This window comes from Sus scrofa, chromosome 15 (genome assembly GCF_000003025.6).
Source record: "Sus scrofa isolate TJ Tabasco breed Duroc chromosome 15, Sscrofa11.1, whole genome shotgun sequence".
NCBI classification, from domain to species: domain Eukaryota; kingdom Metazoa; phylum Chordata; class Mammalia; order Artiodactyla; family Suidae; genus Sus; species Sus scrofa.
The window spans coordinates 117,145,628-117,217,716 of record NC_010457.5 but is presented as its reverse complement, the minus strand read 5'-3'; the positions used below and the strand labels follow the sequence as shown (position 1 = coordinate 117,217,716).

The window sequence follows — 72,089 nt, the reverse complement described above, 5'->3', positions numbered from 1 at the left end:
ATCCCTGTTGTGGTGTAAGCTGGCAGCTGTAGCTCTGATTCAACCCCTAGCCTGGGAACTTCCATAGGCCGTGGGTGTGGCCCTAAAAAGCAAAAGTACCTTAATGTTATAGCTTGATTCATTTCAAGTACACAAAGAGAAGTCTTCCCTTATTTTTCTCACAAACTTTAACATGTTTCTGAAGAGAAAAACCTCCTCTTATAAGTTAATTTATAAGCCTATCACCCACTCACAATTGAGAGTAACCGAGTTCCCTGATTTCTTGCAGCAAGGTCAGGATAGAGTCCTAATCTACCATGGGTAATTTGGATGAAGAGACTGGCTTTGAGAAGAAAGTAAACAAGCACTCCACTTTGGCTGATAGCCTAGATAAATTTAATGTGTGAGTGGAATCACAGAAATGGGATAAGGATTAATGGAGAGAAGGGAACATGAATTTCACATTAAAAAGATTAGGGAAATCCCAACCTTTATTATAAAATATCTGTGAGCCTATAAAGATGATTTATAACACTGGAAAAGCTTTAGATACGCTTTGGCTAATGCTCCTGGGAGGCTCAGAAAACATAATCCAATTTACTAGTGGTGTACAAAGGAGACATACTTTAAAATAATTGCGATTTTAAACTGTAGACTTCACGGCACCACTGGCATCTAACCACAACCTAAGGATTAAGAGAAATTGTTAAACTGCCGCTTTAAAATGTCATATTTTTGTGTTGTGTCGTCCACAGCCCATGCCCTAAAAAGCCAACTGCATAAAAGAGCTGTTGCAATCAATCCGCACACCTTACCTTGCTGAGTCACTGACTGAGGGAGAAACAGAAGCAAACTGGAAGTCACGAATCAGTACCGCCCCTCACTAAGCTTTCTGAGTCATCCAGTTGCTCTTCTCTGAGAAAACTGAGCTGAAACTAGTGCACAGAACTTAGGTTTTTTTTTTGAAACGACGTCCTTCCTTCTAGGCATTTATTTCTTTAAAACTCACTAGAAGATGCAGAAGCATTTTAGTTCAGGATTAATTGTAGGACCAAACTAGAGGAATATGAGAGATGTATTTCCCTGTCTGATTTCTCTAGCAGTCTTATTTATCTCATAGATCAGAGAAGATCCCATTTTTTGGAGCACCTTTTTGTTGTGAATTATACCATAGAATGAAGTGGGCTCTGGAAATTTGTCTGAACATCTGCTTTACTTTGGCCCAAGCATCAGCCTATGAATGTTTTTCTGCTACAGGCTATTCTGATTGTTTACTCCATCCTGACAGCCAGTTTTACAATTTATGTATTAAAGCGGCATCAAACTAGAGTCAAGCAATTCTGTTCTAGTCCCATTACTGATACGATGGACTTACTCAGTATTCAACTTTTCCCAGACTTTAGTAAACAGCTCCTGAGAGCTAGAAAACTGCCATCTCGACAGCTCATTGTCACAGCTTCATAACCAAAAAATCTTGGCAAGTAATCAAGAGATGTACATCAGCTTAAAGAATATTTTGATATTTCTGAAGTTCACCCATTCCTCTGACAGTGAAAGAATGGGTGCAGTTTTTGAAAGAGGCTATGATATTCCTGTTCAAATTTACCAAAAATTTAATCAACTCCATTAATGACTCAAAGTAATGGTCTGTCTTTGAGGTAAGCATATAAGATAACATAAGTTAAATACAAAAAATGGCATCTAGTCATTCAAATAAATATTTCATGTCTCCTACTTTGAGCATTGTTCTAACACTAGAGGTACATCTGTGAATAAGAAAGATACAGTCTCAGATTTGTTTGAAAATAAATCAGTGTGTGTGTGCCGCGCACGCACAGTGGGAAAGTAATTTGAGAGGTGTTAAAAGATTAAGCATAAAGTCCCTAATTTGCATCAAAGGCCCAATTTGATGACTCTTACACATGAGTGGTGAATACATGAGGGTTTGTTACAATTTTCCTGTATCTCTAAAATATTCCATTAAAATATTTTTAAAGAAAAAAGAACATAGAGGTCTCCAAATTTTAAAAAGACAAATATACCATTTCTCTGATGAGGATCATAGTTCAGTGGGGGATATAGACTTTCTGCAAGAACTTAAAAGTATTAAGATACAATTAAACTCAATATCATTAGTAATAAAGCAAATTAAGATCACAGTGAGTACCACTAAAATATCTAAAAACATTTTAGAATGGCTAAAATAAATAATTGAAAATGCTAAGTTTTAGTGAGGACATGAAGCAAATGTTAACTCACACCTCAAATGGGAACGTGAAATTGTGCTACACTTTGAAAAATATTTGGCAGTTGATTAAAAGTGTTAACTATATACTTACCATATGACCCAGACTTTCTATTCTTAGGTAATTACCCCAGAAAATGAAAATATATCAACATAAAGACTTATATGTGAATATTATTAGTAGTATATTATAATAGCCCCAAACTAGAAACAACCAATTTGGCTATATCCAATCTTGAATGAATTCAATGAATTATGGTATATGAACAGTTCCACTCATCAATAAAAAGGAATGAACTCCTGGTAATGCATAGTATATGTGAAGCTCAAAAGCATTATGATGAGAGGAAACGGGCATAAAAGACTACATACTATATAATTCCATTTATATGAAATCCTAGAAAGGAAAACCTAGTGATAGAATATAGAGCAGTGAAACACAACATTGTAAATCAACCATATTCCAATACAATTTTGAATAAATAGCCAAAAAAAAAAGGGGGGGGATTTCCCTAGTGGTTCAGTAGGTTAAGGAGCCAGTATATTGTTACTGCTGTGGTATGGGTCGCTGCTATTGTGCATTTTATCCCTGGCCCTGGAACTTCTACATGTCATGGGCATGACAAAAAAAAGAAAAAGAAAAGAAAACCTTCATGTAAATAAAATGGCTCCATCAAAAAAAAGAAGAAAAAAAAGAAAATAGAGCCAGTGATTGCATATGGGTTGAGGGAATTGATTATAAATGGGCCAAAGTGATCCTTTTAGGGTAATAAAAATGTTTTTGGTCATGTTTGTGGTGGTGGTTATACCATTGTGTAATTTTGTCAAAACCCAAACTATACACTTAAAATTGGTGAACTTCATTGCATATAAATTATGTCAGTAAAGCTGACCCAAAAAACTTTCACATAATAAAGGAGTTACAGAATGCTGTCATGAGCATATACCAGGGAAACTAACCTGAGGGTTGAGACGTCTCCCTAAGGAAGTACATTTGGGATGTTTTGGTTAAGACCTAAAGTATAAAAAGAGTTAGCTAAATAAAAATAAAATGAAAACTCTTTCCTAGTTGGGAGGAGAAGATATGCTAAATATTTTGTTGGAGTGAGTCATATGCTAGTTAAAACAAGTTAAACAAGATTTTAAACTAGGGGAATTTGGTAATAGAATATTATGGGCTGTATTGTGCCCCTGCCCAACTTTCCCAAATGTAAATGTTGAAGCCTCAATCCCCAGTAACTCAGAATGGAAAAGTACTTGAAGATGCCCGTAAAGAGATAATAGGTTTAAATGATGTCACATGGTGGGCACTAATCCACAGGACTCTTTTTAGAGACAGCACCTTCAAAGAGGTGATTGAATTACACCGGGGCCAAAAGGGTGGGGCCCTCATTCAATATGACTGCTGTTCTTATTCGAAGCGAGACACCAGGGAAGCCAAACGCGTGAGGACACACAGAGAATGCGGCCATCTGCAGACCAAGGAGATAAACCAACCTGCCAAGACCTTGGTCCTGCACATATAACCCCCAGAGCTCTGAGAAGGTAGATTTTCCTTGTTTAAACTGATAGGGATAGAGTAGGATAGTTACACAGGGGACCATAGATAGAGAAACCTAGGGAACTTCGGGAGATCCCTGTAGTTAATAATCACTCAAGAAAGTCATCAAAACATTGTAGGAAGAAGCAGGCTTGCCTATCTATAAAACCGTAAGTAAAAACATGAGATATACCTTAGGTCATTAAATGAAAGATAAAATGAGGTCTGCATTCAAGTTCAGCAAAATAATGATCTTTATGACCAAGGACAAAAATTTAAGGGAAAAACGACATTCCAAAGTAGGAGACCCTCATTACATGGAAATCTGAAATGACTCAACATATGTTAGCATGTGTTACTATCATTCTGCTGATTTGAGTAGGCACCATGACAGTCCTAGTTTGACCTCATAGGGTCAAATACTCTCTTACCTGTTACAAAGGAGGAGCTAATGAGGTAAACCTGAGTCACTCAAACTGAGGAAGAAGGTGGTCTTTCCCCCCTCCTCACTTTCCTTGGACTGTAAAAGTGTAGCCCACCTAGTCCTGGGGCACAGCCTCTTCTCCTGCCCACTTGTATTCCTCATAAGTGTCCTATCTTAATAAGTCTATTTCTTGCCTCTATCGCTTTGTCTCTTACTAAATTCCTTCTGCACTGAGGCACAAAAACCTTAATCTCGGTAAATCCAGATATCAGATGAGTGATTCTAATAAAAAAAAAAAAAACTGTAGGCTCAAAGTCCCAGTCTGGGTTTAGGCTGGGTTGGAGTCAGAGGTGTTTTGATTTCAAAACCACCCAGTCTGTGGTCTTTGGTTGTGGAGTGTTAGCAAACTCATACAGAAGATATGAATTTCAGAGAATACCATGAAAGGATCCAGGATGGGGAATCAAGAGAAATACAGATATTAGAGGTGAAGGAGATGTGACATTAGCACATCTGTATTATTCTTTATATTGTCAGATATATTGAAATATACATAAGTTAAAATTCAATATATTTAAGTGTAGAACTTACATGTATTGGAGGGATATAGTAAACTTACCAGTGTCACACACAAAATGTGGAAAAAATTGATATAGTTCAAATTACCTTAGATCATTAATGGTCTCCTCTTAAGATATGATGATTTAAACCTATTTATCTCAGAGGTAAGACAATTGCTGTTCTGAAGATACAAGTTTCCCCAGCTACCAAAAGCAGAGCATGCCTAGGATACGGTTTTGCAGCTGAAATGGTGTAAATTGAAGAAACCATTACCTTAAGTCCCATCTTGCTAAGAAACATAAAAATATAGCAATCCCCCCCATATTAGTGCTCTTGCTTTTCAAGATTTATTGCCCTCAGGCAAACTCAGTCTGAAAATATTAAATGGAAAATTCAATGCATAAATTGAACTGAATAAGAAATAAACAATTCATAAGTTTTAAATTTTATGCTGTTCTGAGTAGCAGGAAGAAATCTTGTTCTTTCTCCCTTTATCCCATCCAGAATGTGAATCATCCCTGCTTCTGGTGAATCCTGTCTGTTCTTATTTAGTAGGCATCTATCTCACTCATCAGATCCACCGTAGAGGTACCACAGCATTTATGGTAAAGTGACACTTATGTTACTTAATAGTGGCCCCAAAGCACAAGAGTAGTGAGGCTGGCAATTCAGATAGGCCAAAGAGAAGGTGTCAAGTGCTTCCTTTAGGTGAAAAAGTGAAGGTTCTGAACTTAGTAAGGAAAGAAAAAAAATCATATGCTGAGGTTGCTAAGAGTGTTCTGCTCAGTGCCCGTGAAAGAGTAGTAAGCGAACAGGAAAACTTACCAGATGACAGTAAGAGAAAATGATCAAGTTGGTGAAGTATTAGAAATGTATATACAGAGATACCACCAAAAAAGAAAACTATCGGCCAATATCATTGATGAATATGGATGCAAAAATTCTCAACGAAATCTTAGCCAACCGAATCCAACAACATATCAAAAAAATTACACACCATGACCAGGTTGGGTTCATCCCAGGTTCACAAGGATGGTTCAACATACGCAAATCAATCAACATCATACACCACATTAACAAAAGAAAAGTCAAAAATCATATGATCATCTCAATAGACGCAGAAAAAGCATTTGACAAAGTCCAACATCCATTCATGATCAAGACCCAAAGTGGGTATAGAGGGAACATTCCTGAACATAAAGCCATTTATGACAAACCCACAGCAAATATAATACTCAATGGAGAAAAACTGAAAGCCTTCTCACTCAAATCTGGAACAAGACAGGGATGCCCACTCTCACCACTGCTCTTCAACATAGTTTTGGAAGACTTAGCCACAGCAATTAGACAAACAAAAGAAATAAAAGGCATCCATATAGGAAGAGAAGAGATCAAACTGTCACTGTATGCAGATGACATGATACTATACATAGAAAACCCTAAGGACTGAACCTCAAAACTACTTGAACTGATTAATAAATTCAGCAAAGTAGCAGGATATAAGATTAACATTCAGAAGTCAGTTGCATTTCTGTATATCAGCAATGAAGTATTAGAAAAGGAATACAAAAATACGATACCTTTTAAAATTGCACCTCACAAAATCAAATACCTTGGAATAAACCTGACCAAAGAGGTAAAGGACCTATATGCCGAAAACTATAAAACTTTCATCAAAGAAGTCAAAGAAGATGTAAAGAAATGGTAAGATATTCCATGTTCCTGGATTAGAAAAATCAATATTGGAAAAATGGCCATACTACCCAAAGCAATCTACAGATTCAATGCAATCCCTATCAAATTACCCATGACAGTTTTCACAGAACTAGAACAAACAATCCAAACATTTATATGGAACCACAAAAGACCCAGAATCGCCAAAGCAATCCTGAGAAACAAAAACCAAGCAGGAGGCATCTCTCTCCCAGACTTCAAGAAATACTACAAAGCCACAGTCATCAAAACAGTGTGGTACTGGTATCAAAACAGACAGACCAATGGAACAGAATAAAGAACCCAGAAATAAGCCCTGACACCTATGGTCAATTAATCTTTGACAAGGGAGGCAAGAACATCGAATGGGAAAAGGAAAGTCTATTCAGCAAGCATTGCTGGGAAACCTGGACAGCTGCATGCAAAGCAATGAAACTAGAACACACCCTCACACCATGCACAAAAATAAACTCCAAATGGCTGAAAGACTTAAATATACGACGGGACACCATCAAACTCTTAGAAGAAAACATAGGCAAAACACTCTCTGACATCAACATCATGAATATTTTCTCAGGTCAGTCTCCCAAAGCAATCGAAATTAGAGCAAAAATAAACCCATGGGACCTCATCAAACTGAAAAGCTTTTGCACAGCAAAGGAAACCAAAAGGAAAACAAAAAGACAACTTTCAGGATGGGAGAAAATAGTTTCAAATGATGCAACTGACAAGGGCTTAATCTCTAGAATATATAAACAACTTATACAACCCAACAGCAAAAAAGCCAATCAACCAATGGAAAAATGGGCAAAAGACCTGAATAGACATTTCTCCAAGGAAGATATACAGATGGCCAGCAAACACATGAAAAAATGCTCATCGTTGATTATAAGAGAAATGCAAATCAAAACTACCATGAGATACCACCTCACACCATTCAGTCAGAATGGCCATCATTAATAAATCCACAAATAACAAGTGCTGGAGGGGCTGTGGAGAAAACAGAACCCTCCTGCACTACTGGTGGGAATGTAAACTGGTACAGCCACTATGGAGAACAGTTTGGAGATACCTTAGAAATCTATACATAGAACTTCCATATGAACCCGCAATCCCACTCTTGCGCATCTATCCGGACAAAGCTCTACTTAAAAGAGGCACATGCACCCACATGTTCATTGCAGCACTATTCACAATAGCCAGGACATGGAAACAACCCAAATGTCCGTCGACAGATGATTGGATTCAGAAGAAGTGGTATATATACACAATGGAATACTACTCAGCCATCAAAAAAGAATGACATAATGCCAATTACAGCAACATGGATGGAACTAGAGAATCTCATACTGAGTCAAATGAGCCAGAAAGACAAAGACAAATACCATATGATATCACTTATAACTGGAATCTAATATCCAGCACAAATGAACATCTCCTCAGAAAAGGAAATCATGGACTTGGAGAAAAGACTTATGGCTGCCCAATGGGAGAGGGAGGGAGTGGGAGGGATTGGGAGCTTAGGCTTATCAGACACAATTTAGAATAGATTTACAAGGAGATCCTGCTGAGTAGCATTAGAACTTTGTCTAGATACTCATGTTGCAGCAGAACAAAGGGTGGGGAAAAAAATGTAAATGTAATGTATACATGTAAGGATAACTTGATCCCCTTGCTGTACAGTGGGAAAATAAAATAAAATTTAAAGTAAAAAAAAATAAATGTGTTACAGAGAACAGCTATGGAGTTTCTATCCTTTGGAATCTTTGAGAAACAACTGACAATTCTGTCTGTTGAATTTGGGAACTGGAAATTGAGAAATGGGGTTCAGCATTCATTAATTATCAGTCATTTACATGCTCAACCAATAAAGAGGTATTGAATATTTACTATTTTCCAGACACTAGAGAAACAAAGATGAAAACTATATTCTTTCAACTTCAGAGAACCCATAGTTTAGCTACAAGGAGAAATGAATACTCACAGTAATACTCAGAGCCTTGTGTAATGAATGCTATGAGGTAGGTTGGAAGAACTTTTGCTAAGACTGAAGAGAGAGAGTAAAGGAGTCAAGAAATAAAACACAAACAGCTGAGTTGTTATTGCGCAGCATTTTTACATGTGTACGTACAAGCTACAAGATAGAAATTGTGTCATTCTGGTGATTGTCCATTGGAGTTGTTAAACACTTATTTTTACATTTAAAGCTGGCATTGCACTACATAAATATGAAGAGCAAAATTTGCTCTAATTAGTTAAGATTTTAATTTATCTTTATTCAGAATGACATTATTTAACAAATAAAAACACTGTGGCAAGTTGAAAGATACAGCACAGAATAAAGGAAAAATCTTTATCTTCCATTATCTTTAATGGCACTGTGTTTTGAACCAGGGGCCCTACATTTTCATTTTGTAAAGTGTCTCACGAATTATAGCCCTGTCTGGCCTTGACCTTGAAGGGCAATGGGGAGCATGGGGGCATCGTAGAAATATTGTAAAAGGAAACTGACATGACCAGATCTGTGTGTTAGAAACTAGCTCTAGGAATAGGGTGGTATGTGGATTTGGGGCACCAATATATTGGAGACAGGGAACCCAACTAGAATAACGGCGATAGAGATGTAGTGAAAAGTGTAGGTTGAAGGGAGTGGATTTTAAGATATCAAAAGTTAAAATTTCCAAGACTTGTCCACATGCCTTTTGTTACTTGTCCTATGTTGTGAATAAAAGTCTCTCAAAATAATTCTTAACAATGTTTCTCAAGCCTCTGTCATCTATGGACTATTTGGTCTTTACAAAGACCACCAATTTTAGGTAAACTTAAAGATTTTACCACAATTTTTATATTAAAAAAAATCTCTTGAAATTTAAAATAACATTTTATTTATATCAGTGCCAGGAATAATACTATTTGCTACTTTTCCCTAAATGGTCAGCATTAGGTCAGGCTCCATACTGAGATTTTTTTCTTTCCCTTCTCCTCATCCTAAAGCAGAAAATGTTCACCCAAATTGTAAATCAAAATTAGTGTGATTATTGTCTCAATTTTCCAGATCATACCTGTTGTCCAAATACAGTTATTAATGACATCCCTTTCACTCTCAACTGCCCAACTTGGACATATATATTCACTTCGGCCATCACCTATGACAGCAAATTCTGGATGACTCTGTTCTGTTAGTTTTGGGGTATCTGAGTCAAACACAAATTTTATAATTGATTATACAGAGATTTCTAACTGAAAAAATATTTTCTGTTCTCCATTAGAGACCAAATCAGTGAGCATATCATACACAAAAGTTGAAGGCTCAGATGTTTTAACATAAGAGATAATGGCAAATGGATTCTTAATATCTTCAGTTGTTTTTTGATCCAAAGAATAATTTCCGTTCTAGTTCAGGACTTGGGTACAGTATGCACATATGAAAACAAACTGATGTAGAAAAATTTCTTTTAGTCACACAGTATCTGTGTCCCTTCTTTCCCTAGCATAGAGCAATTGAATTTTAGCTGGGTGAGGCCATCATAATGACTATATCTCCAAGGCCCTCTTGCTGCTAAGTTCTAACCAATGGGACGATGGAAAATAAGCAGAAATGGTGTGTATAACACTCTGGAAGGATAATTAAGGTAGAACACATTGTATTATTATTATTTTTTTTTTTTTTTTTTTTTTTGGCTGCACCCAAGGCACGTGGAAGTTCCCAAGCCAAAGATCGAACTCAAGCCACAGCAGGGACCAAAGCCACAGCAGTGACAACTCCTGATGGTGAATTCACTGCACCACAAGGGAACTCCACAGATTGTACTTCTAAGCCCTATCCTCCCATCCTTTGAGCAAATTTTACACAATAAATAACACCACTCAAGTACAGTGATATTACATTAACATTCATCAGGAGTTGGAAAACTTTTTCTTTCTTTCTTTTTTTGCTTTTTAGGGCCACCCGTGCAGTATATGGAAGTTCCCAGGCTAGGGGTTGAATTGGAGCTGCAGCTGCCAGCCTATACCGCAATGCAGGATCTGAGCTACATCTGCAACATACACCACAGCTCACAGCAGTGTCAGATCCTTAATCCACTGAGCAAGGCTGGGGATAGAACTTCCTCCTTAAAGATACTATTTGAATTCTTAATCCACTGACCCACAATGGGAACTCTGGGAAAACTTTTTCTTAGAGAGCCAGGTAGTAAATAATTTAGGCTTTTAGGGGCACAGAGTCTCCATCTCAACACTTGAATTTGCCCTTGCAGTCCAAGGCAGCCATAGACAATCTGTGAATGATGGGTATTGCTGTGTTCCAATAAAATTTTATTTACAAAGTGGCCTGGCCAAAAGCCATGGTTTGCCAACCCCTGACCTGGATCAAGCTTGCTGTATGTTAAAATTAACTGGGGAAATTTAAAATACAAAAATATCCAAGTCCTACTCCCTGGGTTCACTGATTTAATCATTCTGAGGTTAAGCCCAAGTATTTGTTAAAAGGCCTGAGTGTAAGTCTCACGCGATGCCTTGCCTTTTAAAATTACCAGGTTTGGATATTTCCTAAGAGGAAACATTTAATGTCCTGGATGGTTTCCTTCTTATTTTTATGTGTTTTTAATACTCCTCTCTTTTCTTTCTCAGGAAAGATTTATGACAGCATGTTTTGTTTAGTTAGACTTTCAGTGGCCGAAAGGCTCTGGATGCTAACAAGATAATTTGGCAATAAACTGTAGATTGATGCATTAAATCATGACCTATAACAAACTAACAGTGCCTTAATTGTGAGGTAGTTGTAATTCATTTTTAATGAAATATAATACTGGGAACAATGTGTTTTTTTGGTCACCTGGCCAAATTCTATGAAAAATGAAATTAATAATTAAGTTCTATGAATGTGTTACGAGGGAAAGATGACCAATTATTTTCAGTTTACCATTTATGTTATTTTAATGTACCATTTCTGATTATTGTTGATCTTTACTCTGAAATGATTGTGTAATCCAAAATGTATAGCATCAAAATGTTATACCTTAAAAAAAAAATTCTGATGTAACTCCAGAAATATGTTAGTGTATGTACCTATGCCCTGTGAAGATTTAGGTCTAAATTAAAGATGTAGTATGTCTCTAGTAGTAAATAAACCTGATGAATAAGGTAAATGGCCATAAGACACTAACAAGGCTACATTCATTTTCCAGATAACAGAAGGTGACCCCTTGAAGTGCCATCATTTTAAACTATTTTGAGATAATTATTTGAAGTATCTTATGCAATTTTCTGCCCTCTAGAATAAAACTGAATATTTTTCATGATTCAGGACCCATCATTATGGGCTTGAGTTATCACACTTGTCTAGGACACACCGACATTTTTCCAAGCCTTAGAAAAATGAGTAAGAGTGAAGAAATCACTGAGTTTGAAATTTAGCCCCTTCCCCTTCCCCAATTAGTCATGTTACCTAGACTGGTTATTTACCTTAATGTTTTATCCGCAAAATGAGAATAATAATGGTACTACTTCACCAAGATGTGGTGAGGATGAAATGAGTTGATACGTGTAAAGGGCTTTAAAGAGGGCCTGGCACATAAGAAAGTACCCAAAACACTGAAGTTAGGGTTATCATTATTCTTGAGGGGTTTATGTGTCCCCACAATAATCCCACACTTTCTTTTGATTTTGTATGTGTTTAATAGATATCTGTGTTCTTTCCACTCCTTTAATTTGGGGATGTTGAGATCATATCGAGGAAATCAAGAGAGCATGGTCATTGGCCAACCATTTAGATCATGATGGGGCAATCAGGAGAGAAATAACACTGCATCACTGAGCACCAGACCTGCCACTAGGGGGAGATAAGGACACAGACAGAGGGCAGAGCGGACAAGTTTCAGCCAGTGCTGCAAACACAGGATCAGATTTGGTCACCCACCCCCTCAGTTCATCAGCTGCAGCCTGCACCATCCAGCAGTAGAGTTCTGCAATGAAAGATCAGGGCATCCTAGGAGTAGTTCAGTAGTTCAGATGGGAATTGCCATTGGAAATGTCCTTTACAGGGTAAAATAGCCCTACCAACTAAACAGGGACTCATGGGCTGTTGTAACTGCTAGGAGGGCAGGACCCCAGTCCAGAAGAGTTTGGATTTCAGGTATCAATATAACACCCTGAATACAAGCACTTAGACCGAAGCCCAGTTAGGAGAATTGGGATGCTCAGGCATGAGAGGATTCCCAGTTATAAGAACGGAGACAAAACTTCGGGGTCAGATCCACACCAAAGATAACTCAGTGCTGAGCTTCAGAAGGAGATTTTCTCTCTTTAAGTTTCTACTGACCTTGGGAACTGGGAATGAAGGTGGCTGGTACAGTTGACCCCAGGGTTTTATATGATGATGAATAGAGCAAGAGAAAGGGGAGAAAGATGCTAGTTAGGGCCTGGAAGCTATTTAGGCTTTACAACTCAGTCATTTCTCCTTGCTGTCAATGAACTTATTCTAGCAGCACTTCCCATTCCTGTCCCCACCAATCTCCTCAGCCACTTAAAATGTATTATCAGCCAAAATACCACAAATGGCATTTATTCTAATTGCATGTTAAGTAAGCGAGAACAAGCTCTCCAGTGAAGCCTGGAATGGCCCACTTATGAATAAATAAATACACATTAACAGCCAGACTTCATACTACTATTTTGGCTGCTCTGAAATCTTTTCTTCATTATTATATGTTTGAGATAACCTGTTAAGTGTCATCCACATAAGTGAGAAGTTGACATTATTTCAACTGATTCACAGCTTTTATTCAACAATTTCACAAAATGAAAAAAAAAGAAAGATTCTGCTTCCCTCCCTCCACTCACCTTTCAAGTGTCAGTGCTCTTTCCTTTTTTAGGAGCAATCCAAAGATTTGATCTTGCCCTCTGTGCTGAGCGGATCCCTCTGCAGAGTTCTCCAGTGGTGTTATGGACCATGGCCCTTAGTTCCCCGCTCTACCCGCGGCTCTACCCTCTACCGGGGAGTTTCCCTTCTGTAATGCTAATGGCTGCCTGGAATCTGAGTCAGGACTCACCCGGTAAGCTGGTCAGGCCACAGTGGTAGAGTAAATATATCCACACCGTTTTCACTGCTTCTTCCACTGAGAGGTGTAATTCCTCTTCAATCAGAGCTGGTCTTGTAGATTGATTTGATCAATGGAATGTTGCAAAAGAAACACTTTAAATTTTAAGGGGAGGCTCTAGGAAGTGTTGCACTCACTCTTAGAGTTCTCAGCGGGCATGTAAAAACTCTGGCCTCCCTGGGGCACCTTGCTGGAGAAACCACCTGAAAGGTGATGAGGAGCGGCCCTGAGTTTTCATGAAGGGAAAGGCGTCCAGGACTGGTACTCCAGCCCTCAGCCACCTGCGTATCCCTGCAGAGCCCAGCCCAATTCATAGATTCTTGAGCACAATGGTTTGGTTGCTACTTTGTGTCTTAAGTTTTGGAGGCATTTGATACAAAGCAATAGGTAACCAGAACCACCACACTTCCTAGGTGCCAGAAGTTCCTGGAATGAGAAAGCCTCCTTCCTTTTACTAACCCATCACTTTAGTCTCTTAAAGACTGCTACACCAGGAGTTCCCGTCATGGCACAGCGGAAAAGAATCCAACTAGGAACCATGAGGCTGCTGGTTCAATCCCTGACCCTGCTCAGTGGGTTAAGGATCTGGTGTTGCTATGAGCTGTGGTGTAGGTCACAGACACATCTCAGATCCTGCGTTGCTGTGTCTGTGGCTCCACTTTGACCCTTAGCCTCCATATGCCTCGGGTGCAGCCCTAAAAAGCAACAAACAAACAAAAAAACTACACCAGATGTTTAGCCAAATGCAAGTTTCTTTTCTTTTCTTTTCTTTTTTTTTTTTTTTTTGTCTTTTTTTGCCTTTTCTAAGGCCGCTTCTCACGGCATATGGAGGTTCCCAGGCTAGGGGTCGAATCTGAGCTGTAACCACCGGCCTACACCAGAGCCACAGCAGCTCGGGATCCAAGCCACGTCTGCAACCTACACCACAGCTCATGGCAACGCCAGATCCTTAACCCACTGAGCAAGGTCAGGGATCTAACCTGCAACCTCATGGTTCCTAGTCGGATTTGTTAACCACTGCGCCACAACGGGAACTCCCAAAGGCAAGTTTCTTTACTAAAAGATTAGGGCAATTTCAGAAGAATGTATGACATAGATGACAAAGGTTATACCTGAGAATTAAAAGGGAGGACATCTAAGAACTGGATCCTCAAAGGAATTCCCCTCGAGGGTTTCTCCACAGCTCTTTTAGCTCCAGGTCCTCCAGTAACATCCCCTCCTTCAAACGTCTTTATCTGCTAGTCATCTGTCTGAATTTCTACCCAACTCCACAGAACACTCCACCGTTTCCTGAATCCATCAACCAGGTCCCCTCATGTGCCCTGCAGCAAAGCCAATCTGCTGACACTGGGTCACAATTAAGGAACACACAGTGTTTATTGCAGGGTGCCAAGCAAAGAGAACCAGCAGTTCATGCTCAATAGACCCACTTCCCCACTCATGGCATCAGGAGAGGTTTTCCTTTGTGTGATTGGTTTTGTTTTGTTTGGTTTTTCTTTTCTTTCTTTTTTTTTTTTTTTCTTTTTGGCCGTCCCCACAGCTAGGCCACTAGGGAACTCCAGGAGATGGTTTTTTAAAGGCGACGTTTGGGGCGAGGGTTGCAGACTATAGACTTTCTTCTGATTGGTTTGTGGTGGGGTAACAGTGATGTTTCGGGAAGCTTCCTTATCAAATTTCCAACAAGTTTGGGGTCTTTGTAATCAGTGTGTAGTTCCCATCCTCTATCTCGGTAGGTAGGGGTGGTCTTTGTTCCTGCAGAACAACTCAGAGATATGCATCAGATAGTTATATATACGCCTTGGGGAAGAACTGGGACTCTGGTTTAAGGCTGAACTATTAAGCTGTCATTACTTTTCTTGTTTGACTCTTTCCTCTGTTTCTGCATTCCCTTGCTTCCCTAATTAGCAACTGCTTGATTCTGCTCTTTGGAACTCAGGAAAGGCCTAGGACACTAAAGCCTGTTTCTACAAATAAGAAATTGGAGATACAGAGGGGCTTTGGGGCCCAGGACGGCTTCGCAGAGTGCTGCTTGTATCACCCCTGCTCTTCTAAAATTAACACCCCACATCTTACACTTGAAATGGAATAGCAGCCCCAGGGTTTGGCAATACGGCCAGTGATGCAGATGGACAACCCAGCCTTACAGAACAGGTGAGGGGAATACAGTTCTGAGCCATCAGTAATGGTGAAGCAGGTGCCTCTTGATTGGATTTTTTTCAATATTGTACCAGAATATGCTGTAATCGAGCCAGGCTTTGTAATTAGGAGCATTTATATGAAATACAAATCCAAGAAAAGTCATTAATTTGGGAAGAATAGGGCATTCTAATCCAAGGATCACAAATCAAGACATTTGGACTTTAAGGAGATAATATAAATGAGGGAAATGGACTTGGTGCTGTTAAAGGGCAAAAATAGGGATTATGGCAAAGTAGAATGAGCTTGCATGCCTTTGCAAAGGGCACAGCTATTGTGCACTTCCTAAAAATTGCTGTTTTGCGGGAATACAGACAGAGCTGTCACCTTCTCTCCTCTCTATTCAGAGACCTGGATTTACATGTGAAATGTCCAATTTTTATAACACTGTGCTTTTATAAGAAAGCACATGCTTATCCACTGAATTTGAGGCACCAGATGAAAATAATTTTGAAAAAAATAATTTTCTTAATTATCAAGGCATGGCTCCCTTTACCTTTTCCTGGGCCCCATAATTGTATTGAGAAGCATTTATAGCATTACTGTGGGGGGAGGTAGGGGGGTAGTCTACCTGAATAATTAATTATATTAGCCTTTAATATTGACTCCAATTTTTTTCTTGAAGAGAGACTCCGAGATATGATTAATTCCTAAACTTTAGCCACCTCCCTCTAGTGTGGAGAGTGGAGTGTTTGCCAATTCTTTTCTGTACAAAAGTTTTAAAGAGTTAGAGATAAGACTTTCACTACTATATGAAACTTTGCCTTCATTCTTCACCCTGTGTTAAGCAGTATTTTGTTAACTGAGTGGTCATTGGTTCCCATTCTAGGTATTCCTGCTACCTGCAATGCCATTAAGCTCTTAAAATTTGGATTTTAAACCGAAAATAACTCGATGAGCTTCTTGTGGGAAATAACATTTCATTTAAGAATAAAATAAACATAAATTTAATTATTTTACTGTATAATAAGTTAATAAACCCGGCATTGAATTTCTACTGTCTCTTCCCCCTCCAACCCCAAACTCTCCTGGCAATAGTTATTTATATTGGGATGACTTAATGTTCTAAGATCTGCCAATATTTGAGAAAATTCCCTATTTTATTTTATATTTTTAATTTTATTTTTGGCTGCACCCACAGCATGTGGAACTTCCCCACGCCAGAGATTGAACTGGTGCCACAGTATCGACCCATACCACAAAAGTGACAATACTGCATATTTAACTCCCTGAGCCACAAAGGAACTCCTGAAAATTCCCTATTTTTGTCCAGACTTGAGTCTTTGGATTATAACAATATGGAAAGAGTGGGTCAACAAGAAGGCATGACTGTATTTCGTATCAATTGTGAAGTCATGGCCATCATTAACAAGTTAAATAACAAAATGCTAGAGAGTGTGTGAAGAAAAGGGAACCCTCCTTCACTGTGGTGGGAATGTAAATCAGTACGGCTCCTCAAAAACTAAATATAGGACTAACATATGATCCAGCCATCCCACTCCTGGGCATATATCTGAACAAAACTTTCATTCAAAAAGATATGAAATGAACTATTTCATTGCAGCACTATTCACAGTAGCCAAGACATGGAAACCACCCAAATTTCCACTGACAGATGAATGAATTAAGAAGATGTGTACATATACACAATGGAAAACTACTCAGCCATAAGGGACAAAATAATGCCATTTGCAGCAACATGGATGGAACTGGAGATTCTCATACTAAGTGAAGTAAATCAGAAAGAGAAAGGCAAATACCATATATGTGGAATCTAAAATATGGCACAGGAGTTCCCATCTTGGCTCAGAGGTAATGAATCGGACTGGTAACCATGAGGACAGTGTTCAATTCCTGTCGTCGCTCAGTGGGTTAAGGATCCAGGATTGCCTTGAGCTGTGGTGTAGGTTGCAGATGCCGCTCAGATCCCATATTGCTGTGGCTATGGGGTAGGCCGGCAGCTGTAGCTCCAATTCGACCCCTAGCCTGGAAACTTCCATATGCCTTGGGTGGGGCCCTAAAAAGACAAAAATAAATAAATAAATAAAATATGGCACAAATAATCCTATCAACAAAACAGAAACAGATCATGGACATGAAGAGCAGGCTTGTGTTTGTCAGGGGGAAGGGAGGAGGAAGTGGGATGGACAGGGCGTTTGGGGTTGGTAGATGCAAACTATTACATTTTGAATGGATAAGTAATGGGGTCTTACTGTACAACACAGGGAACTGTGTATAGTCTCTTGGGTTAAAACATGATGGAAGATAGTATGAAAAAAAAAGAATGTGTCTGTATATAAAAGAATGTTTATATATTAAGAAAGGAATGTGTGTATATGTTCGAATAGCTCTTCCAACAAATCTTGCTCTATCTTAGTGACAGCATTTTCAGACTCCAATCACAGGCTTTCACAGGGATCTCGGTTAAGTCCTTTTCTTCTGTTTTCTAAATCAATTTCTAAATCCTTTCTTTTTTCACAACATCCTAATCCATTCTACCACTTGAGCTGTCCATCATCTGCAGGAGAGCTTCTATTTATATTTGTATAGATATGCCTTCTGCAACTAGTTCAATGTCTAGATATAATCATTTTTACTAGATTTTGTTACTTTTAGTGAAAATCCCTAAAGTTTGTTTCACTTTTCAGTTTTTCTTCCTTTTTTAAACATTTTTATGCCACTAATTGCTTTACGGCTTACTTTTCTGACTCGTTTGTTTTTATTTTATTTTTTTCCAGTAATCTGTACCCTGCATACTGTTTCTTATTCTCCCTGCAAGCTTTCCCTCTTGTTGCTGACTTTTACCCTCGGGCTATACCTTTTATGTTTTCGTCTTGATTGATGTCTTGGAAAGAGATATTTATATGCCTGTCGGTTCACAAACTTCCTTGGGAGCATCAGGGTATAATCTAAAACCACCCCCTTACATAGAGGACAAGGAGAGACCTGAAGAAGGAGACAGACCACTCCAGGTTGGTAGATGGCAGGGTCGATAAGCAAAGGAACTTAATTACTAGGCTTGTTCTAGGCAGCTGCAAGATGCGTAGATTTCCAAATCCACCCACCAAATCTTAAAAATTTATATAGAGGCCCTAACTGGTGTTGTTGAGACTATCTGTGCTGTCCAGATAGTCTCAACAACACATTCCTCTCTCAAGGCCGTGTCCTTGAAAATCACTTCCACTGTGGGAACATTGGGAAGAGTGGGGGGCTGGTGGGGGGAAGGCTCCAATTGCCCAGGTTCAGTTCTTAGAACAGATGGTCATATCCTCTTGATGACCTCCAAAAATGCCCTTTAGGAAATGTGATCGCTTAGGCAGTTAAAGACTGGCCCCGCTTTCTGTCTGTCTTACCACATCTGCCCTTTCAGGATATTATTTGTCATTCACTTTAAAGCATTATTTTGGTCAGTGATATTCTATTTTGAGAGACAGGAATGCCATTTTGGAGGCTTTTAAACATTTTTTCTTTTATTTTCTTTCTTTCTATCTTTCTCTCTCTCTTTCTTTCTGTCTGTCTGTCTGTCTTTCTATGGCCGCAGATGTGGCATATGGTATTTCCCGGGCGAGGGGTCAAATCTGAGCTTCAGTTGCTGGTCTACACCACAGCCACAGCAACGCAGGGTCCAAGCCACAGCTCTAATCTACCCCATGGCTCATGGCAACACCAGATCCTTATTCCACTGAGTGAGGCCAGGGATCCCGCCTAATTCCTCATGGATACCAGTCAGGTTTGTTTCTACTGAGCCACAATGGGAACTCCTGGAAGCTTCTTCTGCCCATGCAATTATTTTTATATGCACATTAATTGAGACTAGCCAGAGGTAAATAACTGGCTGACATGGAAGTTTCCAATGGTGCTAGGTAGCCCTCAGGTAAATTCACTAAGACTCTGCTCCTGAGAACACAGTCATGCATGGCTACCGATTTTTTTTTTCCTCTATACCCAGCATCATTCCTTCTAATAAAGGTATGAAGATTCTCTTTCAATGTTATAGTACTAAGCTATTCACAATATGTTTTTCTTTTGCATTCCCCACCCAGATAACTCATAGCATATTTTCTATCTGAGATTCATATCAGCCACTGGAGACAAGACTGCATATGAAATAAAGAGTAAGCTCTATTTGGAAAAGATGTTTAAGGAATGTGGTGGTGGCCTATGCTGTTTCCTACTGGCAGTGGCAGGGCAGGGGTCTTGATGCAGAGAAGTTGCGTTTAGTGGTGTGAGATCTCCAACCTATTAAAGAAAGAGTAATTGAGTTGTGTCACTGATAAGTACCCAATTATGCAAACTAATTTATATATTAAATAATCAGTAGTATGGGAAGTTATAATTATTTTTTTCTACCTCACTTTGCCAAACTGATTTTTGAGAATTCACTAGTAATGAATTTGCTATATTTTCAGGGGAGCCAATTGGTATGCTTGTGGTGACTGGTTTGAATTGTAATTCATCTTATGCACACATCCGATTACTTCTCATAGAAAGGGTTCAGAAAAGTTCCCAAGTCACCAAAGCAACACCTTGACTTGAGAAAATGAATAGTTTACTGTTCTCCAACCTTTTTTTTTTTTTTTTTTTTTTTTTGGCTACACCCATGATGTAGGTAAGTTCCCAGACCAGGAATAGAATCCAAGCCATAGCTGTGACCTACACCACAGCTGCAGCAAGGCCCGATCCTTAACGCACTCTTCCTGGCTTGGAGATCAAACCCACACTACTGCAGAACCGCCAGATCCTTAACCTGCTACACCACAGTGGGAACTCCTCAAAATAAAAGAAAAAGTAAGCTTCAGCCATTTTGTAACAAAGTACCATGTTTCTTCAAGCTGGAATGACATTAGAATTTTAAAAATAATTTGTCCATAATTAATATAACTTCTCCCAAATTTTAAAATATTGTCTCAAACTTTAAGAAAAAAATCAGATAATTCTAAGTAGGATAATTCTCCTAGAAAGACACTGAGTTACCATGAAAGTGAAGAGTCTAGACCAGGTTAGATTTCTGGGATACAGTAAAGATTTAGTGTGAACCTGTCAGAGGTTATGTCAGGAAGCAGTGAGAAATGAATTGCAATTTATTGGTACCTGAGAAAATGGGATTCAGTCACAGTAATATACTATGGATTGGTTCAGGGGTTGGCACTCTATTTTGTTCTGAATGACTACAGCAAAGTGAGGTAGAAAAATAAGAAAAAGAAAGAACATCAATAGGAGAACTGGAGAAAAATATAGGCCAATGAGAAAAGGGAAGAAAGAGGAATGGGGGTGGGGGTGGGGAAGCTATAAGGGTAATAGCAGGAAAAACTAGATTCAGGTATTTAGGGTCAAAATGTGCTTGTGTGAGTTGTTCTCAAATTTTTCTGATTGCTTACTTTTTTGGGGGGTTTTTGGCCATATGCACCTGAGGAAGTTCCAGGGCCCGGGGTCAAACCCGCACCCCAGCTGTAACCAGACCCCCGGCAGTGACATCGCCAGATCCTCAACCCGCTGTGCCACAAGAGAACTCCCAGGTAAAGGACTTTTGACTTATCACTTTCATGATCTCTGACCTCCAGACACAGATAAATGGATAGTCGCATCCTAACCACAGATGGGAATGGGATAGAGAACTGTACGACTACATCCTGATTTAATGTTCAGGCATATATCACAAGATACTTCCACCAAGAGTTTTCCAGCATGTGCCATGACCATGATAAATTCTGCCCTCTTTCCAGGCAAATGATTTCCTGGGAAATCAAACTATCTTAGCACAACGGAGCTGAGATTAAATCAATGTCCTGAAAACATAAGTGAACATAGGAATTTTCCAGATTTCTGCACTATTCATGACTGATGACATGCATATTCCCAAAACATACCAGCTGCGTGTGTTCTCTACTCACACACAGTGGAAACCTTTTATTCCTTTTCAGGTATAATTGACAGTCTTTTAAAGCTTTATCTACCCTAGAGAGATCTTCATTGCAATAAGATCAAAGCGGTAATCCAAAGAAGGTCATCAGTATATATGTGGCCTTTTTTTTTTTTTTTTTTTTTTGCTTTTTAGCGCTGCCCTCGTGGCATATGGAGGTTCCCGGGCGGGGGGTCTAATCGGAGCTACAGCTTCAGGCCTGTGCCACAGGCACAGCAACGCCAGAGCCGAGCTGCGTCTGCAACCTATGTCACAGCTCACGCCAATGCTGGATCCTAATTAACCCACTGAGCGGGCCAGAGATCAAACCAGCAACCTCATGGTTCCTAGTCAGATTTGTTTTCGCTACGCTATGACAGGAACTCCCTATTTTTTCCTTTTTGATCATGGCAGACTTAACAAAACATGGAATTCTTTCCACTGAGTCCAAATGAGGCCACAGGGTCTTTCTCAGTTTTGGTGTTCCAGGTAGCCATAGTCCACTCAACAAAGTGAACAAGCCACATAAAAATGTACTTATAATCCAGTTATAATTACAAAAATGTAATTGTTACATTGTAAACATCAATCAAATACATAACCATGGAGAAGCTACGAGCTGTATGGGAAGATGAAAGAACGTGGACTGAAGGACCATAGTTCCCATAATTGTAAATCTAGTCCTGCTAATAGACATGATGTTGAAGGGAAATATTAGAGAAATCAAGAATTAATGACAGAACTCATGGAAGGAGTGTCATAAACCCCAGGAGAAGATAACTACAAAATGCAAAGAGGTCATACTTTAGGATTATAGGTACAGATTTCTGAGCAAATGTTGAAACACTATTTGGAAACTGCTATTTACATTTTTGTTGTTGTAGTTTTTATGGGGTGGATAGCTATTATTTTCTGTACACTTGATATATAATGATGTATAATGTTCCCACTTTTCAAGAAACAAAGCAGAAATTACAGATCTCAATTACTATATCTCACTCAAAGGAGCTGGCCTGACAGGATGTACATTTATTCCAGCTGTATTGCCATTGCTTAAAACAGTTTTAGAACTCCTCTTGAAATTGCTTTCAGCGCCTGAAGCTAATTTCTTTGACTATCCTCAATAGTAGCAAATCTTCATCCTTTGACGGGAGATTTGATTTTTTCAAAGTTCGCCAAAAGTTAAGACTAGTGAATAAAGTAGTTGGTTAAATTGGGTTATACTATTTGGGGTTTCAAAAATAAGGTGAGCTAAGTTATGAGCTGGCTTTTCTCATGTAGCTCATAATCCACTTTAGAAGGCAATTACAAAGAGGAAATTTTTTAAAGTGGATTTTTGGTTTCCTCCTTTGTAAAATGAGTGGATATCACTAGCTGATCTCTAAATTCCCTTCCACCTTTATGATTCTGTGATTCAGTAATTTATTTATTTAAACACCTTGAAAGATTTGGTGCTATGTAAAGAAAAATAAAGCAAATCTCAATGTGATCCAAAACTTTCTCATTCTGAAAAAGATATATTAAAACAGCATGATTAATTATGCTGGGGTTCATTTTCCTTTGCTGTCAAATGAGTGTCTTGAACAGATGACCCTCTAGCTGTACAAGGATGTGCTAATATATTAATTATCTATTGTTTTATAACAAATTACTCAAAAATGTAGTAGCTTAACACTTAGTGTTTCACAGTTCCTGTGAGTCAGGAAGAGGGGGCCCTGTTTATCTTTGTTGTTTGTTTCTGGAAGTCTCATTGGCTATGATCGAGGTGTGGTCTGCGTTGCACTCATCCCAGGGATCCACTTGGATTTGCCTCCCAGCTCACTCACACGATTCCCGGTAATATTCAGTTCTTTGTGGGCCTTAGTCCTTGCTGGCCAGTGGTTGAAGCTGACCCTCAGTTCCTTTCCACATGGGCTTCTTTATAAGGCATCTCATGATATGGCAACCTGCTTTATCAAAATTAGCAGGTGGTAAGAGCCAGAGAAAGAGAGAGTATGAGCCAGAAGTTATGCTCTTTTTAACCTAATCAGAGAAGTGACAGCCCATCTCTTTTGGTATATCCTGTCCTCTGAAAGTGAGTAACTAGGTCCAGTCCATACTCATGTGGAAGGGATGACAAAGAGAGTACCAGAAGGTGGGAATGACAGGGAGCCACTTTATAAGCAGCCTACCATGTATTCCTCTGGCCCCCAGTGATTCTCATCCCTTTCGCATGAAAAAGACGCTCACCACCTCTCAGCTCCCTGTAAAACTCAATCCATTACAGCATCATATCAAAGCCCATTATCATGTAAATCATGTTCAAACGTGAATGAGTCTCCTTGAGTGTAAAATTCCTTCGGTATAGCTCCAGAGGGCCAGTTCCTTTAAGTCTGCGGTCTTGTGAATGCACAAGGTCTGGAACTGTGGTTCTCCTATCGTCATTAACTTCACGGCTCTCCTACCACAGGTGCCACCATCACACAAGGTCTGCTGCATCTGGACCTGCTGCACAGACTTTACCTGCTCTGCCTCCCACTCAAAGCTGACAATATTCTTAAGCGTGAATAAAAGTGCCTTAAGAGCCCCCTGAAGCACCAGGTATTGTGTTTCTTCTGGTGATGAAAAATATGAGGACATGATAATGTAAGCATTTTGGAGAACATGTTTTAGGATGCCTCAAACCAATGATTCTCTAAAGAGTAACTGATGTTGGCATGTCCTGGAACCTTCCTAACATTCAGCTCCTTCTACAGGAGCATGTATCTTACCTCGGCTTCCAATATGCTTATCTTGCCACTTTTTACTCTTCTGGTCCAATTAATATGCCGTCAATATAATGGACCAAAGTAATATTATATACATGTCCGCATTGTCCAGGTCCCTCCAGACAATATCATGACAAAGGGTGTGAAAATTAACCTAGTAATGGGGCAAATTCATGAAAGTTTATCCCACATGAACGCAAACTTCTCTGACCCTCCTTTCTTACAGAGATAAGAAAATAAAGGATAAATTAGACAGATAAATGACTAAATACCGTGTTCCTGAAACTCATCTGCTATACAAAGATACCTCTTCCAGAACAGCAACTGCAATTAGTGGTACTACTAGGTTGAGTTTGCAGTCACCTATTTTCACTGTCCAGCATCTAGCTGGGTTTTTTAGGAGCCAAAATAATGAATTAAATGAACATATGATAGGCCCAGGCTCTCTGCATCTTTTAGATCTGCTCTTCCTCCTGGGATGCAATGTTTTCTCGACTTAATATATTTTACAAGTGTGGGGGTGAGGGGGTGGAAGAGGAGTTTTAGAAATTTTCACCTGGCCTTTCCGCTGGAATAAACTCTGCAGGCTAATGAACCATTAACCACCGAGGATCTCCATTCCAATCCCATATCCTGGGACCAAGGAAACAATCACTTTGTGAGTCAGTGAACCTGCTGAACTAACTACTTTGAGTTGGATTTATGCCAGAATTCTATTAATTGTCTAGCTTCCATATGCCTTCACTTTAACAGAGATAAAAATGATGCTCTATGTCTCTAGTGATCAATGTCAGCTCAGACGGGACATATCTACCATTCCTCACTGTTGTGCATTCCTCTTCCCCCAGAATCTGATTATGTAAGTAAATGCCATTCATTCCTGCTGAGAAATGACTGGCCATTGGGTTGCAGAGTCCCTCCTTCTTTGGTCGATGAGTCTGGAGTCAGACAATGACTCAGGTACAGACACTGGACTTAAGCTTATCATGTTTTACTAAGCTGATTGTCTCCAGTTTCCTGATCGTCCATCCTTGATTTAAATTAATTTTACAGTTTGAGCAATACCCTGCTTGGCTGCTCATCTCCCTTACTTCCAGGCGTATTGTGTACACACTGTGATCATGTGCCTCGGTGAACACAAGCCAGCGAATCATGACCTTGTATAATCCCCTCCCCTGGAGTGCAAGTGGAACCTCTGACTTGCTTCTGACTGATAGAATACGGCAAAGGTGATGGATGCCACCCCCTTGATTCAGTTATGTGCCAGAGCCTCTAAAAAAAGTGCACTCTCTCTCTCTCTCTCCCTCCCTTCTTTTTTCATTAACAAAAATTCTCCACACTAGCCGTGAAAATAAAAGTGAATGCTCACTTTAAAACATGACTTTACCGTTTTTCTGCTTCATGGACGCTATTTGATTTTGTAACTGCAAAATACAATGGAGGATTTGTTATTCTATTTGAGTTTTGAAGGAAGCATTAAAATGGCCCATATAATCTAAAAACTCCAAGAATCATCTGGTTCACTTTCTTGAGTATAGTTTTGTGACAAGATGTTTGTCAACACAGCCAACAACCAAGTGGCGATTGTTGTTTTGGTCAGTAATCACATTTTAACAATCCGGGTTACAGGGTTACCGGTATAGGTAAACCTAACAAAGTAAGTTTTAACAGCCACATCGTTTTGCTTTTGGGAACACCTTATTCCTAAAAACAAATATGAGACTGACGAAAATAGAAAGTGCTCTTCTCTCTATCTCTTTTTTTTGGGGGGGTTTTGTTTTGTTTTGTTTTGTTTTGGGGGGGCACACCCAAAGTATATGGAGGTCCCCAGGCTAGGGGTCCAGTTGGAGCTACAGCCCTGGCCTACATCACAGCCGCAGCCACATCAGATCCGAGCCACGTCTTCCACCTGCACCACAACTCACAACAGATCCTTAACCCACTGAGTGAGGCCAGTGATCGAACCCGCAACCTCATGGTTCCTAGTCGGATTCGTTTCTGCTGCGCCATAACGGGAACTCCAGAAAGTGCTCTTCTCTTAAGTGAACCTTTCTGAGAAGTAGCAGATAAGTCTGCAGAATGATGTCATTTGCTCAGAATTATTTACAATACATAAAAGTCTATCTAAATTCACTCAAATGCTTTCATGCATGTTTCTTAGTTATTCTATTCCTGTAAATTAAAACCATAAAAATTAATACAGTGGCTGATAATTGGATAAATTAATAGTTATTTTATTATATCAAATATATAAACTCTAGAAAAACCCACAGTGGAATTGATGCAGAAATAGCACTTTTAGTGAATTTAAAACACCTCCTTTTTTTCTATTTTGTAATTCTATCTTAATTAATAATGTGGCTCTCAGGCAATGAGTTGAAGTTGAAGGCAGGGTGTTGGGAGATGAAGGAAAACTGGCACACTCTCACTACTGAATGTCACCAAGAGGAGAAGGCGATTCCGTAAGTCACACTCTTTCACATCATAGTTTTCCTCTTAAACCTCTTATTTCCCTGTGTTCGCAGCTCTTCTCCTTTCTGATGATAACGAAATCTAGGAGTTGTGTACTTGTACAGTTCCTCGCACATCTTCAGGAAAGGCTGTTGTGCCCCTGAAACATCAAAGCCTTCTGTTCTAGCCTCATGCGGGTACCATTACCCCCGCCTTGGTCTGCCTGGTCCAAGATTCCTAACACTTCTGCCGCTGCATCTCCTAACACTGCCATTTATTAGTCTCGACTCCAGACTAAGAAAATCGAAGTCTTAGTGTATCATTAGCACTGCTCACCAAATATATTTATTTTGTCCTCACAGGTATATTGTGGTATTGTACTTTCTCATCCCCCTGAGGTTATCTGTGGTCTTGGACCTGCTTTGGCAATAACGTCTTAGCAGGAGTTCCCATTCGGGCTCAGCAGGTTGAAGACCCAATGTAGTCTCTCCAAGGATGCTGGTTCAATCCCTGACCTCACTCAGTGGATTAAAAATCCAGCTATGCTGCAAGCTGTGGTGTAGGTCACAGATGAAACTCAGATCTGGTGTTGCTATGGCTGTGGCATAGGTCAGCAGCTGCACCTGCAGCTGCGATTTGATCCCAGCCCAGAAATTTCCATTTGCCGCAGATGCAGCCCTAAAAAGAAAAAAGAAAGAAAAAAATCTGAGCAAAAAGGATGTGTATTACTCTGGACATAGCTTAAAAAGCCAGTTCACTGTTCATCACACTCTCTGCTCATTTGGGGTGACTCTCAATGTTCCAGGAAGTGTTTTCTCATTCAACTGGGGTCCTGGAGTCAGGACAATAAGGAGTGGAGCCCACAGCCAACTTGCAACAGACATATAATGCGAGCTAGAAATAAACTTAGTGTTTTGTGTTTTGGCTTTTTTTTTTTGTCTTTTTGCCATTTCTTGGGCTGCTCCCTCGGCACATGGCGATTCCCAGGCTAGGGATCGAATCGGAGCTGTAGCCACCAGGCCTACGCCAGAGCCACAGCAATGCAGGATCTGAGCTGCGTCTGCAACCTACACCACAGCTCACGGCAACACCGGATCCTTCACCCACTGAGCAAGGCCAGGGTTCAAACCCGCAACCTCATGGTTCCTAGTCGGATTCATTAACCACTGAGCCACGACGGGAACTCCACTTAATGGTTTTAAGTCATTGAAGTTTTCAGTTTTGTTTTTGTTTTTTTTTTAACGTCAGGACAACCCAGTCTGTTCTGATTGATGTGTGTATTGATAGTTTTCACATTTCTCTCTTACATTTTCCTACTCGGAGGAATGATGTCCCTCCTCTATCCTCTAACCTATGCTTTTATTTTATTTTGTTTTATTTTATTTATTTTATCTTATTTTATGACCACACCCATTTCATATTTCCCAGGCCAGGGATTGAATCCAAGCTGCAGTTGCGACTTACACCCCAGCTATGGCAACATCAGATCCTTAACCCACTGGATTGGGCCAGGATAAAACCTGCACCTCAGCAGCGACCTGAGCCACTGCAGTTGGATTCTTACCCACTGCACCACAGCGGGAGCTCCCTATGCTTTTATTTTAAAGGATGGTTGTTGCTGTTTTTCTTTCTGCATATACCTATTCTAATTTTCCATCCCTCCAGGTCAGCCGGTGGTTTAACATAACATTAGTCATGAATACTTGTTTTTCTTTGATCGGATTGGAATAGATCAAGTGCATTACTTCTCCATTAAAAGAATGAAAACCAAATTCTCAGGCTCGGCACAGTAAGAGGCAACACACAATCCTTTTCTAGCTCTGCCCTCTCAGCTACTATTTTGCACTGGTTATATCAGCAATATTTGGATGCCTCTCTTCAGTTAACAATACATCCTACAGCCTTGGTAGAACTTGGTATGATGAGAATATATTTTTCAGTCTGGAAGGATGATGTGAGCTTGTGTGTAAGTTCACATTTTTTATCTCACTTAAAGCTGTATGTAGGCATTTTGAGTTCTGCAAACAAACCTGTTGATAGGCAAATCAAATGCCATAGCATACTACATTTGTCTTAGATTCTTTTTTAATGACAGATGATAGCATATTTTTGAAAGCTTTGGCATAGAAATTAAGTTATCTATGACTTTTCCTGGCTCTACTTATAGCAATTACGCCTCAACTCTCACAAGAAAATTGATATAAAACAGAGTTTCCAATCTCATCAAGATCCCCTAATGTGCCTTAAAGCAATAATATGTGACTTATATTCTTGCTTTGGAAGCTTAAATGTAAATGATATATCATTACCCAAAAGATTATCTTTTGAGTCTGACAGATATTACCTTTCTAAAATCTTAGATGCCCTATGTAAGTTTTAATAAAAATAGTAAATTTTCCCATGTAGAATCTAATATGTAGTTACATGGTTGATCCATTTGAAATTGCCTTTGACAGTTTTTGACCTATAAAAATGGTAGTTTCATATGATTCAGCCTAATAACTTTATATATACTATGCTATTGCATTTTCCTTTATATACATGATGAAAATGTACAAGAAAAAATTGGTTATTTTCTCCCTCAAATCCTCTAGTATTTCTATATTCTTTATCTTGATGAATACACCATTGACTACCTAGTTGTCCAAGCAAATCTGGAAGTTATAATTAAGTCTTCCATCTTCCCTTCCTTTTACATCCAATTGATAATGAACTCTATTTTTCCCTAAAATATCTGAAAATTGCTATGCAGTCTTTATTGCTATTGCTACTGCCTTGGCTCAATTTATAAGCTGTCACAGATGGGATTCCCTGCAAGCAGACTGAGATAGAGACTATATGCAAGAGATTTATTAGAAAGTGTTCTTGAGATTGCAACATACCAGAGAGAAGACATGGAAGTGATAGCAAGAGGCCCACCTCTGCTTCTAACTCATGGGTCCCAGATCAACAAAGTCCAACTACAGAGAAATTTCACCCTATAAAGTTCATAAATTTAAAGTAAGATTTCTCAACCTTGGTGCTGTTGTCATTTGGGGCCGAATAAATCAGTGAGGGGCTATCCTGTGTAAGGCAAGATGTTTAGCAGTATCTTTGCCCTCTATCCACTAGATGCCAGTAGCAACTCCCAGTTGTGACAACCAAAAATGTCTCTAGACTTGGCCAAATGTCTTCCAGTGGCCCCATTTGCCCTTGGTTGAGAAGCAGTGATGAAAGTACATAACGGAGGCATACACCAGAAGTTGGTATTCCATTAGTTCGAAGTATTGCCTCTGGGCTGTCATTCAGCTGTACTGTGTCGGCTTTCTAGGTAGTGTAAGTTGTGACATGCCCAGCAGATCCATTGGTCATGCACGCGCTCTCACACATTGTCATCAAATGGGTTCCTTAGTCTAATACAATGCATGCAGGATGCCACATGAATGGAGCAAATACTATATAAACCTGAAGGCTTGTGGGTGAAAAAGGTAAATCAACACCTGAAACAGCCATCTCTTTATGCCAAAAAAACCCAGCTGCTTCTTTCAGGGTAAAGATGATCTAACGTAGTCAACTTGCTTCCAAATAGCTGATTGTTCTCCTTGAGGGATGGTGCCATATTGCAGAACTGAATATTGGTTTCTGCTGCTGGAAAATTGAACATTTGATAGCATCAGTAACTACATCAGTCTTAATCAGTGAGAGTCTAGGCATTTGGGTCCATGAATAGCCTCCAGCTTTGCCATAATAGCTATTCATTCACATGCCCATTGAGACAGCACTATTGTAGATGAAGAAGAACTGGCTGATACCAGCTGGATGCATTTTTGGTCTACCTGATTGTTTAATGCCTGTTCCGTAGTGAATGCTTTCTGAGAACAATACATGTGAGACAAATATTTTTATACTCTGTGTGCACATGCCTCATGTCGCTACTCCAGAACTCCCAGGTCTCTATCCAGTTAGCTAAGTCATGTGCTTATATATGTTCTAGCTTTGGAATATGTCTTCTTCCACATAAAGTAATCACTAAGTGCACCATCCAAAGTTCCATTCAGTAGAAGCATTTGCCCTCACTATTTTCTTTCCAGGCCCCCCTGGAAAGTGGGGTCCTGATAAAGCTGCCATCCATAGCAGCCTGCATCCATAGGCTTAATCTCAGATGTACCACTTCCATCTTACCACATTCTACCTATCTTTCTTACATATACAGCCATATAAGTCTCTCATGATGGGAAATTCTGGCTACATGATCACCTGATGTCACAGAGTCAGGCATTTAGTCTCTATAAAGGCCTAGTAGCATGGCCGATATTACTTTTTGAAAGGTATGTAATTCTCCATGGCAGATGTTATACTTTAGTCCTGGACTCTAGAGGCCAATGTTGTGATTCTTCCATTGGAACTTGACATAAACACCATAGAGCATATTTTCCCACCACTGATACCTCTAGTACAATAGGGACTCCAGGGCTATATGGCCAAAGAAGTAGGGCTACTATCACCATAGCCTGGACCTGCTGCAAGGACATTTCTTGCCCTGAACTGGTAGCCCTTTCCATCACTGTTATGGTGTTCACAGAGTGAACAGGTGTGATGTTCTGTGGAACGTCCAGCCAGTCCAGGTCTGTTCTGACCATATTATAACAGAGGACCCTAGAGTTGCTATTGTCTAGGGACAAAACTGTAAATCTATAAAATTATCTGTTCTGGGAGTTCCCATTGTGGCTCAGCAGTATCAAACCCGACTAGAAACCATGAGGCCGAGAATTTGATTGTAGGAGGGAGGAGGACACGAAGCCAGGGTACATAGGGACAGCTTGGCATCAGGGCATTTGGACCCTCATTCCTCCCAGAGAACACAAGTCCCCAAGGTGTTGTCTCCTCTAGCTCAAGCATCCACTCTGTCTTAATAAGTGAGAGTCTGTGTGGTTGGGTCCATGAGAATAAAGAGAAAACCTCTACAGACTCTCCCTGAGAATAAAGAGGAAACCTCTAAAGACTCTCAGAAAGAAAACAAAAAACATATACCCCTGAAGAAATGAAAATCAAACAAGTGTCAGACTTAAGGCCCCCGCAATTTTATAGCCCCTGGAGGAACAGCTCATGCTGTGCTCCAGGAGGGACCAATCACAGAAAACTGCTGCATAGCTGCTGCTGCCTGCAGTTGGGTGACACAGCACCCTGGCCAGATTTGTCATTGCTAACAAGAAAAGCTGGAAAATAGCGGGGTGACCACTTCAAAGTTCTGACAGAAAATTGACTCAAATCTAGAATTCTATATCCAACCAATTTAGTGTGAGAGCAAAATAAAGACATTTTTCAGATACACAAGGCTCAAAAAGTTATCGTCTATGAGTTCTTTCTGAAAGAATTCCTGGGGATAAACTCCAGTAAGAGGCAAAAAAAAAAAAAAAAAAAAAAGAAAAGAAAAGAAAAGAAAAAAAGAAAGAAAAATCCAATTAGCCGAAGTGAGTAAAGACATCTGACTTGTCAATGTCCATGTAAGAAAAGTGACCATGGGAAGTGCTGAGGAAGGGATGTAGCACTAGTTTGAAAGCAAACTATTGTCTTGCTCAGAGGGAGGCTATATAGTTAAGAAACACATTTGGCTTCAAGTAATAGAGAAATCCAATTCATGGAGGGATAATTTTTTTTCTCCTAACAATTCTGGAGGAAAGAAGCTGCTGACTCTCAGTCCAGGAGCTTCATGAATGTCAGGCTAGAGCCTCTACAAGTCTCTTGGTTTCTCCTTCAGGCTTAGCATCACGTGGTTACAAAGATGCTTGCCATAGCTTCTTATAGTATAAGTATGGCCATGTTGATAGTAACACTGGGTAGAGTGGAGGGCAAGTCCTTTCTGTTCTCTTATTAAGAAAGCCAGAGATTTCTCGTATGTCTTATTGACCATCCTCTCTTGGAAGTGGGGTGAATTAGCTTTTACCACCCCTATGTGGGAGAAGGCAGGGAGAAAGGTTTAGGAATGACAATAATTCATCTGACTAGTGTCTGCCTCAGAGGCTAGAGATGCTGATTCACTATAGATGTTGATAGTGAAGGGGATGGGGTATGCCACTCCAAAATATGCCACTTTGGCTGGCGTGAGGATTATTTTGAGCCAAAGGCAATGAAGTGTCAACAAATAAAGGAAGCGTTCTCTGCCCTCCCTTTATCTGCCTGAAAGCAAGACCTAAGTCTCCCCCTGCCCCTGCCTCCATCCTGTAGAGGATGAGAAGAGTGACCCCGATCTAGAGAGCCAGCATCAAGATGAATCTATGTAAAAAACAGTTTACCAAGAGTTCCTACTGTGGTACAAGAGGATAGGCAGTGTCGCTATAGTGCTGGGACACAGGTTTGATCTGCAGCCTGGCACAGCATGTTAAGAGCTGGAGTTGCCAGAGCTGCAGTGTAGGTCGCAACTGCCACTTGGATTTATCCTCGGCCATGGGAACTCCATATGCAGCAAGACAGCCAAAAAAGAAAAAAAAAAAATTACTAAATAATCCTTATCTTTCATTAGTTTTCCCATATATTTCCTAGTCAGTTGCTCCCAATTTATCATCCCTTGAGGCCCAAACCCTCTTTCCTTTTTTAAAAAGGGTGTATAAGCTCCTGTGCCTAATTGCTTCTTTGAGTTTCACTTTTTTTTCTGTGAACTCCTGTGAATGTAAAAATATTAATACATTTATTCTTTGTCTTCCCTTAATCTGTTGTTTGTCAGTTTCATTTGCAGGCCTTCAGCACTGAATCTAAGAGTGTAGAAGGAAAGTTTTTCCTTGACAACAGAAAAGTATAAATTCAAGCACTTGTATTTACAAATCACAGATAACTACAATTGTAAACATATAGAAAAGATCTTATTAGCAACAGGATGCCAGATACCTTATAAATCCCAAAAAGGGACTAAACAGTTTGCTCTGCCATTTGGAGATGAGTATGAGATTTCAAGGATGCAAGAATGTAGTCCCCGAAGTAATTCTTCATCTGGGTAGAATAACTTGACTATAGGACGTTTGTTTTGCAAATGTCATTCCCAGAGCTAACTGTTCAGAATTTTGAGAACCAGGAGGACAAGAGAGAAGAAAGGAGAGAAATTAGAAGTTGTTAAAAAACAAAACTCAACTATGGATCTCTATCACCATTTATCAAAGAAAAGTTTTCTAGTGCTCTAAACAAGCAGACTCCAAGTATGTGAGCAACACAGTCCTATCTGTAAAAATATATGTATACACCCTTCACAGAGGTATTTTCAGTTTTAAATATATACATGAACTCTCACAGTGGATATTACATAAGAACACCAATATCAAATGACATTTTATTACTAATATATTAAGCTGAATTTCTTCTTTAAGATACAAAATAAATATACACACCCCATTTTTTTTTTTTTTAATTTATTCCAGAGACCAGTGCTCTTGACCCCAGATTTGGAAACGACTTTAATTTCCATTTTGGAAAAATAGACCTGCCTGATGGAAAAGCCCAGGCACAGCACAATGTGTTCTGTTTGCTCCAAGGAGGTATTCTGATTCCAGCAATACAAGGAATTAAGATGGGAAGGCTGCCTGGAAACAAGATTGTTTAGGGACTTCTTTGCACCTCGATTGTTCACCCTGGTGATTGTGAATGGAATTCAAATCACTTTAAACAGACAGAAGAGTTGCTGAATCATCTTGACTGTGGGCTTCCAAACCTCCAAACCGGCAGCCACAACCAAGAGGGACAAGAAGTTAAAAATTCTGTTGAAATTTTTAATTTTACAAATGCAAAATTATATTTAAAATCTTTTTTTTTTTTTTTTTTTTTTTTTGCCTTTTTTTTAAGGGCCACACCTGCGGCATTTGGAAGTTCTCAGGCTAGGGCCTGAATCAGAGCTACAGCTGCTGGCCTAAGCCACAGGCACAGCAACTCAGGATCCATGCTGCATCTGTGACCTACACTACAGCTCATTGCAACACCAGATCCTTAACCCACTGAGCAAGGCCAGGGATCCAACCTGCATCCTGTGGATACTAGTCAGGCTCATTACCACTGAGCCACAAAGGGAACTCTTATTTAAAATCTTCAATCATAATGAATTATAAGTGAAAAAAAAAATCACTGCTTGCTGTCCTTGTGGCTTGTAAAATTCACAGGCAAAATGAGTAAGGTCTATTTATAGTACTAATATTTTTTAAGAAAGTGGACCCCTGTTCTTTCACATAAGATAAAGGCCCTTTTGATTTCCTTATATGGTATCATCATTTGAGTTTACTATTTCAGTAGCAAGCATGAAACAAACATATAACCTTAATCTGGAGCATATTTAAATGATGTTGAAATCTAATAAAATTTATGGCCCGATTCTCTGCAATTGCTCCAGTTTATTTCCTTTCTTAAGCCAAAGCTATGAGTAAAAATACCATTTCTTTTTAAATGATTTCACATAATAAAAATATAAAGTCTCGATTAAATTGATCTTTATACTACTGTTCCTTCTGCTATATTCTTTTTATGAAATTGATATTTTTTGTTCAATTGTTTAATTTCAACTGAAATTGGAAGACCAAAGCAATGTAGGCTATATAATAACAAAATTGCCTCACACTGGTACACTTCCTATTTTTCAAAGCACTTTCTCATTATTGAATTTTGTTTCATAACAAATGTAGTTATTATTTCTCTTTTGATATATGAAGGAAACGAGGTACCAAAAGGTTAAGTGACTTTTTAGTTACACCATTTAATTAGTGATGGAGCTAAGGCTGGCACCGAGAATTCCTGTGTCTGTTACAGAGTTCTTTTCTACTTTGACTATTCCATGAGTCCTGCCTGATATTTTCATGGAACTGAGCCAGGAGTGTACCCTCACCAGCTAAACTCTGAGCTCTTCAAAGTGGAGTTCAAGGAGATTGTCAGCTCTTGGAATCCTCTTTCAAATTCGGAAAGAGAATGTATACACCATAATGACATGGCAATCTAGTCTTTGGGGGAATGACAAGGTTCAAGATTATATGGGTCCTACTGGGAATCAGATAAATGCAGCATCAATGAGTAGGTCACGGTTAAGTGCAAGGTACAAGCTCATGAAGTAGCAGGCTAGAAATTGATAGTTAACCTGGTCTCCATGGAAGTTTTTTAGAAAATGGGAATGTTCCTGGAGAAAGATTAGAAGCTTGAAGATGTGCAAAATGGGTAATCCAGGGCCTCTTCCATCCTTCAGCAGCTGAAACAGGACTATGCAGCAGGTGCTTATCAAGTGACTAGAAAATGTGAGCCCAATCAAAGCACTCAGTGCCAGGAACTGGAGGGAAGAATTTGGGAATGAAATTAAAATTTCAAGGCCTGGATAATTCAGAATTATTCCACATTAAGCAAGTAAATGGGAATATGGATATCCAGGAATATAGGGATTTCCCAGGGCTGGTGTAAGGATTTGAAAGCACACAACTCACACTGGGACTTGAACCCACAGGCTAGTATTCAAACCCGGCCAAAACTCAGATTAGGACTTGAAGGCATTTTTTTTTTTTTTTTTTTTGCTTTTTAGGGCTACATCTGCAGCATATGGAGGTTCCCAGGCTAGGGGTCCAACCATAGCTGCAGCTGCCAGCCTATGCCACAGCCACAGCCACACCAGATCCAAGCCGCGTCTGCGACTTGCACCACAGCTCACGGCAACGCCAGATCCTTAACCCACTGAGTGAGGCCAGGGATCGAACCCACAACCTCATGGTTCCTAGTCGGATTCATTTCCACTGCGCCACAATGGGCACTCCAGAAGTAGATTTATTGAGAGGTAGATGAGTGTGGGCTGTCTCAGAAGGTGAGTGGCCTGGGAGAAATATATTCCACTGACAGAGTGTGGATGCTATCTTAAAAGCTGAGAGGCCTCAAAATATGGGGTGGTGAATTTTTACAAGCAGGGTAATTTCATAGGCTAAGAAGTTCGAAGATTATTCCAATCATTTTGGGGAATGGAGGGGATTTCCTGGAATTGGGCCACCACCCACTTTTTGTAATTTTTTTTTGCTTTTTTTTTAGGGCCACACGGGCAGCTTACAGAAGTTCCCAGGCTAGGGATTGAATTGGAGCCATAGCTGCCCACCTACGCCACGACCACAGCAATGCAGGATCCCCAACCCACTGAGTGAGGCTAAAGATTGAATCTGCGTCCTCATGGATAATAGTCGGGTTCATTACTGCTGAGTCGCAATGGGAACTCCAAGTTTCTATACTTTTATGGTTGGCCCGGGAACTGCCATGGTATCTGTGGGCATGTCATTTAGTGTATTATTATAACGTATTACAATGAGGCTCAAGATCTACTGGAAGTCAGACCACCTGTCATCTTGGACCTAGTTAGTTTTAATGGGTTTTTAGGGCTATGTCCTTCTTAAAGGGTTGTGCCCTGCCCCTTTCACTCCTGTTTCAGATTCTGACCACACAATTACACGAAGGCAAGCCCTCGGGCCTTGGACCACGACTAGAGAGACTGCTGATATGAATTCAAACAAGATGCTCTGGGCCAATGTCGGAAAGGTAATCTGGTTGCTGTGGGTAGTTATAGGGACCGTTTACAGTAAGCTTTTTCTAAAGATGCTTGGGTAGCTAAGAGACAGAGGCAAGGTCAGAAAGAAAACTGCCTAAACTGAAAGGGAGAGATTTGGCTGCTTTTGAGTTACAGGTAAACCAAAAAGGGAGTCTGCATAGGTAAGTCCCCGTTTAAACTCAGGGAACTAGAGTTACTTGTTAGGATTCAGCCTTCCAGCTCCAGTCCAGTTCTCCCACCAGAAGTTTTCCTAAATGGGGGAAAACTCAATCCCCCACAGAAGGATGTCGCTGAAAAGCTCGGGTCCTGGTTAGGCTGTACCCACTAATGTACAGGTGGTTTGGGTTGCCCAGTCCCTACCAGATAGGCCTGGCCACCTAACACCCAACCTCAGGTATTCTGAGGAAGCAATGATTGCTGGGAACTCGCAAGAGAGAAACAATCACCTCTTTTTTTTTTTTTTTTTTTCCTGTTATGAGAAAATTCGGCATCTTGAAGACAAATTCTCACAAGGCAAATTCTCCCGTGGTCCTCCAGAAGTTGAGACAAATAAGGCAGAGCAGTGTTCTTGCTTGTTGGATATTGTGAAGTTACTCATTGATGTTCTAGCTTGTTAGATTTACTATCTTCTCAGCCCCCTTTCCTCCGGCTGGAGGTAGGGAGCCTACAGGTGGAGCCCCCAGCGACAATAGGAGTGGGGGTGGGGAAAGCCAGAGACTTGCTCCAGGCTCTGGGGTAATTGAAGTCCCAGCCAGGACTTCCCAACTGTTCTCCCAGGCAAATATACATCCTCCAGCTCCTGTACTGAGCCAGTGAAATGTATTGACTCTTCACTTCTGCAGGAGGCACAGAACTCTCCACACTGGAGGTGGGCTAGGGTGGGGAAGACGTCCTAAAGGAAGAGGTGAAAACATTTCCTGTATCCGCACCGTCACCCATCCTCGCAGAGAGACTGAATCCTGAGGTTTGAGAGCCACCTATCAATCTTGTGTTTTTTTCCTTTCATTCATCCTAAGGGAACAGAGTTTCTATAAATTATTTGTCAGGGTGGAAACATTTTCTCAGGGGAATATGTAGGACCTGGAGAAAATGCGTCTTCCTTTGCAGCTGGTGGAATTCCTTGTAGGAAAAGACACAGAGAAGCCAGTAATGGGTCTAAGAAGCTTTCCTGTTGGCCCCAAAGAGTCTTGAAAAAGGAAGCGAATTTGCATAATATGAAGGGAAGGGAGGGCCGAGGGGCTGGGAGGGCAAGTTTCCAGAGAGATGAAGACACAGTAGTCACCCAACCTAACAGATTTCAGGGGAAATGAGAAAATTTTAAGGGTGTCAACTAAAAAAAATCCACAACCTGAAAGTTCAGAGTTAAGCTTTATTTGGGGTGAAATTAGGACTTAAGCCCGGGAGACAGCATCTCAGGTAGCCCTGGGGAAACTGCTCTGAGGAGGCAAGAGGGAAAGCTAGGATATTTGAGCTTTTGTAACAAAGGGGAGGTAAGTAGGAACCAAAGATTTACAGAAAACCTTTTCTCTGGAAAGATTAAAGGTCTGGGCTTACTGGAATCACTCCTTTGATCTGCTTTCCTGTGTTCCCTCACGGCTCATTGGCCCACCCTTGGGCAGGGCTCTTCTCACAGGTGACCAGGACATCTTTTGTTTTGCCAAGTACAGCCCTGGAGGCAGGATTTCAGATTGCTCTGAAATACTGTCCTGAAGAGAAAAGAGAGAATATCAAGATCTAAATCCTAAAGGTGAAGCGGGGGGCATGCAGCCATGCACACATTTCACAGAGGTTTGCTGCTGGTCTTGTGAAGGTCACTATTGGTCACAGACATCCGTCATCATTGATGGATTTTAGGGTTTTTCTAGATATGAGGAGATGCAAGAAGTGGGCTTGTAAAATCTTCTCCTAAACATTATCTAACTATCTGAAGACCTGTTCTTCCATTTTTCCAAGAGCACAGAGTGCCTCACTCCTGGTCTCCACCCTGAGCTCCACTCAGGGGGTGCTACGAGTCAGCAGCTGCCGTGGCTCATGTTCTACTCCCTGTAGAGCCTGATGGCAAATGCCAAACTTCAGTTCACAGGGCATGTTATTAAATCATTGGCTAAGTGACATATGGAGTAAGCTCTTCTGCCTTTGCTCTAAAATTACTCATAACTCCTACATTTCTTATTAATGCATTCATGGGGGGGTTCTTTTTTTTTTTTTTTTTGTGGGAGGAGCTCAGAGCAACAAGTGGCCAGCTAGACACTCGAGTTACCCCAAGAGAAATTAAATGTTTCGGAAATACAGCTGTTGATCCCTGTTCCATCAAGTTTTTATAGGATGCCTTGTAGTTTAAAATAGCCTCATAAAATCATTATTTTCTGTAAATAACGCAGTTTCTATCTAGGTTCCATTTTGTGAATGAGAAACCAGGCTTCCAAGAAAAAAGTAACTTGGCCAAGTGGAAAGTAATTTGAATGATGATTCTTTTTTTTTCTTCTCATCTAGGCATCTGCTAATATTTTTTTAAAACGAGTTTATTTTTTAGGCTCAAAGCAAAAGTGAGAGGAAGGTAGAGATTTCCTACATAGTCCTGTTGAGGAGGAAAAAAAATTCTCCACTACCCTTCTAGGTTCTTCTGGCTGGCCTAAGAATTAAATTGACATTGTTGTGGCGGCTGTCAGCAGCCCAAGGCCAGAGTGTATCAGCTCTGGTGGCAGCCCTATGGCCTCAGTGTACCAGCTCCAGCAGCTCTGTGGCCTCAGTGTACCAGCTCCAGCAGCTCTTTTACCCGGCGAGAAACCAAGCGAGAACTCTGAGAGTTGGAGAACTCAGGTTTATTACACTGGTGGGCCCAGAGGAGATCGCTCTCTGGAGTCTGAGCCCCGAAGAGGGGTTTCACAAGGCTTTTATGGGCTAGTTCTTCCGGGTCCATGCTTGGCGGACCAGAGTGAGAACTGGCAGAGGAATAGATGCGGGAGCAAGTTTACGGAAGCAGATGTGTAGGGGAGGGGTGGTTAGGGGTAGTTGGCCAGGTTTTTGCTTGGTCATCATGGTCAGGGTGTCTCCTTTCTGCCTTTTGTTGGGACATTTTCCCCTACAACAGGAGATAGATTAACAGGAGAAAATCAGACAAAAGTTTAGTAACATGTATACAAAGGAGAGATGCAGGAAAATAAACTCACTGAAAGGGCTGAAGCCCACATCTTAATTACCATCCTCAGCTAAAGACAAAAGAGGATGTTGAGGGTGGGAAGAGAGGTTTCCAGGAAAGGAACAAAAAGCATGGGTAAGATTGTTATGCAGATTTAAGTCTTTTCTACTGATAAGTTTCTAGGGAATTGGTCATCTTCCTCTTCCTGGTACAGCTTGAGAGATACCCTTACAAATAGGGATTTTCCTTCTAAATATAAATGTTTCTCAGGAAAAGGTAAGTCCTCCTTGGTTTTTCCCATGTCTACTATTTCTTAGAAAATAACCAGCTTAATATACTATTCCAAAGAGACACATTTTGGGGGTGGCAAGTTCTGCTCCCCTCACCCCCTCACTCCCACACATTCACAGCCTCCCCCATTGTCATCTCTCACCAGAGTGGTACATATGTTAAAATTAATAAACCGCCATTGACAAATCATAATCACCTAAAATGTATAATTTACATTAAGATCCATCTTGGTGTTATACATTTTATGGGTTTGGACAAATGATAATATTGTAATTGTTATAATGTTGTAAAAAAATTAATAAACAGTAACTTTAAGTAAGGTTAAGAGAATCTTAACCCCACACCCTGCAACAAGAACAGAGCCCCACAGGAGGACCTGAACCAAGCAGGACCCTGTGGGGCCCTCAGGGGTACGTACATATCTTTCCATATCTCCTACTTCTTGTTGGCAGAAAAAAGACTTGAGCCTTCTAGACCTTCCCGGATATCAAAGGGCAGATTCAAACATTTGTTAGGGAAGTGAGGGTTATGCAGAAACCAAGGAGGAGCAGTCAGGACACAGCAATGGGCAGGGAGGGTCCTAATCTCTCCAGAAGGAGTATCTGTAACGCAAGGAGTATCTGTTTGGCGAGAACTGAGGCTCCACCCAGGTGGAGGAAGGTAACTACTCGAGGAGAGCCCCAGCTGATTGGAATCTGGAGGCTGAAGATTGAAATTCCTGGAGCACCGCCCCACTGCCTCACCACCAACCAATCAGAAGAAAGTCACACACCTGCAGCCCCCTTGCCCTAAATTTTGCCTATAAAAGCTTCTCCCTGAACCCAATCAAGTTTTTTTTTTTTTTTTTTTTTTTTTGGCTTCGCTGTTCATTAGGCGCATGAATCCACAGAAGAAAAACTTTGCTGGCAAGAACTCAGCCAGTGGTTCGAGTTCTCTGCAAACAAATCTGTGGTCTCTTTGTTTGCTATAGACCTCTTGTTTCTAGTGAAAGAAAAGTTCTTTTTTTATTGCAGAAAGAAGTCAGAAACAGGACAGAGAGATTGAGAAAGTAAAGTGATGATTTATTTAAGCAAGAAAACACTCCCAGAGGGAGAGCAAGCAGACAGGTGAGTAGCTGCCCTGGGTTTCTTTGGAAAGCCAGGTATGAAGGGCATACAAATGAAGTAGTGGAACATTCATTGAGGAAGGAGAGATGTCGGGATCAGATTCCCTGATTTTTTTTCCCCAGCTCCACCTACCCAAGGGGAGGATGGATTTTTGTCCTTACTGAGTCTTGATCTTGATTGGAAGTGTCATGGCTTCTGTACATGAAGGGAATTTCTCATTTGCAAAGCTAACTTTATTGTAATGAGGGCATGCTGAGCAAAAAGTTACAGTCAGATGCGAAAGATTTGTGCCTTTGCCACCTTTTTTTGCTTTCTGGACATTTATCTCACCCGAAATGTGTAGTTTCCTGCCTTCCTTTGCCCATGGACCACCCATGTTTACAAGATGCAATGTTTCCTGCCACCTGGCCGTGCCCCCCTTTCTCTGCTCACATTTAGCAGCCTGTCTGCTTTAGCAGTCCTACCTTCCTTTTCCCTTGTCAACATACAAATATCGCACAACTTGAAAGTTGAGAGTTAAATTTTATTCCGGGCAAATTAGGACTTAAGCCCATAAGATGGCATATCAGGTAGCCCTGAGAAAAACTGCTTGAATATATAGGAGCTTCCTTGACAAAGGGCAGGCAGCAGGAACAAAAGATTTACAGAAAACTGCATATCTCAAGTTAAGGAATTTAGTGAGTTTCTGTGGAGAGGTGCAAAGGTCTGGGCTTGCTGGAATAACTCTTTTGATATGCACCAAAGCTACTGGGCCAGCATTCTTTATTTCTTTCCTGAGTTCCTCAGGGTTCACCCTTGGGGCTGCACTCACCGGTAACTGTGACTACTTTTTGTTTTGAAAAAGATAGCCCTGTTATACCACTCCAAAGAGGCAGCAGGAAATAATATCAGTGTATAAGTGATAAAGGTGAAGGGGGGAGTTCCCTTCCTGGCTCAGTGGTAATGAACCCGACTGGTGTCTGTGAGGATATGGGTTTGATCCCTGTGAGCTGTGGCATAGGTCACAGGTGCAGCTCTGATGTGGTGTTGCTGTGGTATAGGCTCAGAGCTACAGCTCTGATTTGACCCCTAGGCTGGGAACTTCCATAAGCCGTGGGTGCTTAAAAAAAGCAAAAAAAAAAAAAAGGGGTGGCAGTGCATGCAGTCATGTAAACATTTTACAAGTTTGCTTCTGGTCTCATGAATATTCCTACCAGTCACAAGGAGCAGACATCACCATGAAAGATTTTCATGTGTTTCTAAGTAAGAGAAGATGCAAGAAGTGGCCTCAAAATTTTCTCCTAAAAATATCTAACTATCTGAAGACCTGTTCTTCCAGTTTTCCCAGAGCAAAGAGTGCCTCCCTCTGCTCAGGTGGCGTTGTGGGTCGGCAGTTACCATGTCTCATGATTTAATCCGTGTAGAGGTTGTGCCAAACCCCAGTTTCCCTCCTCTCCAAGTGCTCTCTTTCCCTTGCCATGGGGGAGCTTGCACATGGCTCATCATGATTGTAGTATGAACAGCAGTTCTCTTCTGATCCTGAATAAACCTCATGCTTGCTGGAGGAATATATGGCAGTCTTTTTGCTTTAGATCAACAGTAGCATACAGAGCATTTCATTGCCCTATAAATCCTCTGTCCCCTGCTATTCATTCCTGCTTCCCCCAGAGCCACTGCTCTTTTTACTGTTTCCATAGTTTTACCTTTTGCAGAATGTCATCTAATTGGAATCATACAGTATGTAGCCTTTTCTTTTGCTTCTTTTACTTGGTAATAGCCACTATGTTTCCTCCATGTCTTTCCATGGCTTTGAACTTTGATTCTTGTCAACGAGTTTTTGGTTGCAAGGAATCAAAACCTACACATACTTGTTAAATAAAGGGTCTCAATAGTATGCTGAGAAATGTTTAACAACCAGTCTCCAGGGGGGAAATGGCTAGCATTTGTAACATTTGCTAAATCTTCACAATGGAAATATATTTTACTTATAGCTGGTTTCAGGCTACCTATGGTGATGTCACTTAGTGCAGAGCTGGGAAGGGATGGGTACAATCAGCAAGAGCAGGGAAGAACCAGCTCCAGCCCACCATGGGGTATTTTACAGTGATGATGCAGTAGGCAATCCAGGGACATCTAAGGACAAGAAACAAATTATTGCTGGAACTCCTTTTAAACATTTGATGAGGATTTTTTTTTTTTTTTTGCTTTTTAGGGCCACACTCGCTGCATATGGAAGTTCCCAGGCTAGGGGTCTAATTGGAGTTGTAGCTGCCAGCCTACACCACAGCCACAGCAATGCCAGATCTGAGCCACATCTGCAACCTGCACCACAGATCATGGCAATGCCAGATACTTAACCCCCTGAGCTAGGCCAGAGATCGAACCCTGCATCCTCATGAATACTAGTCAGGTTCATAATCCAATGAATCTTACATGCTTTTTTACTTTGCTTTGGTCAGATTAATTGATCTTAATCATGCCACTGATAAGTTTACCTTGCAAGAGTACACCTTTCAGAGTCCAAACCAATTCAGGGCACTAACCCTCTGCTATCTTGTTTGGCATGAGCATGTCCTTCCCTCTCACTTTCTGTTGCTGGGGGTCATGCAAAGAAGCCTCACAAAATGATGCTTCTTCTCCTCAAGATCTGTCCTTCCCTCTTCTCTTTGTTTCTAGACCAAAGGCTGGGGTCAGGTTCAGCATGGATAAAATAGGAAGTGAGGAACTCTGTTGTTGAAGGAAACAGACCATTTCCCCAAATATCTTCAGAACCTGGCTAGTATGTGTCAGGAAGAACTAGGAGGGTTTGTATGATGTGAATTTTGAGGGGGTTTGATAGGGACTGGGGGTAGTGGGAACAGAATAGAAACTTTCCAGGGAAGAGTTTATCAATTTGGGGTACTCCCCTGTGACTTAGAATGTAACACCTTGACGAGGATGCTGGAGTCAGTCTCAATATGCCTCTGGAATGATGCCTTGAAGCTTAGAGATAAGGATCTTCTACAGTGGAGATACCAGCATTCCCTCAGTAGAGTTTTGAGAAGAGGGTCCTGATGCTTAAAGACATGGGTGTATTACTTAAGTCCAGAGCACCCACTAGCTGACTCTGTTACCTAGAAGGGCCTGGGTAGGCACTCTTCATGAAAACTATAAAGATGTACTAGTGAGGGGGTATCAGCCTCACTGAAAGACTAAGTGATGGATGTCATCTCTAGATCCGGGTTGAAAACAGGGGAGGCTGCCATGAAACTGAGCTTCCAAGTGATAATGGAGATAAAAAATTCTGGTATAAAAGAGGCCAGGTGGCATCACTTGTCTATCACTGGTTAAGGTTGACATAATTACTATAACAGGTGCAGACCATAGTGGTAACCAAGGAAACTAGATTTTCAAGGAACTGTGGTAATGGTTAATTGACCAGAATGTGCCTAGATAAGCAGGCAACCACTGGTGATCATTGCTCAATTTGTATAAGCAAAAGCAATCAAGAGCTGGAAAGCAAATAGTGTCAGCCATTATAATAGCAAATCATGATCACTTATCTTGTGTTCACATCTGAGTGAGTTCTCAGACCCAAGGCTCATTGATTAAGAAGGAGGCTAGGATCCCTGCAAAAGCAATGTCAAAGTGACTATATAAAACAAATATCTTAACAAATCTTCTCCAGAAAAACTCAGGTTTTTATCATATTAAGTGTCCACTAGAGAAATGGTGATACCTAGACATTTCAAGGGCTGCTGGAAATAATGTCACTGATGCTGAGGAACACAAAATATCATCATGGCCACTGTTGGGGTGAGAATTCATGGAGACCAGATGATAAATAGGGGTCCTGTCCCATGACTATCTCATAGTAGGTCCAGTGTGTCCCCAGGTAATTAATCACCTTCCCATTATCAATGCAAAGCTGAATATTCTTAGCAGCTAGCAGAAATTGCCCATTGGTTCCTTGAGTTGCTAAAGAAAGGCCAAGTAGAAGTCTCTGACACTGCCCCTGCAACCTGGCCAAAATAGCAAATCAAAATCAATCCGTATTTCAATTGGAATGCCAGAGATTTGTGCCATCCTCAAAGTCTGAAATGATGGACTCCACTGAATTCTCATTTAATTCACTGGTAGAGCCCCACAAAAGTCAGCTTGAGCCAGCACATAACAGTAGACCACCATAAAACCGACTTTATTCATAATTGCTGTCATATGTGGTATTGCTACTAGAACAAATCAACATGGCTGCTATTGACTTGAAAAATGAATTTTAAAAAATCATTATCAGGAAAGAGAATCAAAAGCATTTTGCATTCTCCTCATTGGAGAACATTAGACATTCAGAGTCTTACCCCAGATGTTTGCAGACTTTCTTGTTTTCTGCTGCAGTAGAAGCTAAAGGTACACTCCACAGAACATCATGCTGGTTCAGCTGGTGAATGACATCAATCAAACTAGTGAGCGTGAAGTGGGAAAAGCTCTGGATGCTCTGGTAAGTCATAAGTGAACCAGAAATTAAATAAACCCTAGAAGAATTCATGGTACATCAGTGATATTCTTATGGTCCAGGGTTTTGAGGAATACTTGGACTTTCCTTCAGTGCTAAAGGACAAGCTCATTATACCTCTTTCTACAAAAAAAAAAAGAGGCACAGCACTTCAGTTTTCTCTGGATTGGGGAGATATCCTATCAGTGGGGTTAACTCTCTGACATTCCTTGCTCCTTGGTGGTAAAATTCAGAGATATGTTTTTGCTCAGTCTCTCAAAGGATCTCCCGCAGGATTGAGCCCCACTTGTGCACAGTGGTACCCTGTTCATTAACACTAAATCTTTTTTTTTTGGCTTTTTTCCTTACCTTTCTCTCTGCACCACACCCCACAATGCTTCTTAGGATCGCCTCTTAAATAAATAACACCCAAATTCTTGCTCAGGATCTTCTATCAGAGGCACCTAAACCAAGATAGTTTATAAGAGTAGAGACAGGGAAAGCAGTTACAAAGTTACTGCAATAATCCAAGAGGAGATGACGTTGGTTCGGTCAGGGTGGTAGCACTGCAGGTAATTGGATGTGGTCAGGAGAGATTGAAATCTGAATGTATTTTGAAGTTGGATATGGAAAGTTGAATGCATTATATGAGATGATGAAGGAGTCCAGTATGTTTCCAAAGATGTTGCCTGGATTAACTGGAATGTTTTCAGGTGAAATGGAAAAAACTTCAGGAAGAATAGATTTTTCTGGAAAGATACTTAGCTCAGATTTGGTCAGCTTCAGTTTGGCATGCCTACCAAATGTGTAAGAGTGGCTTTCAAATAGGCAGTTGGATACATGAGTCTAGAATTCAGGAGGAAGGCCCACCAAAGGGGTACAATGGCAGTCATTGGGATATAGATTTTTCCATCATTGAGATCAAAAGAGTGACCATAAAGAGAAAGAGAAGACAACTAAAGCCTGAACATTGGATCCCTCCAAAGTTAAAAGGCTAGTGAAAAGAGAAGGAACAAGGAAGATGGAAAAAAAAAAAAAGTTATTACTGTAATAGGAAGAAAACTCTGGAAATGGGATATCCAAATGAGAGCCAACAGGGAAAAAAAAAAAAAAAAGCATATCAAAGAAAATGTATCAAATGCTTAAGTTCAGCCAAAGAAGAACCAAACATTTAGGAGTAGATTTAGCAGTGGGAAGATCAGCTGAAGCCTGATGACAAAATTTGGGTGTCCAAAAACACTTCATGAAAGTAGTGAGCTTGAATGGATACCTGAGCATTCTTGGGATGAAATACAACCATGCTTTCTCAAGAAGTTGAGGAGGGTATGCATGAATAGAAGAAAGGACTCTTAAAGTGAACTTTGGCTTCTTTGTATTTTTACCTAGGCTTAGCCATGTAATTGATAATAAAACATTGGGAATAATCTGAATGGCAGATGAACAAACTCCTCTTGGTTCTCCAGAGGAAAAATACTATCATACCAGAATCTCCTGGCAGGCAAACCAAATTAATTTTCTCAATGCTTTGTGATAGATTTTACTATAAACTAAATTGGATAGTAGATTCTATTGAACAACAGTACCTAAAATTTCCAATTGCTGAGTATTTTGGCTTATAGAAATCAATGGGAGGTCTCTAGATGTCCTGGAAATGGTGGCAGAATTTAGGATGGTGCAGCCACCTAATAATACTGCTGGAAATCCCCCAACAATAACCTTTCATTGTTCAATGAAAACTCAAGAGGGATAATGCCAAAAAGCCTTATACACAAAAAGTAACTGATTCACTGGGAGTAGGGGACAAAATAAATTGAGGTAGTCACTTCTATTCTGTTTGGCAAGAAGTTGTTCTGTGCCTGGTATAAGTAGAGGATTTTTAAATTTTCTTATGATCACACTTGATTTTGATCCAGGAATTACCTTCAGTTTGTTGGTGTTTAATGTCATCTTCTCGCCTGATAGAAAAATGCTACCTACTCAGTGTTTGTGTTGCTTCATCTACCATCCTTCTCTTGGCAAGAGTCACACTTGGGCTAAAAATATCTATCTATAGGTTGTTAAGAGTCTCATGCAACTTAATCCAGCTCAGTCACTTGAGATAGTACTTGGAAAAGAGCTTGAACTCTGTTTATACGTGTTACCTCTTATTTTTACCTTTATGTGGTAAATGTTCTACCTTTGCATGGCTGACCGTCATATTGGTTCTGTTCTTTGTGACTGTGATGATTGTAAAATACAGACTTTATCAAGTCATTGTGAAAATAAATACTTCTAATTCTAAATGTATGAATGTGCAGGAAATGATGACCTTCAGAAACTCTGCAAATTTTGGAGACATGAGTAAATATCATCCACTCATATTCCAAAGACCTGAACCAGACCTCAGTGTCTGAAGGTCTCTGAGTCTGAGATAAGCATGTCATGTGTCATAAGCATGTCATGAGATAAGCATGTCATATCCTAAATGAGTATTTACAACAATCACATATTGTAAGAAAATGAAAACACATATCCCTCTGCTAACCCCAATCCCACTTCAGATTCAGAAGGTCTTGTCTTTGGCCCCAGTAGGGCACTGCTTAGTGTCCAAGTCTGAATTTTCTTTGTAAAGAGGCATCATTAGTAACACCGGCACTGAGACCCTTGCAGAGGCTGGGAGCTGTGGAGACTGGACCCAGCCATTCTTCAAGCCCCAAACACCTTCCTGGAATGCAGTGAAGAGGTGCATTGCAGGTCTGCTATTTTGAGGACGCCTCATCACCAGTCCTTCTGAGAATCTCTTTGATTTTTTTCATGTCTGGTTCCTGATCTTGAGTCTCAAAGCCCACCCCTTTCTTGGACTATCTTCTTTTACAAAACAAAAAGTTCTTAACTCTGTAAGACAAGGGCAGGTCCCCATTCAACATAAAGCCTAAGTGGGACAGAGAGGTTTGAGGAGGAGAAAACATTGTTCTTTGCTTCTGGTCCATCTATAGCTGTTCAAACAAAACACAAATGAATACCTTGATGAATTATTCTGGCACAAGTAGTAAGACGTACCATACTGCCTCCTGCCTCCAACTTTCCCACATGCTGCTTTCTCTGCCTGAATAATACTCCTTTTCTTGCCTCCTAACCTGGCTAACTCCTACTCACTCTTCACATCTTAGTCTAAACATCACTTAGCAAATTTAAACTATGCTTTGATTCATTATTTTAAAAAATCTACACAGATTAACATTTTCAAGACCATGGATATACTTTCACACATGATGTTCACTAGCACAGCTTAAGTAAGGACAAAGTGGTCTCAGAGGAGCTGTGGATATGGGCATGTTTTTCTTTAAGGGTCTAACATCCTTCCTGCAACCACCTCACTAAAGGACTTCCATGTGTTCAGGAGCTGAGTGCTCCCAGATCTTTCTCACATCTTTCCCAAAATCTTCCCACAGAAAAGGTAATCACTTATTTGCATTGTAATGGGAATGTAAGTTCTGATGTAAAGTCTTCCCAGAAGGTTGCAGGTTAAATCTAAGTCCTCTTGTGGAATGAGAGGCTTTGATAATGTCAGATCCAAGTAAAGTGATGTTAGCCTCAGAGAGGATTTTGTTTATTTCAGTACAGTATTAAGTGACTTTGCGCCTGTCCTAACCTCTCCCTATCAGTTAAATATCACTAAATGTAGTCTGGTTTTCCCAAAGGTTATTTTGAAAACCAAATGAGATAATGTATTTGACAGTGTCCATAAACTATAAAGCATTACACAAATGTTAGTGCTATTATTAGTAAGTTTTACAAGCTTGACATTCATTGGCATTCAAGGCGAGTCTAGAAATTCCTTATTCATAACTCCCAGATCTTGCAAAGTTGCTGTGTTCTGTTCTGCATTCAGTAGAGTCTGTATTTCCATGTAGATTTAGGGAGAAGTTCTGAATATTTTCATAAAGCAAGCAAGTATTTATCTTTAAGAATAAAATGATAACATGTGTCTTGCAATAATTTCTTAAAACTTTTTGATTTCTGTCTTTTGTATCAATGGGAATCTTGCTAGCTTTTCATACTTTTATTCCAGAAGAGCATTTTATCTTCCTATATGGCTTGAATTTTCTTTCTTTTTTTTTTTTTTTTTTTCGCATGTGTTAGTCCCCAGACCAGGGATCAACCCCAGCCACTGCAGCGACCTCAGCTGCTGCAATGATAATGTCAGATCCTAAACCTGCTGCATCATAAGAGAACTCTGACCTGAATTTTTTTTGTCTGATCCAAGAGTTAAACTTAACTATTTACTAAAGAAGTCACTTTTTTATTTTCAATAAAATTGATTAGATCCTCTATTAACTCCTAGTAAATTAGAGGAAAGATTTATATTTATATTTCTTATAAGTCAATTAGACAGAGCTACAGAGTAACTACTTTTTTCTTCCATGCCAAATGTCCAGGTCACACATTAACCTGTATTTCATATTTGCTGCATATCACCAAGGCACTACATTTTTCCTTAGATCAAATGTTATGAATTTGCATGAATGAAAATGATCATTGTCTTTTCACACTGAAAGTTTGTTTAAAGACTGTCTTTGTTTAAAGCAGTCTTTGTGAGTTTGTTTTCCTCTGATGTCAAAAAAAAGTTTCAGAAAATAGGCAGGAAATTATGCTAGGAAAGAAGAAACCAAAGAATCTGTTTATTTTCTGTTAAAGTGTAAGAGTAAGGCTGCTCCTGTTGAAGTGGGAAGGAGAAGGGCCCTCCCAGAGCAAAGGGAAGACAACATGCAACATCAGCATCTGAGCATGCATGGGCAGTTCTGCAACAATGTAGCATCTGCTGGAAAATTATAGACCACCTTATAAGGGTGACAAAGAAATTTAGATATAGCAGGAAAACTAACAGGGTATATATATGTATATATAAGGTGGCACCCCACTGCATGCTGCATTCCGGCTCAGCCTTTGGATATTAATCCACTGAGCCAGTGCCGGCACCAATAAATGCTGCTTCCTGGCAAAAAGCCTTGGTGTCCCATTTCTTTGTAAGTCTACAACACTGTGGCTAGATCAGAGGCAACCCCCTGCCCCAACCAAAATCAAATGAGCCACTGAGCTTTACTCACACTGATGCACAGCAAACAACCAAACGAATCCATCTACCATCCTCAAACTCAAGTACCTACATCCCAGGACTGAAACCAAACACCTCTGGCTGGAACCCAGCCTAAACTTAGACTGGGACTTGAACCCACAGTTTTTTAATTAGAATCACTCACCTGGTGTCTGGATTTAACGAGACTCAAGTTCTTTGTGTCTCAGCACAGAAGGAATTCAGCAAGTGACAAAGTGATAAGCAAGAAATGGATTTATTAAGATAAGATGACTATGAGGGATACAAGTGGGCGGGCAAGGAGGCTCTGCCCCAAGGATCAGGTGCGCTACATTTTTATAATCCAAGGAAAGTGGGGAGTGGAAAAAGACTGCCTTCTTCCTCATTCTTAAGTAGATGTCAGGTTTACATCACTAGCTTCTTCTTTGTATTGGCTAAGAGAGTATTTGACCCTATGAGGTCAAACTAGGACTGTCATGGCACTTATTCAAAGCAAAAGAGCACTAACATATGCTAAAATGTGTTGAATCATCTCAGATTTCCTATGAGGGTCTCCTGCTTTTCTTTCCTTTAAATTCCTGTCCTTGGCCCTAAGGATCATTATCTCGTTGAACTTGAATGCAGGCCTCATTTTATATTTCACTTAATAACCTAAGGTGTATCCTATGCTTTTATTTATGGTTTTATAGTTAAGCAAGCTTGCTTTGTTCTGATAGCTTTCTTGAGTGATTATTTACTTAAATTGGTCTCCTCCCCAAATTCCCTAGGTTTCCGTCTCTCTACTGGGACTTCTACAACTACCTGTGTAACTATCCTACTCCATCCCTATCAACACCACATGAAAAGACCATGGGCAGCAGCCCTGAGACTACATGAAGGGACAGGTGTACAGGGCTGCTGCTCCAGCCTCAGCCACATGAGTACACCTGCAGAGGACCCGCCCAATTCAAAGATTGTGAGCACAATGATTCGGTTGCTTCTTTGTGGCTTAAGTTTTGGAGGTGTTTGTTTACATTTATAGCATCACCCTGGCTTCTGGGCAGAGAATGAATTGCAAAATTTCAAGAGTAGAAATAGGAAGTCAATAGCAAATTTTTTTTTGTGGTGGACTAAGTGAAAGATGGTGGTGATGGTGAGAGCAGAGGAGATGCAGAGAGGATAATGGGTTTGTGGTGCATTTGAAGGTAGAGCCAGTAGTTAACAAAATATTAGATGAAATCCTGAGGAGGAGATGAGAGAAATCAAGGATAGCTTCTAAATTTTTAACCTGTGTTGATGGGCACACCATTTACTGATAGGAGGGCTGAGGAAGGAATAAGTTTTTGATAAAAAATCAAGAGTTCCATGAAGATACTCTTATTGAATGCATGGAAATATGTATAAAATATAAAGTAACTATGAGTATATGTGCTCATGAAAAACTAGACTAAGAATCATAAACTATTTAGAGATATATTTAGCAAGGTGGTGAGTATAGAGAAAGCCTTAGGGTACACAAATTAAGTTTGATTGCACTGTTACTGATCTTTCAAAGCCCCTATTTTTCCAATTTTTTTTTCAAATTGGGAAAAATCACTCAAAGAATGTGTCATTGTTAAAAATCAGCTTTCACCTGGTGATGCAATGAAATCTGGATGCACAAGGAAATATGAGGACCTGGGCAGATGAAAGATATTTCTGACCGGAAACGGTAAGAACTGATACTGTAATTGATTTGACTGGATTCTAGGGATGATTAAGTGATCATAGATCATTGGGAAATAGAAGATTAATTAAAGATTATGTCCTTTGCTATAGAATAATAAGCTGGGAGTTTATGGTTTTTGCTAATTTTGCTCTCCACTTTCCATTTTTATTAAATCTGTGTTATTGGTGTACAAGTTAGCTGACTTTAGACGCAGCCTGTTCTTTGCAAAACAGAGCCTTCAAGTAAATCCTAATATGGCTCTAAAGGTTAAAGTTTGCAGTTTCAGATTTTCCTAGGCAACTGTTTAAGGCTTGACATTTGCAGAGTAGCCCCTAAGAAAGTGGCTCTTATTAAAAGTTCTCCTTTTCCTGGAAACACAGCATTTGTGGGAACTAGACTCATTCAACAAACATGAATTGAGGGCCTACTGTATACTAGGCATGATGGTATGAGGCCTTTGAGACAGGCCTTTTATTTAAGGCAGTGACTAAGTAAAAACCAACACCTACTCCCTTTCCTTTTTCTGCTGTTTAGCAAGGAAAGAACACATTGAGGACAGGCACCCTGAGAGGCTAGAGGAACAGCTCCAGCCCCACTGCTGGAGCCTGGGGGCCCAGCAAGCCTTTGCAGAGGGAATGACAGACAGCTGAGTTTCAGACAGGAGTGAGACCTAGGGAGTTTACGTTTCTGACATCTATCATCACCATCTATTAACTGGCAATTGTTTCTTACCTGTGGAATTTATACGTGTAAACTGTCATCTATGGACCAATATGCTCTTAACTAAAAACCATGCATATTCAGACTACAAGAGTTCTAACTAGTGAGGCCATGTACTTACACGGAAAACTACGCTTAACTCACCCAGTAGGTGAATTCATTATAAAGACTGTATTTAGCAAATTACATCCTAAAGTAAAGATTCTGGGAATACCTTTAATGATAAGGTACTTGTGTATATGGGAGCTGTAAGGTTTCTTTGGCTTTGAGAGATAAATTCTATTCCTGGAAGTCTTTTGGGAAAGTATCAAAGAATAGAAAGTCATTGCCTAGCTAGGCCCTACAAAGGCTTTGAATAATATTTCTGAGTCTAGTAGCTTTTATTGGTATTATTTTTTTGTCTTTTCTAGGGCTGCACCTGTGGCATATGGAGGTTCCCAGGCTAGGAGTCTAATCAGAGCTGTAGCCACCGGTCTATGCCAGAGCCACAGCAACATGGGATTCGAGCCGTGTCTTCAACCTACACCACAGCTCATGGCAATGCTGGATCCTTAACCCACTGAGCAAGGCCAGGAATCGAACCCACAACCTCATGGTTCCTAGTCAGATTGGTTAACCACTATGCCACGACGGGAACTCCTGAGTCTAGTAGCTTTTAAAGGGGAAAAAAAAGTTTCAGATTCTGATGTTGACTTACACATACACAAAGGTAGACTAAGCTTAAACTCCATAAGCTAATAGCCCTAATAAATTAAAATAGGAGTTCCCTTCATGGCTCAGCGGTAATGAACCTGACTAGTATCCATGAGGGCATGGGTTCCATCCCTGGCCTCACTCGGTGGGTTAAGGATCTGGCGTTGCTGTGAGCTGTGGTGTAGGTTGCAGATGTGGCTCTGATCTGACATTGCTGTGGCTAGGCCGACAGTTATAGCTCTGATTTGACCCTTAGCCTGGGAACTTCCATATGCCAAGGGTGCAGCCCTAAAAAGCAAAAAAAAAAAAAAAAAAAAAAAAAAAAAAAAAATTAATGTATATCTCTTACTCTATTTACCAAATACAAATATGGAATATGCACATACATCTTCATATAAGTTTCTTAGGGTGGAGGCACAAATTACCATAAACTTGGTGGCATAAAACAACACATATTTATTCTCTTACAGGTCTTGGAGTCAAAAGTACAAATTCAGTTGAACTAAAGTGTTGGCAGGGCCAAATTCCCCTAGGAGGCTCTAGAGGAGAATCTGTTTCCTTGTCTTTTCCAGCTTCTAGAGCTGCATTTCTTGTGTTCCTGGGCTTTTGGACCCTTCATTCAACTTCGGGTGCTTCTTTGCTTCATCATCACCCAGTCTTCTCCTTTTCTGTCTGTCATCACATCTCCCCCTCCCTCCCTCTTAGCCTACCGCAGTCTCCTGGCATCACAGGTGTGGTTGTACTGACTGTAATGGCAAAGGCTTTTTTGAGCATGTTGTGTGATCAGTCAGGATTTCCAAAACTTTTCTCAAGTTCCATCCCTGAGAAACCTGCATTGACTTTCGTTGGCCTTTACTTGGTATGTAACATGGAAATGCAGTGTAGAGACAGGTATGAGATTGCATAATGGCAATTAGGTGGCCATCCCAGTGATCCATGCATGAATCAGCTTATTTTTTCAGACCATCACATTTTTCAGCATATAGTATCTCTCCTTTTCTGCCATCATGGCCAGTTTGCTCCTCCTAGCCTGGGTTTTGACCTCCCCCAGGGTAAGGATCCAATTGGTCTACCCAGCAGCGTTTATACAGGTGATCTTTGAACAGAGCTTTCATGTCAGGCTACCTAGTCCTGATCTAACATTTATGGGATAAGCATCAACAGGTCGAGTTTGCAATAAGCACTTCCTACAGAAGCTTCTCTTAAAAAGAGGCTCTGGGCATGGTAGGCATCTTCTCAGAAGTGGGCGGTCTAATTGCAAATTTAATTGCATCATTTTTTTAGTAAAATGGGGAGTGGATTCCATGATTCTAGAACCTATGGAATAATAAAGGTCACTAAATTGCTACAATTGAGAAGATATGATAAATTCAAGGAAGAATATACAAATTTACTAAATCCTTTTCATGATCAATTAGAGCTGTACACAGGGGTAAAAGGATTGCTAAGGGCTTAAGGTGAAGAGGAAGGTGGGTTGAATTTGAGAAAACTGTTTAAGAGTTGTTATATATTTATTGATTGCTTGCATGAGGAAAGGTTCTCTTAGAAAGAAAGGGGAAAATACTTTTGCTGCAGGAATAAATACAAGAAACACACGAAGGATGGAACTGCAATTTGTCTGACTTAAGACAAATTGAGTTGGAGCAAAGCTGATGAGAGGATGCAATAGAAACTTTTTTTTGTTTTTTTAGGGCTGCACCTGTGGCAAATGGAAGTTCCCAGGGTTGGTAGTCACTGGCCTAGGCCACAGCCATAGCAACGCAGGATCCCAGCCTTATCTGTGGCCTGCACCATAGCTCATGGCAAGGCCAGATCCTTAACCCATTGAGCAAGGCCAGGGATCGAACTTGCATCCTTATGGATACTCGTCAGACTCATTTCCACTGAGCCATGACAGGAACTCCCACAATAGAAACAAATTTATGAGTATTGTGACTTATCTAATGAGTGGGAGCCCTGTTTAAAACCCCAGCATCCAGAACCACAATTTAGGGTTATACTACCATATTTTGATGTCTGTCATGAATTTGAAAGCTTCAGAGGGGTAGAGTAAAATGACAGATGTTTGTAGTTTCCATGGAGATTATTTGGAAGACATAGCAGTTATCATGGTCTAGCATTTTTATTATCTTTTTTCCCCTTCATGCACCTGTGTTTTTTTTTTTTTTTTTTTTCTTTTTTTCTTTTTATGGCCGCACTTGTGGCATATGGAAATTCCCAGGCTAGGGGCTGAATTGGAACTACAGCTGTGTCTACACCACAGCCATAGCAATGACAGATCCAGTGGCCTACACTGTAGCTTGCAGCAATACTGGATCCTTAACCCAGTGAGTGAGGCCAGGGTTTGAACTCACATCCTCATGGACACTATGTCAGGTTCTTAACCCACTGAGCCACAATAGGAACTCTTTTTTTTTTTTTTTTTTTTTTTTCTCCTGGGCCACACCCACAGCATATGGAGGTTCCCAGGCTAGGGGTTGAATCAGAGCTACAGCTGCTGGCCTACATCACAGCCACAGTAACGGCAGATCTGAGCAGTGCCTGCAACCTACACCACAGCTCAGAGCAACACTGGATCCTTAACCCACTGAGCGAGGCCAGGGATCAAACTTGAGTCCTCATGGATGCTAGTCAGATTTGTTTCTACTGAGCCACAAGAGTAACTTCAACAGGAACTCTTTTTTAAAAAAATATAAATTTTATTGGAGTATAGTTGACTTACAAAGTTGTGTTAGTTTCATGTATACAGCAAAGTAAGTCAGTTATACATAGATGTATATCCATTCCTTTTCAGATTCTCTTCCCATATAGGTTATTACACAGTATTGAGTAGGTTACTCTATGCTATATAGTAGGTTCTTCTTGTTACTATCCACTTTACATATAGTAATGTGTATATGTCAATTCCAACTCTTTTTTTTTTTTTTTTTTTTTTTTTTTTTGGCTTTTTGCTATTTCTTGGGCCGCTCCCACGGCATATGGAGGTTCCCAGGCTAGGGGTCTAATCGGAGCTGTAGCCACTGGCCAACACCAGAGCCACAGCAACGCGGGATCCGAGCCGCGTCTGCAACCTACACCACAGCTCACGGCAACGCCGGATTGTTTAACCCACTGAGCAAGGGCAGGGACGGAACCCACAACCTCATGGTTCCTAGTCGGATTTGTTAACCACTGCACCACGATGGGAACTCCCAATTCCAACTCTTTAACTTATCTCTGCCACCCCACCATGTTTCCCCTTTTGTAACCATAAATTTGATTCCAAAATCGGGTCTTTTTCTGTTTTGTAAGTTCTTTTGTATAATTTTTTGTTAGATTCCACATATTTGTGATCTCATTTGGTATTTGTCTTTGAGTTATTTCACTTAGTATCATAATCTCTAGGTCTATTCACCTTGCTGCAAATGGCATTATTTCATTATTTTTTATGGCTGAGTAATATTCCATTGTATATATGTACCACATCTTCTTTATCCAATTCTCATGCACCTCTTACAGTTATATATGCATATTTTTAGGGCCATACCGGCACATATGGAAGTTCCCAGACTAGGGGTTGAATTGGAGCTGTAGCTGCTGGCCTACACCACAGCCACAGCAACTTGGGATCTGAGCCTCCTCTGCAACCTACACCACAGCTCATGGCCACGCCAGGTCCTTAACCCACTGAGCAACTCCAGGGATTGAACCCATATCCTCATGAACACCAGTCAGATTCATTAACCACTGAGCCACCATGGGAAGTCCTATGATTTTTTAAACTCCTCAGGAAATTTAAATCATTTGGTAATTTTAATGTATTGCTAAGTTTCCAGGAACTTTTAAATTTTGATATGCATGAGTAAAATTACTGTGTAATTGAGTTTATTGAAGAATTTAACTCAAGGCAAGACTACCAATAATTGAGACTCTTCCTAAGATATCATTGTTGTTTATATTATCTCCTGAACTGTTCTTATACAATGACACTTATTTGTTACTTATTGGAAGATGACAAGAATAGTGTGTATAAGACAGAGTTTCTTGCTCCTGCTATGGACCAAGATCTAAAAAAAATTTCTGACCACTGTCCTAGAGAAATTGATTGGTCACTTCTAGTAGCTACTAGAGCATGTTTGTGGCCAACAATGGGGGAAAAGTGAAAATTAACAGTGTATTATACTACTCAGCCATCAAAAAAAGAATGAAATAATGCCATTTGCAGCAACATGAATGCAATTAGAGATTCTCATACTAAGTGAAATAAGTCAGAAAGAGAAAGACGAATGGCATGTGATATCACTTACATATGGAATCGAAAATATGGTACAAATGAACCGATCTACAAAACAGAAACAGATTCAAAGACATGGAGAACAGACTTGTGGTTGCCAAGGGGGGATGGGGTGGAAGTGAGATGGATTGGGAGTTTGGGGTCAATAGGTGCAAACTATTGCATTTAGAATGGATAAGCAATGAGATCCTACTCTCACAGGGAACTATATCCGATTTCTTGGGATAGACCATCATGGAAGGTAATATTAAAAAAGGAATGAAAATGTATGTATGACTGGGTCACTTTGCTGTAGAGCAGAAATTGGCACAACATTGTAAATCAACTATAGAAATTGATAGAAAAAAAATGTCTAAAAACAATCAAAAAAGACAACAACAAAAACAAAAGAGTGTATTGTCAGAAGTGGTCCCTACTCTTTGAAGCAATGAGAAGGTCCACAGAATTCTAAATACAGAAATTCCTGGAAAAAAATGGATGTTTCAAAAAGGGAAAGATATAGACCAAATTATTAGACTAGGAAAGCATTAAAAATGGCAGAAGGGAGGTACATCTCTATCTGTATCTTTTCATTTACTAATTATCTGAGGTCCACTAATGGATTGGTTTCTAATGCAACCAAATGCAAAATAATTTGGGCAATGAAAGTGCTTCTTCCAAAAGCAAATCTTTTTATTTTTTCCCCCATGAAGCCAAACAAATTAATTGTGTGCTGCATTATGATGATTTTTTCCTATATCATTAGAACAAATGGAATGTGGAGATTTAAAATTATAAGTGGGATTTTGCCAGAATGTCCATACTTAACTATTTTTTGAAAAGCATTGGATAGATTTAAGTTTGATTTACATTTTTTATCATCTTAATTCCTTGTGTAAATTCAAATTAAAAATTCAAATTAATCCAGAGAAACCTTCAAAATGAATCAATACATCCCTTTAATAGAAAATTTCCAGAAATACTAATTGGTGGAGAGAGCTTCATTTCCTAGCAACAAGTCTCATGCCAACATTATATTTTTCTGACCATGAATATGCATTATATCATAGGATTATAATTGCATTTCAAATTGCCATAATTTATAGTTATTTTTTCCTGCATATACAAACAACAAATTTAAAGGCAAATCTAGCAATATGACTAATAATTTTTACCAATTTAAACTGCCATAGAGAAAAGCAATTAAAATAGAGAATTTTTAGGAGTTCTCTGTGGTGCAGCAGATTAACTGCTGTGCTGTGGGTTTGATTCCTAGCCCAGGAACTTCTACATGCTGCAGGCAGGGAAAAAAAAAATAGAGAATCTTTGTTTGCTGACAACTCACTAGTCATACTTAGACAATAGGTAAGCAATTATTATTATTATTATTTGTTTTGTTTTGTTTTTTATGTTACATTTTAAAACAAGTTCTCATCTTGGCTCAGCAGAAATGAATCTGGTTAGTATCCATTAGGACACAGGTTTGATACCTGGCCTCGCTCAGTGGGTTGAGGATCCGGTGTCGCCCTGAGCTGTGGTGTAGGTCACAGCTTGGATATGGCATTGCTGTGGCTGGGGCATTAGGCTGGCAGCTACAGTTCTGATTTGACCCCTAGCCTTGGAACCTCCATATGCCTTAGGTGCAGCCTTAAAAAGAAAAAAAAAAAAATTGAACAATTAATTTGCTGAAGACTAACCATATATTCCTAAAATATATTACTATGACGTTGGAGAAGCACATCAAGATTTCTGAGGGTGCAGTCCCCATTATGGTGCACTAGAAATGAATCCAACTAGTATCCATGAGGATGATGGTTCAATCCCCGGCCTTGCTCAGTGGTCAGGGATCCAGCATTGCTGTAAGCTGTGGTGTAGGCTGACAGCTGTAGCTCCGATTCAACCCCTAGCCTGGGAATTTCCATATGCTATAGGTACAGCCCTAAAAAGCAAAAATAAATAAATAGATATGTTTTTTTTGTTTTGTTTTGTTTTTTGTCTTTTGTTGTTGTTGTTGCTATTTCTTGGGCCGCTCCCGCGGCATATGGAGGTTCCCAGGCTAGGGGTTGAATCGGAGCTGTAGCCACCGGCCTACACCAGAGCCACAGCAACGCGGGATCCAAGCCGCGTCTGCGACCTACACCACAGCTCACGGCAACGCCGGATCGTTAACCCACAGACCAAGGGCAGGGACCGAACCCGCAACCTCATGGTTCCTAGTCGGATTCGTTAACCACTGCGCAACGACGGGAACTCCTAGATATGTTTTTTTAAAAAAAGATTTCTGAGGGTGAAATAAAAACATACCTCTCAATGATTATATTTCCTTTATATAAAAATTTCATCATTTCTATGATGTTTGGAAAGACAGACCATTCTTGATTATTTAGAGATCAGAGAGGCTTTTCTTCTGAGTTTTCATAATCAAATTCCTGGATTTATATAAAATTGCATAAGAAAGTAAAATAGAAAACACTTACAAATACATATTACAAAACTAGAGATTTATAAAATGGTTCTCACTCAAATAACAGCATTCTCTATGCCTAGCAATGGATTCTATACTCCTCGTTGCTTAAAGCAGCAGTATCTGGACAATATGATACAAATACAATGCAAATCAAATTTAAAGTGAAAATACAAATATTGCACCAGATGTAAACTTCCTTGAAGTCCCTGAAAGTGATAATTGGCAACTGCTGGAATCTTGGGCAAATGAAAATTCCACCATTCAATCACTGGAGAAGAGAAAAGCAAAAGGGATGATAATAGAGTAGAAGCTTCAAAAGAGAATTTTTTGAATATCAAAGGATTAAGAGATGCTCCTGGGAAAAGGTGGATTAAAGATGCTACAACAATCCCTAGAGAAGGGACACGTAGTTGCCCAGAGGATAGGGAGGTGAGAGAGTGATGGAGGGGGAGTTTGGGTTTAGCAGATGCAGACTAGTATATACACAGAATGGATAAATAACAAGGTCCTACTGTGTGACACAGGGAACTCTGTTCAATATCCTGTAATAAACTGTAGTGGAAAAGAATATAAAAAAGAATATTCTTGTGTGTGTGTGTGTGTGTATGTAGATGAATCACTGCTGTGCAGGAGACATTAACAGATTACAAATCAACACTACCTCAGTTAAGAAAAAAAAAAAAAAAGAATGCGGAGTTCCTGTCATGGCTCAGCGGAAACAAATCTGACTAGAATCCATGAGGACGAAGGTTCGATCCCTGACCTTGCTCAGTGGGTTAAGGATCCGGCATTGCCATGACCTGTGGTCTAGGTTGCAGAGGCGACTCAGATCCCACCTTGCTGTGGTGGCTGTGGAACAGGCCAGCAGCTGTAGCTCTGATTTGACGCCAGCCTGGGAACTTCCATATGCTGCGGATGTGGCCCTAAAAAGACTAAATAAACAAATAAATAAAAATAATGCTATGTCCAACTATCAAAAACATTTCTTTGCCATGTTACACCACAAGCCAATGAATGTTTGGCTCATTCTTTGTTCATTCTGAAAATGAACACATCACTGCAGTTATAACCTAAATGTTGTTAAATAAGATAATTTGTTTTCACAAATTTCATTTCATTTTTCAAGCAAATATCCACCAAATATCTTCTATCTTCCTCTCCATCCTTCTCCCCTTCCTTCTCCTTTTTTTCATTCTCCTACCTTAGTATTTATTATGAAATTTTGGTCTCTGGGGTTAAGAGGATCCACCTAAAGTGGACTTTTCCAGTACCAAATAGTGTCAGATCATGGGGTCCATCTGGGCAAAAACAGAAAAAGGAATGAACCAGAGTGGTTTTAAATCTCAGTATTCTGAAAAAGATGAAAGAGCAGGCATTTGGGGACATAGACAAAGACACTTGCTCTGGAATGCCATCATCTTTTTGAGGTGGAATATCAGACATCAGTGGCCTTTTCCCAATTCTCAACATTTGACCTCTCAGTGCTGGAGGCGTCTTTTAAAAAGAAAAATGCGATCCTGATATTTTTCAGTCTCTTCCTCCCTGCACCCACCTTATTCATGTACAATCCCAAACTCTTCTTTAAAATAGGTTTTTTTCAAGCTTAAATGATGTTTCTTCTACATCTTTTTCCTTTTAATCTCCTATAGCATCTTGCTCCTTCTGCCTCCGAAATGTTATCCCCTAGGGTTCTTGTCCCTCTTTCTCAATACTTTTTCCTTGAATGTCCCGGAAATCAAGAATCGGTTTTTGAAGTGTTTTATTTACCACCTGGTTAAACAGGGACATTTCAGAGATCCTTCTAAATACATGTCTGACCAAGAACATTTTTTTTTCTACAAGAAAATCAAGTTTTAACAAGTCAAACAGGTACCATTTGCACAATCTCAGGAGGAGGCCGTTCTTGTTGCATTACTATTCTGCAATGTGTGGAAACAAATCTCTCACATCCTTCCCTTTCATTTTGGATTTGAAAGCAAATCTCTTTCTATTCAATGTATTCCTTTTATTAATTCTAACCATCAGAGAAAACGATAACCAGAATAAATTTTCAGTCTCTTCCAGCCTTGAGTAATTGAAAAGGGGGATATGACTGAACAGCTTTGCTCATCATAATTCAGCCAAGACCATCCATGCAAGTGAGAAATAAGAAATATTGGTACCTATGCCCTGGTACATTCTAATGAACCATAGAATATTTTGGTCACCCCTAATTCTAGTATAGATGCCCAAGAGAAATATTAAGCATAAATTTTAGGTTAATTAATATCTTAAGATGCAGTCCCTATTTGCAATTTATTTGCATATCCTTCAGATATGTTATGGTTGATCTCAATAGACTATTTTAAAGAAAATCTCACCAGTGATATAGCTCCAGTGTAAAATGTGAAATGATTATTCCTTACAGAAACATGATTTATGCAAGATTTTGTTATATTTTACATAAATGGTTATTAAGTAAATTGTAGTTAATTGACTGAGATTATAAACTTTTATAAATTGTTTCATGATATTCTTAACTTCATTTGTGCAGAGTATGAGTAATAGATCATAGAAAGGAGCTGTTATCCCTTCTAAAGTCAGGTTGGAAAGTAATAAAAGAGGGTTTATTATTTTAAAAACAAATTTACAGTTGTGAGATTATTCTTTCTGTACTTCATTTCAGTGAGTTAAAATACTAATTTTCACAAACATGAATATTTTAACTTTTACTATATTTAAAAACTTACCCAACTTTGTAAAATAATGAGTACTATATTCTTATTCAAATTTTCATTAGGTATTTCAATAAAAAGACTATTTTTATTAAATGGTACATGAAGAAGGAGATAACACGTGACACTACTTTAAATACAGAGGTTGTATTCCAGTCTACTTGGTGTATGACTGTACTTCCCTTCTCTTCCAAAGAGCTTGATACCATTTTCCTCAAATTTTTCCTTTAAGAAACACATTGTTTAGAATTCATATTGTTCTCTTAGCAAAGTTGGGTCATTTGTTGCTTTGATAGGATGTGGAGGTCTTGATTCATGTTTGCATAGAACTAAACTAGCACCGTATATCCCTCCGCTACTGAAACTATTTTACTGTATTTCTGTCATAAATTGATTTTAAAATGTTTGCCTTATAAAGGAAACAATTGCATTGCTATACTTAAACACTGCATAAACCAAATTTAGTGATCTGTTTATTTTTACGGCCGTGGCATACGGAGGTTCCCAGGATAGGGGTTACACCACAGCCACAGCAATGTGGAATCCGAGCCATGTCTGCAACCTACATTCCAGCTCAAGGCAATGCCAGATCCCCAACCTACGTCTTCATGGATACTAGTTTATTTTTTTCCCCTGAGCCATGAAGGGAACTCCCTGGCCTGTAACTCTTTGACCTTATGAATTTAAGAATGAATTCATTTAATCTTATATCCTACTACGATAATAAATTTATGTGTTTGTACTATTACATTTACATACATTTGGAAGTTCCTGTCGTGGCTCAGTAGTTAACGAACCCGACTAGTATCCATGAGGGCATGGTTTCAATCCCTGGTCTCACTCAGTGGGTTAAGGATCGGTGTTGCTGTGAGTTGTGGTGTAGGTCACAGATGCAGCTTGGATCCCATGTTGCTGTGTGGTATAGGCTTACGGCTGCAGTTCCAATTTGACTCCTATCCTGGAAACTTCCATATGCCACAGGTGTGGCCCTAGAAAGACAACAAAATTTACATACATTTGATCTTAGTTGTATTACATAATGGTTTGTTCTGTGTTTACTTGGTTGTAAATTTATTTATTTTATTTTATTATTATTATTATTTTTTGTCTTTTTTTTGCCATTTCTTGGGCCGCTCCTGTGGAATATGGAGGTTCCCAGGCTAGGAGTTGAATCAGAGCTGTAGCCACCGGCCTATGCCAGAGCCACAGCAACGCGGGATCCGAGCCGCGTCTGCAACCTACAACACAGCTCAAGGCAACGCCGGATCGTTAACCCACTGAGCAAGGGCAGGGATCGAACACGCAACCTCATGGTTCCTAGTTGGATTCGTTAACCACTGCGCCACAATGGGAACTCATACTTGGTTGTAAATTTAAAGTATAACATCAAATGCATATACAAACTGATCTATGAAGAATGCAAATATATTTCAGTTTTTAGGAAATAAAATGATGTATTTATCTTTTTTTTTTTTTTTTTTTGTCTTTAGGGCCGCACCCATGGCATATGGAGGCTCCCAGGCTAGGGGTCTAATTGGAGTTATAGCTGCCATCTTATGCCACAGCCACAGCAACGCCAGATCTGAGCCACGTCTGACCTACACCACAGCTCACAGCAATGCCAGATCCTTAACCCACTGAGCAAGGCCAGGGATTGAACCTGCAACTCATGGTTCCTAGTCAGATTCGTTTCTGCTGAGCCATGACAGGAACTCCCATTTATCTATTTTACTGTCTTAAATTATTTCCTTTTTTTGAAAAAGTTAGTAGGAGTTCCCTGATGGCCTAACGGTTAAGGATTTGGTGTTGTCACTGTTGTGGCTGGGGTGTGATCTCTGACCTAGGAACTTCCACATGCCACACATGTGGCCAAAAAAAGTTAGTAGCAACGCTTTTTGGAAGATCAGTGACTCAAATACTGTTGAAAATAGCTATTACCACTTTTCTAAAAACCAGTATACTTGTCAATAAAAAATACTTGAAATACAAGAAATACTCATTTCAAGTAATACTTATCAATTTTTGAATAATTATAAAGCACTTAGAAGAGCTGAGCTTGTCAAGACTGCTTGACCTATGAACTTATTAGTGAAGTAATTCTATTTAAAAGATATATTTTATGAATGAGAACAAGGGAGGATATGGGGCTATGGTTCTATTTGATTTGGTACTAAATTTCTTCTCTGAGTAAGCAGACTAAATTTTTGTTTGTTGTTTTTGTATTTTTTTATGTTTTCCTTTTCCTCTGTATTTTCTCACTTCTTTTTTTTTTTTATTACTCAAATGAATTTATCACATCTGTTGTAGTATAATGATCATTCACAGGATTTCCATCCCATAACCCAAGCACATCCCTCCACCCCCCAAACTGTCTCCTCTGGAGACCGTAAGTTTTTCAATGTCTGTGAGTCAGCATCTGTTCTGCAAAGAAGTTCAGTCTGTCCTTTCTACAGATTCCACATGTCAGTGAAAGCATTTGATGTTGGTGTCTCATTGTATGGCTGACTCACTTAGCATGATAATTTCTAGGTCCATCTATTTTGCTAAAAATGGTGTAATTTTGTTCCTTTTAACAGCTAAGTAATATTCCATTGTGTATATCTACCACATCTTCTTGATCCACTCCTCTGTCTATGGACATTTAGGTTGTTTCCATGTCTTGGCTATTGCAAATAGTGCTGCAATGAACATCAGAGTACATGTGTCTTTGTGAGTTGTGGTTTTCTCTGGATAGATGCCCAGGAGTGGGATGAGGTACCACCTTACACCAGCCAGAATGGCCATCATCAAAAAGTCTACACAAACAATAAGTGCTGGAGAGGGTGTGGAGAAAAAGAAACCCTATTACACTGTTGGTGGGATTGTCAATTGGTGCAACCACTGTGGAAAACAGGATGGATATTCCTCAGAAAACTAAAAATAGAACTACCATTTGATCCAGCAATCCCACTCCTTGCCAGCAGATTAAATTTTTAATTCAGTATTCTAAAAATTATCTTTAGTTTTTTTTAAAACTATGTTGTACTGATGTCATATAATAACAAATTACCTAAATAGTAGTTCCCATCATGGCTCAGTGGAAATGAACCTGACTAATACAAGAAGACACAGGTTTGATCTCTGGCCTCACTCAGTGAGTTAAGGATCCATCGTTGCTGTGAGCTATGGTGTAGGTTGCAGACATGGCTGGGATCTGGTGTTACTGTGGCTGTGGCTTAGGCCAGTGGCTACAGCTTCAGTTTGTCCCCTAGCCTGGAAACTCCATGTGCTGTGGGTGTGGCCCTGAAAAAGACAAAACAAAAATAAATATGACAACAAAAAAAATCTGAAGACATCACTATTCAAATTATAGGGTTTTTTTTTTTTTTTTTTTTTTTTTTTTTGGTTTGTGGCTCAAGAACAGAATGAGTTTGGTTTTTTGGGGGGTTTGTTTGTTTGTTTTTGTCTTTTTGCCATTTCTAGGGCTGCTCTTGTGGCATATGGAGGTTCCCAGGCTAGGGGTCTAATCAGAGCTATAGCTGCTGGCCTACACCAGAGCCACAGCAATGTGGGATCTTAGCTGCGTCTGCAACCTATACCACAGCTCATGGCAATGCCGGATCCTTAACCCACTGAGCAAAGCCAGGGCTCGAACCCGCAACCTCATGGTTCCTAGTTGGATTCGTTAACCACTGAGCCACGATGGGAACTCCCAAGAGCAGAATGAGTTTGATTTTGTCTGATTGACTCTCCCCCAAATGCTTAGGCCATTTATTTTGGCACTCTGTAATTCAAGAGTGGAAATTTAATTCCTACCGGTAGATAAAATGTAAAGGAGACATTTCAAAGCTACACTGTCTATTGATCATAATGTGGGTTCCACAAAATCTTGATGGATTTTATTTTTTCTTTTTGGCTGAGGCCCTGGTGTGCTGAAGTTCTCTGGCCAGGGACTTAAATGGGGTCACAACAGCGACAACACAGAATTCTTAACTATCAGGGAACTAACTCCTTGATAGATTTTATTAAAAGAAGGTATTTTCAGAGTTCCCACTGTGGCTCAGCAGTAACAAATCCAACTAGCATCCATGAGGATGTGGGTTCAATCCCTGGCCTTGCTCAGAGAGTTAAGGATCCAGCTTTGCCTGGGAGTTGTGGTGTAGGTTGCAGATGTGGCTCAGATATGGCATCAATGTCACTATGGTGTAGGCTGGCAGCTGCAGCTCCGATTTGAACCCTAGCCTGGAAACGTTCATATGCTGCAGGTGTGACCCCAAAAAGAAAAAAGAAAAAAAAAAAGAAGTTATTTTCTTCTGCAGAGGGCATTGTTCACTGACAATTGAAATTAGAAATTTTTATTTTAATTTTAACAAATGTGAAATTGGCTGAGTACTTCTATTCTGAATTTGGACAAAGAGAAGTATAATAATAATCTTTCACATATATAGTTTACAAACTGCTTCAGTTGGCATGTGAAGCTCCTGGGTCAAGGATCAAATCCATGCCACAGCAGTGACCCAAGCCACTATAGAGACAGCTCTGGCTCCTTACCCCACTGTGCCACAAACTGCTTTTATGTAAGGTATTCTCATTGGATCCTCACAGCAAGCCTGGAAGAAGCAATTATTATTTTTCTCATTTTAGAGTTAACAAAAAGGAAGCAAAGATTATAAACTCTGTGACAATGGGATCCGACTGGTCTTCTAGCACCGAAGACAGTGACTGGTATAAAAGCTCTCGAGAACCATCTAATGCAAGAGAATACGTGGAAGAATGCACTACGTGGCTTAACTAAGGTAAAAAAATGAATAAATGACAGGGCTAGGGCTTGACCATATATCTTAGAGTTTCAAGAATAAGGTCTTATTTCTTGGTTTTTGTGCTGTTTTGTTTTTGTTTTTTGCCTATTCGTTCGTAGTTGTCCCACCTCTTCTGTTTTCTCCTGTCTGCTCTGCCCTCAATAGATGCTCATGAATTCTTTTAAAGATATGTATGCAGTATATTTCCCCTTTTAGTTTTAAACACTCTTAGCCATTAAAAATAGCTGGAAAACAAAGGGTCTTTTTCTTTTTCCTGTTCTTTCTGGGTTTTGATAATTACTGCTATCACAGCCAGCATTCACATTCACCTAAAGCAATAAGCCAGAGAGGTGTGAAAATCTTTGACATCAAGTCACTGAGTGTGAAAATAGAACTCTATTGAGAAGATAATATGATCAGAAAAAATTTCAGGTAATATATTTTACCCACACAGACTGGATTGTCATTTCTTGCCTCTGGCAGGATAAGCCTGCATTTCCGGGGCTGTTTGAACAGTTTTGAGAGTGAGACAATAGAAGCTGGAAACATCTTCCGGCACACAGCCTTTGTCCATCTTGTTCTGGTAGCAAAACATTTCCCTTTTTCCCCTCGGGGCAAGAGGATCTGATGTATTAAAAAAACAACCAAAATAAAACAAACATAAACCCAGAAAGGTCCTACCCAGCCCTGCTGGGAGAAAACAAAAGATGAGATTTCAAACCAGACTCACCCACATTTGAGGTCTCACCGTCTTTGTTAACAATCTTATGCTTTCCCAACCATTTCAAGGTCCTGGATTGCCAGCCGGCGCCCTTTTTTTTTTTTTTTTTTTTTTTGCAACATGATGTTATGCTCTAACCCTGATCTCTAAACAGTAGTATGTCCAGCTATTTCACTTGCACAAGATGCTACCTGTTCAGACATGAAACATCATCACCTCCACACTCAATTTACAGAGAGCATCCACAGTATTGTCCAGGGAGCCAGGCCCCAATAAATCCATAGATTTTAGGTTTGTCTCCATAGTAATCCTACATCCAGCTGAAAGTGTTCCATAGTTAAGAACTTTGTTCTTAAAGCTTTCAGCCACCCAACTCCTGAGACTGTTCACTGGCTGCATTTTCCTGTTACAAGTCCCATCACATGACAATCTTTTTGGCTCCTCTCTCTCTTCTTCTCTCCTCCCTTCCTCCTTACCAGGCCCCAAACCTATTTTCTCTCTCCTTGTCCATGGAAAGTAGCTTAAATGCTGACTGTTGCTGCTTTGATTTTTGCTAATATCCTTCTTATCCAAACACCTTATCAAGAATTTTCCTAAACCATCTCACAAAAGAAATCACATCTGAACCATTAAGAAAATGCATTTTTTTACATTCTGATTTTACACGCTCACAGGTTTTATTTCTCTTCAGACAGTTAGGTTGTGTTATAACTTACCAGCTATGACTTTATGAATGACTAGGGGATGATGTGGGAAAAGGAAGGCAAGCAATGAGAAGAATTTAGTTCTCATTAGAGAACTTGTAGGGCATATGTCATCTGGGAATCACTAGGGGAAAAAGAAAAATTTACCTTAAAGAGAGGGAGTTCCCATTGCGGCACAGCGGAAACGAATCCAACTAGGAACCATGAGGTTGCAGGTTCGATCTCTGGCCTTGCTCAGTGGGTTAAGGATCTGGCTTTGCCGTGAGCTGTGGTGTAGCTCACAGCTCTGGCGTAGGCTGGAGGCTACAGCTCTGATTAGATCCCTAGTCTGGGGACTTCCATATGCCGTGGATGCAGGCCTAAAAATGACAAAAGACAAAAAAAAAAAAAAAAAAAGAAAGAAAGCAGAGGAAGTTTGGATCAGAGATAAGGGGCCAAGAGCCAAGCTGTACTATCTGTCAGTTTGTCCTCATTCATTCATTCGAATACCTGCTCTGCCCTTGGTGCTGACCTGGGTGCTGGGGATATATCAATGAATGAACATAAATTCCTGCTCTCCTGGAATATACATTCCACAAGGAAATACAGATTAATAAATTAGACAAGAAACTTAAGTATGTAATGTATTAGCTAGTGATACCTACTAGAAACAGAAGGCGAAGTAGGGTAGGAAGTGTTCCTGCAAACCATCCCCTCATAGACTGGTGAATAAACATAAAAAGCATAGCAGTGGAGTTCTTGGTGGCTCAGTTGGTTAAGGATCTGGTGTTGCCACTGCTGTGGCATGGGCCTGATTCCTGGCCCTGGAGCTTCTTTATGCCCACAACCAAAACAAACAAACAATAAAAGGAAAACTAGAAGAGCCAATTTCTTTTTTTTTTTTTTTCTTTTTAGGGCCACACCTGTGGCATATGGAAGTTCCTGGGCTAGGGTTCGAATTGGAGCTGCAGCTACCAGCCTACACCACAGCCACAGCAATACCAGATCCTAGCCGTATCTACAACTTACACCTCAGCTCATGGTAACACTGAATCCTCAACCCACAGAGCAAGGCCAGGGATCAAACCCCAGTCCTCATGGATACTAGTGGGGTTTTTAATCTGCTGAGCCACAACAGGAACTCCTGGGAGAGCCAATTTCATATACCATTTTTGAGAGATACCAAAGGCACTAGGCAGCATAGTTCAGTTTAGGTACAAGATTGGGGAAAAAGAAATCTCCCTATTTTAGTAAAGCAGTGTTGACCCGAAGTACCTTCCAAAGGCAGCAGCTAGAGACGGTTTTGGACTGGAGAGGTTTGGGGCCCCAAAGGAGTAAGAATGTCAAGATCTCAGAGCATACAGGCTTCTGAGCCCAGGCAGCAGAGATCACTGTGGGGCTCAGAATCAGGACCTGGGAAGAGGGAAAAATCCAGATGCCATATTGTAGTCAATAGCCCTGGGTTTATGAACAAGGGTGAAATACAGCCTGAAGACTCTATGGCCGGCAGGTAGGGGGCACACTGGATCCGACACAATGGTTAGATGCACTGACTTGCTGGGAAATGTAGAACAGCTGGCTTTCTGACTGTAATTTGGACACATGTTGGTTGATATTTGTGTTAAATTTGTAAGACAAATGTGATACTTGTTTGTCAGTGATGGGAGTGAATTCTTTGCTGAATTAGTTTTGTATATCAGAAAAATAAATCATTTTTTTTTTGTCTATTCATAATGAAAGAGCTACAGACATGATACGTTAGTCTGAATTATTTTCTTTTTTTAAATTTTTTTATTTTTTGGAGTGCCCAAGGCATATATGGAAGTTCCCTGGCCAGGGATGGAGCCTGTGCCACAGCAGCAACTCAAGCCACTGCAGAGAGAGCACTGATCCTTAACCCACAATGCCACGAGGGAACTCCCAAGTCTGTATTATTAATATAGACTTCA

At 40.0% G+C, this 72,089-nt stretch overlaps 1 long non-coding RNA gene across 1 annotated transcript; it reads left to right on the top strand.

Annotated features, from left to right (window-relative positions):
- LOC110257065 lies at nucleotides 41,646–68,993 on the top strand. Its single transcript, XR_002339239.1, has 3 exons — nucleotides 41,646–41,901; nucleotides 46,255–46,357; nucleotides 68,582–68,993. It is a non-coding gene; the product is annotated as an uncharacterized LOC110257065 (long non-coding RNA).